This window comes from Eumetopias jubatus, unplaced genomic scaffold, assembly GCF_037043125.1.
Source record: "Eumetopias jubatus isolate StellerSeaLion01/CBP00866 unplaced genomic scaffold, mEumJub1_p1.0 scaffold_5, whole genome shotgun sequence".
NCBI lineage: Eukaryota > Metazoa > Chordata > Mammalia > Carnivora > Otariidae > Eumetopias > Eumetopias jubatus.
In genome coordinates this window covers 153,805,008-153,873,636 of record NW_028274811.1, presented here as the reverse complement: position 1 = coordinate 153,873,636, position 68,629 = coordinate 153,805,008, and the positions used below count along the sequence as shown (strand labels likewise).

General features: G+C 54.5%; 2 protein-coding genes and 1 long non-coding RNA gene across 9 annotated transcripts; 1 reads left to right on the top strand and 2 right to left on the bottom strand.

Annotated features, from left to right (window-relative positions):
• Positions 1-758: 758 nt before the first annotated feature.
• On the bottom strand, positions 759-1,492 carry LOC148164432 (uncharacterized). Its single transcript, XR_015768266.1, has 2 exons — positions 1,309-1,492; positions 759-1,211 (listed from the first exon to the last, which is right to left on the bottom strand). It is a non-coding gene; the product is annotated as an uncharacterized LOC148164432 (long non-coding RNA).
• A 7,305-nt stretch (positions 1,493-8,797) lies between these two features.
• CEP72 (centrosomal protein 72) lies at positions 8,798-39,191 on the top strand. Of its 7 annotated transcripts, none has more exons than XM_088023546.1 (14): positions 8,799-8,918; positions 12,412-12,448; positions 14,019-14,146; positions 15,068-15,260; positions 15,357-15,428; positions 16,732-16,840; positions 24,194-24,372; positions 25,505-25,687; positions 26,002-26,303; positions 28,432-28,570; positions 29,634-29,830; positions 35,255-35,381; positions 37,668-37,779; positions 38,469-39,191. In XM_088023546.1, the coding sequence occupies exons 3-14, from the start codon at positions 14,087-14,089 to the stop codon at positions 38,623-38,625; spliced, it is 1,830 nt and encodes a 609-aa protein (XP_087879672.1). In that variant the 5' UTR covers positions 8,799-8,918; positions 12,412-12,448; positions 14,019-14,086; the 3' UTR covers positions 38,626-39,191. The 7 variants fall into 7 exon arrangements, 6 of the variants coding, with proteins under 6 accessions (XP_027945788.2, XP_087879670.1, XP_027945791.2 ...); XM_088023545.1 differs by having other exon boundaries at positions 8,802-8,887; XM_028089987.2 differs by lacking the exon at positions 12,412-12,448 and having other exon boundaries at positions 8,798-8,887.
• A 3,260-nt stretch (positions 39,192-42,451) lies between these two features.
• TPPP (tubulin polymerization promoting protein) lies at positions 42,452-67,849 on the bottom strand. The gene is made up of 4 exons (XM_028089992.2): positions 67,777-67,849; positions 55,332-55,652; positions 47,051-47,204; positions 42,452-46,893 (listed from the first exon to the last, which is right to left on the bottom strand). The coding sequence occupies exons 2-4, from the start codon at positions 55,646-55,648 to the stop codon at positions 46,699-46,701; spliced, it is 666 nt and encodes a 221-aa protein (XP_027945793.1). The 5' UTR covers positions 55,649-55,652; positions 67,777-67,849; the 3' UTR covers positions 42,452-46,698.
• Between the last annotated feature and the right edge of the window lie 780 nt (positions 67,850-68,629).

Genomic DNA, 68,629 nt, shown 5'->3' with positions numbered 1-68,629 from the left:
CAGGTGTGCACAGGGTCGGGTGTGTGCGAGGTCCTGCTTGCCCCACTGTTCTACCACTTCCTTTCCCACATTTTCAATCATGTCTCCGAAGGAAGCATCTGCTGTGACTTCTCCTGTTTGTGCTTCTTCCGTGTCAGCTTCTCTAAAGTTGAAGAATATTTTAAATTCTTTCCTGAGTGCAGTCATCTGACTTCCCAAATATTCATCTTCTTCATGCCTTCCCTTCTCATTGTTCTGATTCTAAATTGTGTTGTTCTTTCATAGCTTCAACCATTTTGTTTCTTTTGGGCTCCTTTTGAAATATTATTAGACTGTGGTTTCATCTGTTTTCTAGCATGGTCTTCTGATGTGCTAACTGAATTTAATGACACACACCCTTCAGTGTAGGTTAGAAATTACCCCATGAACCAGTTCCAATTTTACTTCAAGAATTAGAAAGTGAACCAGTTGGGTCCAATTAATATTAACAAAGATAATAGATCAACCTCTGAATGTGCAAACAACTAAATTGAGAGCTGCTAAACATTGAAAACTGTCTGCTTACATATTGGGGTTTGACTCAAATCTTTATTTACTCTTCTAATACCTACAGTTATTTCTATGCAAGGGTATTAAACTTACCAGTTGACTATTTAAATAACTGATGTGACATTTATTTAAGAAAACTAAATTAAATACATTCTTGTGTAAAACCCACCATTGGTTTGGTATCCTGTGGGTCCACACAAAAATGAAGAAAGACCAAATGCACCAGAAGATTAAGTGGGGAAGTAGATTTAATGGAGGTCAGCAGAAGAATTCCAGCTAAGAAGTCAGCAGCAGAAAGGGTAAGGATGAATTCTCATCTGGCACTTTGGTTCCAGGAGCTGCTGATGCTGGTCAGCAGGGGCCAGGCCGGTGAGGGAGGGACTGCATGCACCAGCCCCATCTGGCTGGCCCGGGTGCCACCCAGCTGAGCCCGGAGCACCTGCATCAGGACCTCACCCAGCTCTTCCTTATGCTTGGACCCTGTCCTGCAGAGCCTCGGTGTGCACAGCTAACCCTGGTGTGGATAGGTCTTTGCACAAACACCGCCTTCTGGATCAGGTCTATTCTGGGCATATTGAAAACTGCAACGTGCCCAGCACCCATGTTCCCATCCTGTTCCCCTCTCTTGTCTCCATAGCGAGGTCCGCCTTGCAGCATACTGCAGCATTCCTGATGCCCAGCACCTAGAACAGGACCCGGAGTAAGGAGGCACTCAACAAACATCTGTCGAATGGGTGAACTAAGTCTTCTTCCACAGAAGGAAGTCTTGGCCTCGCTCACCTCTCTTGCCTGGGTACCAGCAGCCATGGAATAGAGAGAGGTGTTGGGAAGCGAGGTGAGTTGGGGCTGGCTGGAACAGGCAGGAGCTGCCAGGAAGGGTTCCAGGGCAGACCTTTCCTGGGGCTCCTGTCCACTCATTTCACTGTCGGGCCCTTTCCTCGGCAGGGCACGTCATGCTCACAGCTCTCCTTGGTGTTCCAAGAAGAGGGATGTGCTAGCAGATCACAAGCCAATTTCCAAACGACCGAGAAATGGGTGAGAATTCAGGTGTGGCTCTGTGGGACGGGGCCAGGCCCTGCCCGCGGGCAAGGTGTAGAAGCCTCACAGGGACTTCAAAGTTCCGGGGAGGAAAGGGGTTATAGAGCAAACGGGGGACCCAACCTCATTGTTCCGTGTATCTGAAAGATCAATAGGGTCCAAAGTAAAAATATTTATTTAATGAGAAAAATGTGTGCTTAATTGGTTTTTAAAAGCATATTGCTTCCTGCTTCTTGAGACTGAAAAGGGACCTTTGAAAAAATATTCACAGGGATTGAGTTCTGAAACTGGTTTTTGGAGGTTAAATGAGTACAGAAAACGGTGTATAAGCCCTAGGAGACGACTCAGCCTTCTCCCTGGGGGTCCTGAGGAAGGTGGACACCCTTGCCGCGAGGCGGCTCCAACAGGACCCCCGCTGCCTTCCAGGGGTCTCTCGGCACTTGCCTCTCTTTGGGAGGTGGTCTCCATTAGCGGCGAAGAGCTGAGGTCTGGAGGCAGAAATGGGTGTGGATCTTGGCAAGTTTCACGGCTGCTTTGAGACTCGGTTCATTCACCTGTAAAATGGGTGTGCGAGACTGGGCTCTTCTGCCCCGTGGGACCCTCGTGGGGGCCTTGTGGCTACTGACCAAGACAACACATACAACCGCCTGACGTGGCCCAGCTCCATGGAGTCTGGCCCCTGACAGGGCCTGCTTCTCAGCAATGTGGATGAGGCCCTCCTCTGAGGACGGCGCTGCCCCATCCCAAGGTTGGTCCTGCTGCCCCGTGTCCTGGGACGCCCGCCCGGGTGTGTGCTGCCCCCATCCTGCCCGGGCTCTCCTGACATGTGGGAGGATACAGCACCCTGGGGAAGCATCTTAGCCACTCGCCTGGACAAGAGCCCCACAGAGCAGTGTCCTTGAAAGTAAAGACAACTGGCCCTCTGCGGAACCTAGGTAAATATTTCACGTCTGTGAACATCAATTTTCTGTGTATGAGGGGACTGCTCCAGGTGATTTCTAAGGTCGTTTTGTGTTTCAACTTGCTACTGAGTTTGGAATGTGTGCCTGAGTTTCCTGTGGCAGCTGTGAAGGATCAGCACCCACTGAGTGGCTTAAAACAACACACATCTCTCACGCTCTGGGCCTGAAGTCTGAGGGCAAGTCCCTGGCACAGCTGAGCCCCCTCTGGAGGCGCCGGGAGGGTCCTTCCTGCCTCTCCCAGCTGCTGGGGCTCCAGACGTCCCTCCCACCTCTGCCTCCCTCGTCACGTGGGGTCCAGAGAGTGTGGGTGTGGGTCTCTCCGTGTGTCTTCTCTGTCTTTTGTGTGATTGCATTTAAGGCCCCAGATAATCCAGGAGAAACTCCTCTCAAGAGCCTTAAATTAATCTCATTGTTTGCCATAGAAGGCATTGAGTTTCCAGGGATGTTACATGGATTTTGTCGGGGGCAGGGGCAGAGGAGTACTTCTAATTCCATAAAAGTTTTCCCCCAAATAGCCCTTTCAGGTGCACACTATGAGGTAAATGGTAAGCTTTTTGAAGGCAAGGCCTTGCACTTCTGTTGTATTTTCTGAACAGTACCTATCACAGTAAGTGTAGGCTTTGTCCTTGATGTTTACCTTTACTATTGATAATTACGCATGAGGAAGGGCAGGAGGCCTGGCTGTTGGAATCTCACTCATTTTGTAGCTGGGAAACCAGTCAATCAAGTTCCAAGTTTCTGTTTGTACTTCACCCCCATCTGCTCCATCATCTACACAAACTGCCAGGATGTGGCCAGGCTGGACCTGCGCTGGACCTGCGCGGGACCCACCAGCAGAGGGAGGGACTGCCCACCCGTTGGGCGCTTCCTCTCTGACTGAACCTGGGGACTCAGGAGGTCTTCCCACTCCCCACTCCTCTGCTGGCAATGCCCACCTCCACGCCCCCTCAGCCCCTCCCCTGGGACCCTGTCCCTCCCCCAGGCAGGAAGGGAGCACCGGGCGGCATTCCTGACTGCACACTCCCATGCTCCCAGCGGCACAGCCTGTGCCCCACGCGGGTCCTCTGCGGCACCGGGTGGGCATGCACTGGGCGGCAGCAAGTCACTGTGCACCAGTTTTCTTCTTAGCCAAGATGCTAGAGCCTGGGCCAGACACCTCATTGTCCCAAAATAACTTCTGCCAACTCCAGGCATCACAACTGTGTTCAAGGCAAGGAGAAGGGAACATGGGATGTGCCACCCACATTTACTGTTTTCTCCAGAAAAATCAAAACTTTACCCCAAAATGCCACTGCAGCCTCAGGCTTACTTCTCAGCAGCCAGAGGGGTCCCGCCAAAGCTGTAAGAGGTGAAGAGAGCCTCTGTCATCTGCGAAATTGAAGAGGCAAGGAACCACTCAAAACCCTGCTGACTATTTTAGAGCTGGGGAAATCTGGGGTTCAGAGAGCAGCGTGCCCTGACCACACAAGCTCGTGGGCCTGCCACGGCACTTGCTGGTTCACAGGCTGGCTGGCCAGCTGCTCAGCCAGGGAGACAGTCCCTGCCCCCAGCCCTGCTCAGCAAGAACGCCTATCTCTCACACCAGTGTTCCTGTTCTCTGTGCTGCCCACGCCACAGCGGATGTGATCCACGAGCCACAAAAGGTGGCAGCACCTGACCTTTCTCCTTGTGCTTGCCAAGCTCTGCCGTGTGATGGCTCTGAACCCGACAGGGAACTGTGGCCTGCAGTGGGCAGGGTGATGCATGGATCTGCGGGGCCAGTGCAGGCCGGGGAGCCGCTATCTGGAGCAGTTAGGGCCTGCTGACCTCGGCTCCTGGGCAAAGGACCAGGATGGGCGGGGTCCTCTCTGCGGCCAACACTCCGCCTGGTCCAAAGGGACCCTGAGCCCTGTCCTCACTAGAGCCTTGGGGTGGGGAGCAGGCTGCAGGTCCCTAGACCTGATGGAAGCAGGGTTACACCTGAGGTCTGTCCCTCACTCAGCCCTGCGTGTCTTCCTGGCAGTTAACCAGGTGAGTAGGTAGTGGGAGGGGAGGCAGGGGCTGGGCACAAGCTCCCACTTGGAAGATGCTGGGGCGTGGCAAGACAAAGGCATGGTGGTTATGGGGTACAGTGTGCTGGGAGTGGACCTGGCTGTCCCAGACGGGGGGTAGGGCCCCTGACCTCCGGGTGAGGGTCATGGCTCAGAGGCCTCAGGGGCTCGCGGGCCTTCCCTATGGGGTGACTGCTGCTTTGCCCCCACACTCCTGCAGTGCACATAGGCCCACTTCCGGAAGGAACTGGAAGTGCCCCTCTTCCTGAGAAATCTTGGTTTTTAGGTGTTGGCAACTGCAGGAAACGGAGGCCCCTTTTCCTCCCTCCATGGCTGCAGCTTTGACCAGTGCAGGGTTGGCTGAGGGACACGGAGCGCCCACCCCATGGACAGAGATGCTTGGGCTGGGGATGCTCCCTGGGCCCCGTGGGTGGGGAGTGGAAGCAGGGGTCTCCAGCTGGACATGGACAGGAACGAGTCCTACCTGGACTCATGGGAGCTGAGCTGCAGCTGAGCGTCAGGATAGAGGTTTGGTTGCTGACCAGCGATGCTGAGCTCGCCTGGCCTCAGGGATTCTGGTTGGGTTTCCTTCGGTCCTTGCATTTTATCTGGCACCTGAACTAGATAAAGTGTTCACCGACACTCACACACTCACGGCTGAAATGAAGCCTTGCCCCCACGCTCCCCAGGGTGGGCCCCCTGCCCCTTCTGGCTTCCTTTACCTTTTGTACAGACGCTGGTGCCCTGGCCCCAGGGTCTGGAGACACCCACTGTACTGATAACCCACAAGGGGCAGTCTCCAGGCTGAGTGCCATCGGGGACTCCTGCCACAGGGACCAGGACCCCGCGCCCCCAGGAGACGTCCCCCAGAGCTGCAGATCCTGCCAGCAGAGGTCTGGCACCACCCATTCTGAAATCTCACCCTCCCAGAAATGAGGGGCAGAATCATGTGCAGTGAGCGCTTACCAAAGACACGCGGAGTCCACACAGCAGGATTTGCTCCTGGCCTGACCCACTAGCCTGCCTGGAGAACCCCTACCTCCTTGTCCACACCGCCGGCTACACTGCAGCGGACGGAGAAGAGGCAGCACCACCCCACTCTCTGTGTGGAGATTTGCCAGGGATGAGGTTAGGATGCTCCCATGAGCCCCCCAAAACCACCCTTGACAACCACGACTGTTTACCTTAAAGCAGTGCAGATGGGGCCTTAGGCCCCATCTCATTTCACACCGAGGGCAGAGGGTGTGCTGATAACCTGCAGATGGCAATGCCACTCCTGCTGCTGGACGCTGCCCAGGGCTCAGGCTCTTGGTTCACTGCTGAGGATGCACCAGCGGCAGCCCTCCACCAGGTGCTTCTCCAGGAGGAAGAGCTGGTGGGAGGTGCGGAGGGCCCTGCCCCACCAGGCTGCGTGCCCCTCCCTCCCTCCCTCCCAACGGGGTCCTAAACAAGCACCTGGAGCAACAGGAGACTGCAGGCCCAGTTCCGCAAAGTCTTTGAATGAGGTGTGCTTGTGGGGCATCCACTTCGCCCAGGGCGGGGGGGTGGGGCGGTCCGCCACCCAGCTGGTGAAGGCTGTGTGTGGGAGGGTGTATGACTGTGAGCATGCATTTGCACATGTGTGAGCGTGGGTGGGAGCTGTTGTGGACTTGGCAGAGACTGGCACATGGGCTCATCTTCCTCCTACAAGAGCCCCTGCGTGTGGTGGGCCTGGTGCAGAAGCATATGGGTGCTGAGCCTGCGCTCTAGTCTGACTTTGATTTCCAGTCAAACTGCACCCAGTTGGTCACTCCGTCTGTTTCCTCGCCAGTGAAGTTACGTGGTGCTGGCTCACATCACAGGATGGAGAGGGGACACCTCATAATAACTTACAGAACCCCCCAGGAGCACACAGTGAGCAGCCCTCAGCCACTCCGGTTCCCAGGGCTGGGGTGAGCTCCCCTCTCAGGAAAAATGGGAAACTGCCCTATTTTCCCTTTGAGCACATTGCAGGTCTTCTTAGGTCCCTGCCCCTTCCCCGGCAAGGACCATCATAGTTTAGGAAAAGTCCAGACATCTAAGGTCACCAGCACCCTATAGGACCCCTCAAGTTGCCCAGCCCACTGGACATGGGCCCATCCTAAGTTTACTCTGTCTCCTTCTCTGGCCTAGTCTGCGGTTGCTGTGAACAGTTTGGGGATTGAGGCTGAGAGGCCAGGAAGCCTCTCTGGAATGTTCTAGAAAGCTGTGGAGGGCTGCATGCAGTGGGGAGCTCGGTGCACAGTGGGGCCCTCTACTGCTGTGTCCAGTGAATGGCCACCTGGGTTCCCCCAAAGCTTCTCCATGAAGCCCCCTGCCTCAGCCACAAGCACCTTTCCAGGTTTTAAGCTCCCTGGGTGGTTGGGACCACATGAGGAGCTGTATAAAGGCACCCCCAGGGTTGAAAGGCAGTACCCTGGGGTCATCTGGATGGGCAGGTGCTGAGCTGGGATGGGGTGTGTTCCCTCAGTGGGTCTTACATACCTGTCGAAGACCCAGTCCAATGCAGTCAGGTGTGGTAGGACCCAGGAATGGATGCCATGGAGATTCAGGCTGTCCCGTTGGGGGTGGGGGACTGGGGGCCACCTGAGCCAGGGGTTGAGGCCCTGCCCTGATCCCTGCTCCCCTTCACGGCATGCTTCCTGCTCAGTGGTTGCATGGTGGCAGCTCCGGGCTCCTGTGCTCCGGGCTGCTCCAAAGCACTTCAAAAGGAACTTGATAATACCCCCCCAGATTTATCGCCATGAACAAGTGAAGGCAGGTGGAAGGTTTCCAGAAGATGGGTCAAATAAACCTGGGCTTAATTCATGATATAATGTGACCATTAACAATGACGTTTAATAAATGATGTTGAAGAATATTTAGTGACATAAAGAGTTCATACAGAGTAAAAACTACGTATGTATCTACATATGAGAATGGTCAGCACAATCTCATTATCGTTAAATACATACAGGCTTGGAAAACACACTTGAGGGAAACATGTTAAAATGTTAACATTGGTCATCTCAGTGTGGTGGAATATTTAGTCTTAGTTCTCCGGTATTTTGCATCTTTTCTGCAATGAATATGCAATATGTTAGGAAGCAGAAAACACGATTTTTGAGGTTTTATTGGCACTTCCATTGCAGCAGAAACACTGACTCTGTGTGGTGCTGTCCCACAGGACCAGTGCAGAGCTTCCCCGTCCCCCCGAAGCGACCGCCCGTGCAGGAGGAAGCAGGGGGTGTTTGCAGCGTGGGCTGTGCCTGACCAGCTACTTCCCTCTGGTGGGGGCCAGCCGAAGCCTTTTGTTTGCCTTTGTTTGCTTCTGAAGCCAGGCTATTTGTTCAGTTTCTAAGTCTCTGGCCTGCACAAACTTCCACTCAGCAGACCTGGTGCGGTGACCAGGCGTGGGGCCTGGGTCGTGCCTGAATCCGTAGAAAGGGAAACAGAAGCAGGGACAATCTTAAAGCATGTGTGCCAGTCACGATAAATGACTCAGCAGCACAAGGGCCCAGGGAGGCCAGGTTTGAAGCGCCACACTGCTTAGCGGACACGGGGTACCCTGCACCCCATCATGCTGTGTGCACCCCCATGTCCCCCATACCTCCTGCCTCTAACCCCCTATGTATGCCTCCTGTCCCTACACACCCCCTCCATACTTGCTTCCCCTAAACCCCCATACCTCCGCCCCTACACCCCCTATGCTACCACCCAGACAGCGACAAGCCAGGTGACTTTGCCAACAGGCTGGTCACATCTCGGGTGAGGGGTAGCAGGGGCGTCCCCAGACACCAGGAGATGGGGGAGGCAGGGGGTGACTCCACGGTTCTGGCTGTTTGGGGCACATTCGGACATGGAACAGGGTCTTCCCTGAACCCTGCAGATCTCAAGTGCTCCTCACAACGCTCCATAAAGGTTCTAGAGGGACGGACACGCCGCTAACCTCTCGGTCAGCGGACGAGCCACAAGCTCGGACCCCAGACGTCACTGGCCGCCTCCGAGTGACCCCGGGTGGGGCAGGGACCCCATGGGCTGGCGGGCTTTCCCGAGGAGGGTACCGTTCCCGCCGAGGGCAGGAGACCCCCTGAGCCGGGCAGGCCAGCGCGGAAGCAGGCGCGGGCTTCGCCCCGCCCCGCCCCGCCCCGCCCCCCGGGCCCCGCCCCTTGGCCCCGGGCCCCGCCCCTCGCGCCTGCGCCGCGGCCCCACTACGCAGGCGCAGGCGCAGGTGCGTGTCGTTTGAAAGTATGGCGCTTGTGGGCCCGCGGCTGGTTCTGTGTGAGGAGAAGATCCGGGAGAAGAGCGGCCTGGCGCCTCACCACGATCTGGGTGCGCGGCGGTGGCGGCGGGCCGGCTGAGGGTGCGAGCTTCCCGCCGCGGCGTCCACAGACGGGGTCGGACCAGAGGCGCGCTGTCCTGATCGCGCTCTTCCCGAACCGTCGAAGGCGGGGGGGAGAGGAAGGGGGGCCGCGGGGGGGGCGGGGTCCGGGGCCCGAGTGGTGGGGGGCCGCGGGGGGGCAGGGGCCCGAGTGGTGGGGGGGCCGCGGGGGGGGCAGGGGGGCCCGAGTGGGGCCGGGGGGGCGGGGGACAGGGGCCCGAGTGGTGGGGGGGCCGCGGGGGGGGCAGGGGGGCCCGAGTGGGTCAATGGGTTTTCTTTTCTTTAAACAAAAGAATGTTTTAAAGATTTTTTATGTATTTGAGAGAGCTTTAGTGGGGGAGAGGCGGAGGGACAGGGGGTGTGCTCACTGAGCCGTTGGGGGTGTGCGCCCTACTGGGGACTCCGTCCCAGGACCTGCGATCGTGACCTGAGCGGAAATCGAGAGCCCGCACTGCACTGGCTTAGCCTCCCAGATGACCCCCATGGTTTTCTTTTACCCCTAAACAAGGTGGTATAGGTTAGCTTTTTTTTTTTTAAAGATTATTTATTTATTTGACAGAGAGAGACACAGCGAGGGAGGGAGCACAAGCAGGGGGAGCGGCAGAGGGAGAAGCAGGCCTCCCGCCGAGCAGGGAGCCCGAGGCGGGGCTCGACCCCAGGACCCGGGGCCGTGACCCGAGCTGAAGGCGGGCGGACGCTCGAGGACTGAGCGCCCAGGCGCCCCTAGGTTGGCTTTGTTAAAAAAAATCTTGACCCAGCAGCCTGCCTTCCCGGCGAAGCGGGCCCGCCCCTCCTGTTGTACAATTCCTCTGGGCTCTGCTCTCCGTGCTGCGGAATTCTGTGTATGTTCATGGAGGATCTAAGTCGCTAGTTTTCTTTTTGTCCTGTTTTTCTCTGGTTTCGGCATCAGGGTAAAGCTGAGTCCCTGAAATAAGTTGGGAAGTGTTTCATCTTCTGCTTTCTAGAAGAGGTTGTGTAGAATCGGGGCTTATTCTTCCTTGATGGAATTTTCACTGAAACCGTATGGGCCTGGAAAGTTCTGTATTTGAAGCTTTTAAATTACAAATTTAGTTTATCTAAGACTATTCTTAATGTCAGTTTCTTCTTGGGTGAGTGAGTTATGGTTGGGGTTTGTAAAATGGATTCTTTGCATACACGTTGTTGAATTTATGTGTACAGAGTTGTTTATAGTACTCCCTTATTAGCCCGTTCATGTCCTGGGGTCCGTCCAGATACCCTTCTTCCATTCTCAATATTGGTCATTTCTGTCTTTTTTAGACTTGGTAGAGGTTTGTGAACTGTTACTAATTTTTTCAGTAAGTCACCTTTCAGTTTGATGGGGTTTTCTCCATTGTGTTCTTAGATTCAAATTTTATTGATTCTGTTCTTTAATATTTTCTTCTTTCTGCTCACTTTGCATTTATTTTATTCTTCTTCTTTTGTAGTTTTTTGTTTTTTGGTTTTTTTTTGTGGAGAGAGAGAGGGAGAGAGAGAGACACACACAGAGAGGCAGGGAGGGGGCCCAGAAAGAATCTGGTCCTGACTTGGGGCTTGATCCCGCCATCCTGAGATCGTGACCTGAGCTGAAACCAAGAGTGTGATGCTCAACCAACTGAGCCACCCAGGTGCTCCTTTTGTAGATTCTTGAGGTGAGAGATTATTGATTTGAGACTTTTTAAATTTTCTAGTATATTTAGTGCCATAAATTTTACTCTAATCACAGCTTTAGCTGCATTCACAAATTTTTTTTGTATTTTCATTAAGTTCAGTGTCTTTTAGATTTTTCCTTGGGACTTCCTCTTTGACCTATGGATTACTTGGGAGTGTGTTTTCTCATTGTGTGTTTGGAGATTTTCTTTTTTCTTTCTTTTCTTGTTACTGATTCTAGTGTGATTCTGTTATGGTCAGAGTCCATACTCTGTATGGTTTTAGTTCTTTTAAATTTGTTGGGGTTTGCTTATGGTTCAAGATGTGGTCTATATTGGTAAATGTTCCAGGTGCACTTAAAAAGCATGTGTACCCTGTTGTTGCAGGGAGTTTTATGTAAATATCATATCAATTCGATCCTGTTGGCTAATGATGATGTTCAGTTCTTCTGTATCCTTGTTAATTTTCTGCCTGGCATTTGTGTTAATTACTCTGGGAGGGGACTGTTGAAACCCCTATAACCCAGACTGTGAATTTGTTTCTCTTCTCACTGCTTCCTGTGTTTTGAAGCTGTGCTGTCTGAAGCTGTGCATATGTATTTAGGATTTGGAGTGACCCTTGTAGCACATGGTGTTCCTCCTTGTTCCTGATAATTTCCTTTTTTGAGACATCTGCTAGTATAGCTACTCCAGCTTTCTTTTGATTCATGTTTTCAGGGCACATCTTTCCCCGTTTATTTACTATTTAATCTAAACTTAACCCATATCATTGTATTTGAAACGAGGTTCTTGTAGACAGTGTGTAGTTGGCTCATTTTTATTTACTCTGCCAGTCTCTGTTTTTTATAGTGTATTTAGACCATTTACATTAAATGTAATTGTTACTATGGGAGAGCTGAAGCATTCCGTTGTATTATTTGTTTTCTATTCATTGCCTTTTCCTTCTTTTGTTTCCCATTTCCTGCCTTCCTGTGGTTTGAATATTTTCTTGGTGTTGCATTTTGAGTTAACTATTATACTTTTGAGCATATCTCTTTGTAGAGTGTTTTTAGTGGTTGCTTCATAAATTACAGTGTATTTATATAATTTAAAAGAGTCTACTTGTGTGGACCTTTTACCCCTTCAAGCAAAATGTAGAAACCTTATAACCAATGTTTCCTTTGTTTTTTTATCCTTTATAATTTAGTTGTCTTAAATATTTTCTCTGTATACCTTGAGAACCACATTAATCATTTTTTTGTTTTACAGTCATCCAAAATTTTAAATAACTCAGGAGGAAACATTTTTACCTATATGTTTACCCGTTTCATTATTCTTTCTTCATTTCTGATGCTCCAGGTTTTCTTCTTTTATCCTTCCTTTATGTTTGAAGGGTTTTCTGTAGCAGTTACCTTAGGGCAGGTGTGCTGCTGAGACGTTCTCTCGGTGTTTCTTCATTTGAAAATATCTTATTTCACCTCAGCCCCTAAGACTGTTTTTGGTGGATGCAGAGTTCTGGGTGAACGTTCTTTCCTTTCAGGACTCGGGAAATGGGGTGCTGCTCCTCCAGGCCCCCTTGATTCTGAGGTAATCCCTGCCCGGTGAGCTGTTTCTTCTCCCTGGTAGCGTCTTTTTAAGATTCTTTCACTGTTCTTAGTTTTCAGAAGTTTGTCTCTGATGTATCTGGGCATGGCATTTTTTTTTTTTTTTTTGGTCTTTATTCTGTTTGGGGTTTTCTCAACTTCTTGAACATGTAGCTGTCCGTCTTTTGCCAAATTGGATAAGCTTTCAGCCCCTGTTTCTCTACTTGGTCCAAGTTTCTCTTCTTACTCATACTGTCTTTCTCCCAGAGCTCCAGTCGGAACTGCGCTGGCCCGTGACAGGAAGGTGAGGTCTTTTTACTTTTTTTAAGTCTGTTTTCTCTCTGCTGCTCAAATAGGACAATTTTGATCAATATGTTTTTGCATTTACTCTGAATTTTTTCTTCTGTCATCTCCATTCTGTTACTGAGCAGCTTCTGTGGGGGTATTTTTGATTCAGTTATTGCATTTTACATTTCTGAAATTCCTGTTTGTTTCTTCTTTATGTCTTCTGTGTTTTGGCCAAGACTTTCTATTTATCACTTGTTTCAAGAGTGTTGATAATTGTTCATTGAACTATTGCTTTAAAATTCTTGTTAAATAATTCTGACTTCTGTCATCTCTGTGTTGGTGTCTGTTCATTGTTTATGCTCATTCAAATTGAGATCTTTTTTCAGTTTTTGGTCATTTTTTATTGTGTCATAGACATTTTGGATATTAAGAGGCTATTTCTTATTTAAGTCTCTTTACACAGTATTGGCACTGAGTGGGTGCTGCCTCACTGCTGAGGTGGTGGCCAGCCTCCTGTCACACACACAGTCTGTAGATGCCTGCGGGCTACCTCCTGGCAGCCCAGTGGGGTAGTAGTCAGGGTCCGCTCACGCAGTCTCAGTGCCGTGCACGCTGCAAGGCAGGTGTACGGTGCATTGTTTTTACTGGGTGTTGAGCTAGTGTGGGGCTGATGTCAGGAGCCTGTGCTGCAAGGCGCCCAGGTCCCAGTCCTTCTACCATGGCCCACAGGCTTGCCCTTCTGTGTTAGAGTCCATTGGTGGTTCTGGGTTGCCAGCTTCATTGGCACTCAGATTGGGATGTATGGAAGACAAAATAGACAGCCCTGAGACCAACACAGGGCCCTCTCTGCTTGACGGTTTTTTTGAGGTCCCTAGACAGTTGGCCTCCCGTTCCCCATTCTCGAGTTGTCTGGTGCTTGTTTCATACCTTGTTTTCCACTGAGTTAGGTATAATACATGAGTAGGAGTAGGGTAAAATGGATCTATTCTGTCTTGTCTGGAACTGGAGGCCCACAAACCAATTTTAAATTTAATTGAGGTATGTTTTAAAACATAAATATTCCTGGGAAAGTATTGGTGTGCCCATACCCAAGCTGTTTTTTTGATTACAGAAACTTAATTTTGTAGCAACATTTACTTAATGGCCCATTGTTGAGTATACCACACAGTGGCATGTGGTACATAGAGGATGACTGTGCCCTCGAGTGTAACTGGCATGCACTAGTCAGGTTAGCTAACCAGTGGGCTTACAGTTGTGATCCCTGAGTGGAGGCTATGCAGGCGATGGAGTTGAGCAGCCAGGAGTCAGAAAGCGAGCCCAGAGAGGAGGGTATTGCTGGTGGGAGAGGGTTTGAGGGGAGAAGCAGAGGAGGTGGGGAGCAGGGCAAGGGCTCAGAGACATTTTGGAGGTAAACAAGCTGGAAACCTTAAATGCAATTCTTCTTTAATGCCACTCTTCAAACTTTGAATGAGTTGCATTATTTTTGTGAGTTTTTCAGATTCTGAGGTTGCTACAGCTCACTTTTATTACAGTACTTTATTTCCACTAAAAAGTAAGGTTGAAGTCTCATAATTTTCTATTCTTAGCTGAACTTCAGTCATTATCTATTCCTGGAACTTACCAAGAAAAGATTACTCACCTGGGAACTTCTTTGATGAATTTAACAGGTCTAAAATCTTTAGACCTCTCACGCAACTCCTTAGTGAGTCTAGAGGTAAGTTTTGTTTCTTAAAAGAAAATTTATTGCTATCAGTAGCAGTGGAAAGTACATTCATAGTAAAAAATGCAATCTGTTTTATACCTCTGCTTACATGTAGGCTGTACACTTGACCCCGGTTACAAGTGTTGTGTTGTTTTTCTTGCACAGCTCATTATGTCTTTAAACTACCTTGACAACCAAAAGTCATATCTCTGATGAAGATGGTTATATCTTTAAGGGAACTGAAATAAGGCCCCGAAGACTAGTGTGTGTGCTGGTCACTGTGCGTCCCTGTATCAGATGTGTTTTTCTTCATCCACATTCTGTACTTCACATCTGTTTGTAGTCTGACTCCTGGTGGCCTCAAACCTTTGTGTAGCAGAGCCACGAGTGCAGGGCTTCCTGCAGCGCTCCTGACGTGGCGGGCAGTTGGTCCTGGTAAGCAAGGAAGAAATCACCCAGGTGATGGCAGCTGGGAGAGTTGTGTAAACGCTGCTCATGACTTCATGGAGAAGAGGTTCCTGCCTCCCTTTATTGAGAGAGCCCCCCTGACACGAGACTGGGAGCCTGCTCAGAGTACCCTGCAAGTCTCAGTCCAGCCTCCACCCAGTGCCGGCTGACCTCTCAGCCTCTGTACAAGGGAGCAGTAACAGCTCTACTCCGTCGGGTTGTGTGCAGACTGAATGAAATGGTGAGAACTCGGTAGATACGGGCTGTCCTCAGTGCTGTTAGGACTGCTGCAAACGTGACATTTCACACCTGCACGGCCATCTCATGTGAGCGAGACACGGAGCCTCCTACCTAGAACACATCTATCCTTGTGCTCTTCCTGTGGCCATTGCAAGTGCATTTGTGAAGTTGTGTTGGTTCGTATTGCTGGCCCGTTTCACTGTTTGTAGAAGTGTGAACTAATCCTGCCTTTGATCCTGTTGACAGGGCATTCAGTACCTGACCTCACTGGAAAGTCTCAATCTCTACTACAACAGCATCTCCTCCTTAGCAGAAGTGCTTCAGCTCCACTCCTTGACGGAACTCACGGATGTGGACTTCCGGCTGAACCCTGTGGTGAAAAATGAATCTGATTACCGCCTTTTTGTTGTGCACATGCTCCCGAAGCTCAGGCAGCTGGGTAAGCGCCACAGCTGTGCTCACATCCTTGCTCATGGGAGCACTCGTCGCTGTTTTGTGCTCTCTGCTCCTCTAGTTGAGTCCCTGTGTCTCATAGGAGGAGCACTGCTGGGGAGGAGGGCAGGGAGCTCTGGCCACAGACATCTGCCGAGGAAGGCCAGGAGCACAGGTATGGGCCAGGCTGCTCTGTCGCTTTCTGGCTGATTGGCTTGGACACCTTGCTGCACGAGTGTGTGCTGGCTTACCTCTCGTGCCCCTCCCCCTGCACTGGTGGACTGTAGGCTCTGGGAAGCCTGGCTGCTCTGCCGGGCCCCACCTGCCTGGGCCTGGGGATAGGGGTGGGCTGTGCGTATCAGTGACCAGCCCCCATTGCTACACTGATTAGTGTCAAGCCTACTTAGAATTTCAGTGTTTAATTTTAATTTTTAGATGTTTAGGAAGGGTAAGGACTGGTGTTCTTACTTGACTGTTTAGGTTATCAACACTTGAATTGGGCTCTTTTTCAGAAGCATTATAGTCCGTATGAGAAAATTTTGCCATCTTCAGTCTTAAATCGTTACTTTCCCTTTATTATAAAAGTTTTAAATTCAGAATCTTATAGTGTGGAGAAGGGACCTAAGAAAGAGGAGCAGAGGTAGAGGGAGAAGCAGGCTCCCTACTGAGCGGAGAGCCCAATGCGGGGCTTTATCCCACTACCCCAGGATGATAACCTGAGCCGAAGGCAGACACTTAACCAGCTGAGCCACCCAGGTGCCTCCAAAGCATTGACTTTTGATGTTGAGAACCATCTTAACCCTCAGATATTCTGAGGGAAGACCCAGGAGTGAGAACTGATTACAGGCCTTCTGGGGCCCCAGGCACACATGTGGGGACAGTTGAAACTTCAGATCTGAGGGTGCAAACCCTAGGCCCAAACACACGGCCACGACATCATCTCTTTAGCATGTTCAGGGTTCTTATCCACAGAGACATCTCAGATGTGCTCAGTGTGGTTCAAGAACCTCATGGGGCGCCCAGAGTGTGCATTAAAAGAGGGCAGTGCTGAGAAGGAAGTCCCCGTGTGTGAATTGCATGTGTATTTCTTTTTCCAGGGGGAGCAGGCTGCCCCAAAGTAGTATCTGAAGAGTAGCTTTCTGTGACCCTGCCAGCCCTCTTGCAATCCATACTTGGCATCTCTGGGAAACCAAGTGTAGCCACCATGGCCCAGCATTCCTTTCCTGGGTCAGCCCAGTGCTTATGGAGGACTCCTGTGGTAGTGCCAGCCCTGGGGGATAGAAGGTCCCTGAAAAGTGGTGGCAGTCCTGGTCATGTGCAGTTGGCTGCAGGGTGGGTGATGGGGGCACTTTCATTCCCGTGGGGAACGTGATATGCTTCAAGGGTGCTAGGAGGTGCCCCTGTGGGGCTTGGTCATTGGGGGCCTGTCACCTGCCTCATGATGGCATTTGCTAATTTCTCTGGCATTTTCTCCCTAGATGACCGTCCTGTGAGAGAGAGCGAGCGGAAAGCATCCCGGCTGCATTTTGCATCAGAGGAGTCACTCGCCTCAAAGCAGAGCTTCCCAGCTGTTTTCAGAGTTGGAAGGTATGAGCAGAAGTGGTATTTGAACATTGAGAGGAGCTGTTCAGACTTGCCTGTTGATAGAAGGTTTACCTAAAAGATACGCACTTCTCTGTGTGCTGATTGCCACTTGGAGGGGAGCCGTGCAGAAGAGGAAAAGGGATGCTCGGATGCCAGTGGGGGCTCTCCCCTTGTTGTCCATGTTCTCCGTAGTTATTTTTTGATACTAAAATGTTTATTAAAGTAACACATGTAAAATCAAATAGCGTGAGAGGCTTGTGATGAGAAATCACAGCCCTTTATCCCGCCCCTCAGCCCAGTCCTCAGAGGCAGCACCCCTCACTCCTGTAGTTGTCCCTGCCTGCAGATTCTGCTTGAGTCCCTTTCTCATCTCCAGACAATACAAACATCACCTTTAGTGGGTGTGAGCACTTTCAGCAGTAGCCCACTGCTGCCACAGGCCTTTCCTCCCCAACCCCAATAGTACAGTCTGTGGGATATGATCCTTCCTGTGTTCTCTGCTCAGTGTCCCGTGGCTGGTGCTGCCTATGTAGTTGGACTGTGGCAGTGGGGTCTTTTGCCTGCCTGTACCCCACTTCCATGCCACCTCCCAGCTCCTGTCAGCGGAATTGTTAGGTTTAACTGTGCACTGTGAAGGTTGATGGTATTTAAATGTGTTCTGAAACCATGAAGTGTATTCATGGTTTGCAGGTTGATTTTAAAGGGCAATGTTTACATTGCTTGAACTGTGCTAGGACTACATATTTTTGTACACCATTTTGATTTGTCTGAAGCCTTTACTGGTTTTCTTCTTGCATTATATGCCTTAGCTCATTTTTAAATTCCTCTAATGTAGGGGTTGACCAATTCTTTTTTAAAAAGGGCTGGAGAGTGAATATTTTTGGTTCTGTGGACCATATGATCTCTTTCTCAACTTTTGAACTCTGCCTTTGTAGTGTAAAAGCAACCATAGGTAATACTTAAACAAATGACCGTGTTCCAATAAAACTTTATTTATAAAAGTAGGCAGTGGGCTGGATTTGACCTGTGGCCATACTTTGCCAGTTTCTGTTCTGACGTCTCAGGATCAGTTCCTAACCCTTGGGAACCCTGTCCCCTCAGATCCCCTTTAGCTCCCCCTCCCCTTACTTCCCCATTTCAAACTAGTTTAATTACTGTGTAGACAGCCATTCCCAGTATCCTGTGCAATGCTCTGGATGTTTGTGGCCCCCCCAAATTCATATGTTGAACCCTAACTCCCTGGGTGATGGTGTTAGGAGGTGGGGCCTCTGGGAGGTGATTAAGTCATAAAGGTGGAGCCTCATGAATGGGCTTGGTGGCTCTTAGACAAACCCCACAGCGTTTCCTAGCCCCTTCCTCCATGTGAGATTATGAGTCAGGTAGTGTCAGACCTCTGACTTTGTTCTTCTCCTTCCATATTTTGTTGGCTATTCTGGGTCTTTTGCCTCTCTCTGTAAACTAAGTTTGTTGATATCTGTAAAATACCTTGCTGGGATTTTGACTGGGATTGCAATGAATCTTACAGATCGAGTTGGGAAGAACTGACACCTTGACAGTATTGAGTCTTTGTCTCTATGAGCATAGAATATCTGTCCGTTCATTTAGTTCTTCTTTGATTTCACTTATCGGAGGTTTGTACTTTTCCTCAAACAGATCTTGTACATGTGTTGTTAGATTATACCTAATATGTCATTTTTTGGATGCTAATGTAAATGGTACTGTCCTATTTAATTTCAAATGCCATACATTATTGGTATGTGGGAAGAGGCTGACTTTTGTATATTAACCTTGTATATTCGTTTCCTAGAGCTGATGTAACAAAGTACCAAGACTGGGTGGCTTAAAATAACAGAAACTTGTTGTCTCACAGTTGTTAAGGGTAGAAGTCTGAAATCAAGATGTTGGGGAGTTATTCTTTGTGGAGGCTGTGAGGGAGAATCCGTTCCATGACTCTTCTGGTGGTTTGCTGGAAATCTTCGGTGTTCTTGGCTTGCAGATGCATCCCACCAGTGCTCTGTCTTCATGTGGCTGTCTTCTTTCTCCCCGTGTCTTTTCACAGAATCTCTCCTTTTTCATGCTTGTTTCTGTATCCCAGTTTCCCCAAAAGATAGCAGTCAGGTTGGATTAGGGGCCCACCCTAATCTCATATTAACTTGATTATCTCTGTGAAGACCCCATTTCCAACTAAGATCATGTTCTGAGGTACAGGGTGTTGGGACTTCATATCTTTTGGGGAGGACACAATGTGACTCATAACTCCTTGTATTTTGCAGCCTTATTTTGCAGGAGGTTTTTTTGTTTTTCTTTTCCCTTGTCTTTGGGTTGGTTCTTGGGGATTTTCTACATAGACAATCATGTATCTGTGACAAAGACAACTTTATTTTTTCCTTCCCAGTCTGCATACCTTTTATTTCCTTTCCTTGTCATACTGAAGCTGGGACTTCCAGTATGACGTTTAGAAGAAGGCATGAGAGAGGACACATCAGCCTTGTCCTGATCTCAGCAAGGAAGCGGCTAGTTTCTCACCACTAAGTGGGATGTTAGCTACAGGTTTTCATAGATACTCTAGTTGAGGAGTTCCCCTCTGTTCCTAGTTTGCTGATAATCGTTACCATGAATAGATGTTGGATTTTGTCAAATGCCTTTTCTGTCCATTGATAGGAGCATATGAATTTTCTTCTTTAGTCTTTTGATTTGATGATTGTATTGATTGATTTTCAAATGTTGAACCAGCCTTGCATACCTGGAATAAATCCCACTTGGTTGTGGTGTATAATTATTTTTGTACATGGTTGGATACAATTTGCTAATATTTTGTTGAGGATTTTTGCATCTGTGTTCATGAGAGCTATTGGTCTATAGTTTTCTTGCATGTTAAAATAAGGCTGGCCACATAGAATGAGTTAGGAAGTATTCTCTCTGCTTCTATCTTCTGGAAGAGATTATAGAGAATTGGTATAATTTTTTTCTTTAAATGTTTGCTGGAATTCACCAGTGAACCCATCTGGACCTGGTATTTTAGAGGGTTATTAATTACTGATTCAATGTCTTTAATGTATATAAGTCTGTTCAGATTATCCATTTCTCCTTGTGTGAATTTTGATAGAATGTGTGTTTCCAGGAACTGGTCTGTTTCGTTAGATTATCAAATTTGTGAGCATAGTGTTTTTCATAGTATTTCTTTATTATCCTTTTAATGTTCATGGGATCTGTCATCACCATCCCTCTTTCACTTCTGATATTAGTAATATATGTCTTTTTTTTCTTAATTAACCTGGCATAGAGGTTTTTCCATTTTATTTTTAAAGAACTAGCTTTTGGTTTTGTTGATTTTTCTCTGTTGATTTCCTGTTTTCGTTTCATTGATTGTTGCTCTAATTTTTATTATTTATTTTCTTCTGCTTACTTTGAATTTAATTTGCTCTTCTTTTTCTAATTTCCTAAGGTGGAAGCTTGGATTATTGATTGTAGATATTACTTTTTCCTAATACACGCATTCAGTGCTATGAATTACATTCTAAGTAGTGATTTCACCGCATCCCACAAATGTTGATAAGGTGTGTTTTCATTTTCATTTAATTCAAAATATTTTTAAATTTCTCTAGAGATTTCTTTGACTCATGCCATGTGTTATCTAGGAATTTGCTCTTTAATCTCCAAGTATTTGGGATTTTGCAGTTCTCTTACTGATTACTAGTTTAATTCCACTGTGGTCTGAGAGCAGATATTCTATGAATTCTCTTTTAAGTTTGTTAGGATGTGTTTTATGGCTCACAGTGTGACTTGTAAGCTCAAGAAGATGTGTAATCTGCTTTTGTTGGATGAAGTGGTCTACAGATATCAGTACATCCATTTGATGATGCTGTTGAGTTCAACTGTGTTCTTACTGATTTTCTGGCAGCTGGGTCTGTCCATTTCTGGTACAGAGGTGCTGAGTCTCCAGTGCACTCACCTGTTCTCCTTGTAGTTCTGTCAGTTTTTGCCTCATGTGTTCTGGTGCCCTGCTGTCAAGTGCATACAGGTTAAAGATGTTACTGTCTTCTTGGAGAATTGATCCCCTATCTTTATGTAATGCCTCTCTTATTCCTGATAACTTTCCTTGCTTTGAAGTCTGCTCCATCTGAAATTAATGTAGCTATTCCTGCTCTCTTTTGCATAGTGTCAGCATGATATATATTTTTTTTAATCTTTACTTATTTTTTTTTTAAAGATTTTCTTTATTTATTTGACAGAGAGCATGAGAGAGAGAGCACAAGCAGGGGGAACAGCAGAGGGAGAGGAAGAAGCAGACTCCCCACTGAGCAGGGAACCCGATGTGGGGCTTGATCTCAGGACCTCAAGACCATGACCTGAGTGGAAGGCAGCCACTTAACTGGCTGAGCCACCCAGGTGCCCCTGACCCTTTACTTTTTATCCATTATATGTCTTTATATTTAAAATGGGTTTCTTGTAGACAACATGTAGTTGGATCTTGTTTTTTGATCCAAGTTGAATCTCTTTTAATTGGAATGTTTAGCCCACTGATGTTTAAAATGGTTATTGATAGGGTTGGATTTTTTTCTACCATGTTCATTTCTGTTTTCTTTGTTCCCTATTCTTGTCTTCTGCTCTGTTTCTTCCTTCTGTGGTTCTAAATGAGCGTGTTACACCATTCCATTTTCTCTCCTTTGTTAGCATATGTTATATTTTTATCTTTTTTAATGGTTGTCCTAGAGTATGAAGTAGACCTTTACAACTAATCTAAATCCACTCTCAAATACCATTGCACCACCTCACGAGTAGTGGCAATACCTCATACTAACAAAACATTCGTAATTCCACCCTCCTGTGCCTTGTATTACCGGTGCTTCATTCATTTCATTGATGCTTAAGTTATAATCATGCAGGTAATATGTGGGTACCCATAATCAAATACATTGTTGCTGTCATCTGTTAGGTCAGTTAAGAATAAGATAAAATAAAAATTTTTATTTTATTCCTTCTCCAATGCTCTTCCTTTCTATATAGATCTGAGTTTCTGACCTATATCATTGTTCTCTCTAAAGAACTTCTTTTAACATTTCTTACAAGGCAGGTCTACTGGCAACACATTCTAATTTCTGTTTATTTGAGAAGGTCTTTATTTCTCCTTCACTTTTTTTTTTTTAAGATTTTACTTATTTATTTGACAGAATGAGAGAGCGAGCACAAGTGGGGGAGCAGCAGAGGGAGAGGGAGAAGCAGACTACCCGTCCCCGTCCCCCCCCCCCCCGGACAGGGAGCCCAATGCAGTGCTCAATCCCAGGACCCTGGGATCATGACCTGAGCCAAAGGCAGACGCTTAACCTACTGAGCCACCTGGGCGCCCTCTCCACTTCTGAAGGATAATCTTGCAGGATACCAAATTCTAGGGTGGTAGTTTTTTCTCTCAGCAATTTAAATACTTTCCTCTTGTGTTGCTTACATGGTTTCTGAGGGGGAGTTGGATGTAATTCCTGTATTTGTTCCTCTACACATAAAGTATTTTTTCCCTTTGGCTTATTTCAGATTTCTTTTCTTTTTCTTTGGTTTTCTGCGGTTTGATTATGAAATTCCTTGATGTAAATTTTGGGTGTTTATTCTGCCAGTGTTCTCTGAGCTTCCTGGATCTGTGATTTGGTGTCTGACAATGAGGAAATTTTCAGACTTTAAATATTTTTTATGTTTCTTTTTCTCTTTCTGATGTTCTCATTAAGCATGTGTTATACCTTGTGGTTGTCCCTCAATTCTTGGGTATTCTACTGTGGGTTTTTTCAGTCTTTTTCTCTGTTTTTCAGTTTTGGAGAATTGTATTGAGCTATCCTTGGGCTCAGAGATTCTTCCTTCAGCTGTGTCCAGGCTATTGATGAGCCCATCAGAGACTTTCTTCATTTCTCTTAACAGTGCATTTGATCCCTAGCATTTCTTTTTGAGTCTTTCTTAGAATTTCCATCTCTCTGCTTAAATTTCCCATGTGTTCTTATATGTTGTTGCTTTTTCATCAGATCTGTTGGCATTATTACTTAGAGTTGTTTTAAGTCCTAGTCTGATAATGCTAGCATTTCTGCCGTATCTGGGTTCTAATCCTTGCTCTTCTTTTTCAAGATTGTTTGGCCATTTGGAGTCCCTTGAGATGCATTTTAGGATGTGTTTTTCTATTTCTGCAAAAGATGTCATTGAGATTTTGATAGGTATTGCACTGATTCTGTAGGTTGCTTTAGGGAGTACTGACACTTTAATAGTGTTAAGTCTTCTGGTCCCTGAAGATGGGATGTGTTTCTATTTATTTATTTCTGTTTATTTTGTTTACTTGTCCTTAACAGTCTCAAGACTGAACTGTCACAGAGTTTAGAACTCAGAGAGCCCACTCATAACTTGGTGCAGCCTCATGATCCAGAGGTGACTTGGAGACCCATGAGACAGAAACGTGTCAGGTGTCAGGTTTCTGTGGGCAGACCTAGAAAGAGAACCCAAGTCCCCTTCCCTCTTCGGTGAGTTGGAAAACTCTCAGAAGTAGAAAATGGTGAGTAGTATCCATTTCTCAGAGTATGATCAGATATCGTAAAACCAACACTCATAGTATGTGATTGAGTATTATCTTGAAGAGATTTGAGGGGCACCTGGGTGGCTCAGTCGTCAAGCATCTGCCTTCGGCTCAGGTCATGATCCCAGGCTCCTGGGATCGAGCCCCGCATCGGGCTCCCTGCTCCGCGGGAAGCCTGCTTCTCCCTCTCCCCCTGCGTGTGTTCCCTCTCTCGCTGTCTCTCTCTCTCTCTGTCAAATAAATAAATAAAATCTTTTAAAAAAAGAAAGATTTTGTAAGCTGCCTGTGTTGGAAATGAACTTTATGTGTGTGTGTTCACCTTCCTATGGAGGGTCGCCATTGGGAGGGATGTTGTATTGTAAAACACCTCATATTCAATCAGTATGGAGAGATTTTCACTTAATGTAAAGATAGAAACTTGGAACACCATGTCCTTTAACTTTCTTGACACCCGTCACATTGTGGATATGCTAGGAAGAGAACTGGCTAGGGGATGTCAGAACAGGAGCTTTCTGGAACTTTCATTCTTGAATGGACCCTACTGGGGTTTCGGACCCTACTGGGGTTTCGTACCCTGTTCAGATGGCATGGTGACATCACATGACCTTCTTTTCATCAGCACTTGTCCTGGGGATGTCCTGCATTGACTTCTTTAGTAGAGGCACTGGGAGCCATTTTCTGCCATGCACCACCTTCTCCTCCCTGGAGACCGCGTGGCCGTGCCGGCAGGGCCCTCGTCTTCCTTCACAGGGTCTGCGTGTGCTGGCGCGGGGTGCTGGCTTAAGCGACAGCACTGAGTTTGCTTTTCCTTGCAGACCGTGCCACTCTAGGGCCCTGTGCACTGACCCCTCGGCCAAGAAGTGCTTGGTCATGGATGCAGATGACGAGGCGGTCCTGAACCTCATTGCTGAGTGCGAGTGGGACTTGAGCAACCCTCCTGGGAGCACAAGTTCCAGCCAGAGGGAGCGAGAGGCCGACCTCCACGGTTCCCAAGGTAGGCTGCTGCTCCGCCACGAAGGCCCAGTGGGCCCAGCCTGTGCTGGGGTGCTGGTAATCTCTGGCCTCCTGACACACAGCGCTTTCCAGAAAACTCACCTTTACCTACAGAATCCTCGTGACGTCTCTGTGAAATTGTAAATACTAGTAGTTTGGATTACAGAATTGTGACAGATAGTGTTAGCATAATTGAGTATATAGTTCTGCACGGTTTGTTCAAGCCTGCCAGGTTTGAACTTTAGACTGGATGAGGACGTTGGGAAGTCTTTGCAGCGTGTGGATTTCTTCACGGGCTTTGCTCAGGGCCTCTGTGTTCCACCAGGACTTGTGTATGTGCTATAGCTCCGTTTCTTCTTCTGTTTTGAGTTTCTGAGAAACTTTCCTGAAGAAAACAACAGGTTGAGGCATAAATTTGGGCTGAAATCCCAGTATTCACCTGCTGGCACAAGGACATCTGTCCTGTGGGTGTCCTCGCCAGCTCAGTGTGGTCTGTCTTTTCAGGTCTGGCTCCTCTGGGAGCGTGGTAGGAGTTGCTCCTGGTTCTCATGCACACTTCCCTGAGGACCTATGATGAGACATTTCTGTTCAAGTCTGTTCCCCTCCTATTTTTCTCTCCTTGGTATTGGGTCACAAGAGCTCTTTCTCTGCGGTTTTCTTCACACAAGCTCTTTCTCAGATGTAAATGCTGCAGACTCTCCCGTTCTCTGGCTTGCCTTTTGTGTGCCTCACAGTGCTTCGAACAGCAGAGCCTCTTGATGAAGTCCCAAGTCGTCAGTTCTACTCTTTATATGGTCTGTGCTTTCTGGTGTTCTTTTTGTTTACAAGAAGTCTTTGCCCCACGCTTGTGAAGAGGCGGTGGCACATCTGTTACTTGAGTCTCCCCCTGGTTCCGGGTGGTGCTCTGTCGGCCGCCATGTCTGTGTGTTGGCACCGTGCTGTCCTTACCCTGCAGCCGCGCAGTTGGTGCTAAGCCCAGCGGGGTTGGGCCTGTGCGTGGCTGGTGTGAATCCGCTGCATAGTCACCTTTGTCTTATTTAATCATGTCCTTGATAGCTGTCATACACTATCAGAAGGTTAAGATGGAATTTCTGATGAAATAAAACTTTTTAAAATGTTTTTTAATAAACTAGAATCCAGACATCTGTTGAGTCCTCAGTCAGTACAGCACCAGTGTGGGGATTCCATAAAGAAGAGCCATGAGAAGAGGAAAGGCAGCTCTCGAGGGTGTGGTCCAGAAAAGAGGCTTCAGAACCAGTACTGTGGGGAGCTGCCCCCACAGTGTGGACAGCATGTGCACTTTACCCCACACCCAGGTAAGCAGTCTCACGCTTACAATCCCTTACAATCTCTTATAATCCTTTGTAATTCCCAAATTCTAGGTTTTTACTCACTTCTCTTTGTTGTACGTGATTTTGTCAAGAATACAGTAATTGGTTGATTCATTTGTTAAGGTTATTAGCTCAGTTTTATCACTTTTGGGTGGATTTTCCGTGTGTGTGTGCGCACATATGCATGCACGCGCTTGGGCACACACATGCATGCATGCACACCTTTTTAAATGCCAGTACTGCTCACTGAGACCAAAGAACTTGGTCTGTTGAGGGCTGTGTTCTGCCCTCCCTTACAGATTCCACAGACATTGAGGACTCGGCCCTTTCTCAGAAGTCAAGTTTGTCAGCACAAAAGGTGTTAAATCCATTGCCTGCTCCTGAAAAGTACAGGAAGCGAAGAATGCCTGGCGGGAGATTCCAGGCACCTGCAGACCAGGAGTGTCTGAGACGCCTGGAGAGGCCCAACGTATCCTCGAGCCCCGAGGAGACTCTGAGCAGGCAGAGTGGCTCGGAGGGCAGGAGTGAAAGGACCTTGTCTCGCTCCGAGGTATCGGAGCCTGCGGAGGAGGGGCCCCACAGCAGGAGTGGCACTGGAGAGGTGAGTGGGAGAGCCGAGCAGGACTGGATGGTGAGGCAGGGGGCTGCTGAGTGCTGCTGAGCTCCCTCTCCCACCTCTGTGCTCACCGGTCCCCAGCTGGAGAAGCTTCTACACGGGTTTCTCCCCAGCACTTGCTACCTCTTGGTTTGTCGGAAGTGTGCTCCCGGGCTCCACGCCCCTTCCTGCCACGCTCTGTGCTTTGAGGCCAGAGTGTAGGCACAGGCTAGGGGGCAGTTGTTTTGTGCTTGTCTCGGAGGTGGAACCCATCATCTTGACCAGGGAGCCATCAAGGATCCTGTTGTGAGGGTGTCCTGCACATGCATCCTGTGGTTTTCCAAAGGCCTCGTCTTGGGTAGGGACTGAGAGTCCTCCCACTCTCTGAGTGACCCAGAGCCACGTGGGTGATGACTCTCTTGTCTTTGTCATTGGCTTTGTTGGAGGTGGAGGCACAGAGTGGTGGGAATTGGGGCAGACCTCGGGTGGGCACAGGCAGAGCAGGCTGTGGTAAGGGGCCCCGCCGCATCGCTGGTTTGGCAGACATGAGGCGCTGGCCTCCCATGTGGTTGGTTAGGGGAGTGATTTCGCTTCCTGTGGTCGGTCCTGAGTTACAAACAGGGAGAAAAATTAGGACAGCTGTCACTTAACTGATAAGCTCTGGCCACGGGACCAATTGTTACAGGGGTCATGGTCTGGCCTCCTGGCTGGTTGCTGTGGGTCGTGGGTCAGAAGGCTGCTCTTATAGAGGGTCTGGTCATTGTCTGTTTGTATGGTCAGTCTCACTGTCTGGACTGAGAGAAAGAAGAAAAGTGAGGAACGTGCCTGGGCCTCTCCTGTGCCCTGGAGGCCTGGCTTCCCTCACCAAGGATGCACATTGCTGGGTGCAGAGCCTCTCCCGGAGAACTCGTACCCTCGCTGTGGGGCTGGGACTTGGCGGGAGGGGCTGCTGCCTCAGCGTGGGGCTGTGGCCTCATGGCGATCATCCTCTCGCAGTGGGCACTGCCCTTTGCTCCTCGGGGGGGAGACAGAAGCTCGAGCGAGTGCACTGAGGACCCTGGCTCCATCACCTGTGCCTGAAGACAAGTGTCCAGAAATAGCTTCTGATGGAGGTGTTGGTGCCAGGTGCTCACTCGGATGCTCTCAGCCTTAGCTTGTTGGGGCAAGCATCCAGGCCTTAGTGTTTTCATACTGCCCCGCGCACACTGTGACCTTGGGCAGAGTGGTGCTCGCTTGCTGGGCCTGCTCCTGGGGAGCCTGGGGTGGGCGGTGGTGGTAGGAGGTGAGGAGCTGTCCCCGCTGAGGTGGCTTCACCTGCCTTGCGTCATTTCAGGGTCTCTGGCTCTTCAGAAGTTCCTTAGTAGAAAAGCCCTCTGGAGGTTAGCTAACTGCAGAGCACTAGGCAGGGCTCTCCCCAGCCTTCTGCTTGGAGCTGCTTCCTGGGGACCTGGGACTAGCCCATGTCCCAGCTCTGGTGATCGGCCCGGAGACAGATGTGAGCTTCTGCGCCCTCCCTCGCCACATCCCCAGACACTTGGAAAGTGGGCAGGAAAGCAGAGGCCATCCTCCTTTCTTTGATAATTTTTTAAAACTGGTAATTTCTAAAAGGGAAAGAGAATGACGTTGATGTGCATGTTGACATAGCACTGGTGTGGCAGGCCCTGGGTAGAGCCCTGCATTGGTCTTGCCTGGCAGCCCTTTTGCCCACATCGTCCTGGCCTGACCACCATTTGGTCCATTGTGTGACTTCATTACATTCAAGGCTTTCTGGGTACCAGTGACCATTCAGGCCAAGACTGGCTCTGATGGGTCTCCAGTCTCCAGGAGTCCCTGTGGACTGATTCAGGAGGACCCAGAACAGGCCATTGTGGGAGGTGCCACAGCCTTAGAGTTTAAACTGTGATGTGGGTTTCATGACTGTCCCACTTGGTGTGATGCCTTCTAGTGCATCCTTCAGCTGTTCCCCCGGGTACAGGGATGTCACCCGTCCTTGTGCCACCCCTGCAGCCTTGTGAAATCTGGATGGACAAGGGCATCAGCATGATGCATGGAGGGTGCCACATAGGCCTGTGTCAGAGACTCCGCATCAGGCAGTGACTCCCGGTCTCTGCATCACCGCTTGTCTCCACTGCAGGTAGCTCCCACACTGTACTCGGCTGTGTCGCCTGTGAGGAAGGCTGCGCTGGAGGTGGCACTTCTGGAGGCGCTCCTTGACCTGGTGGACCGGTACTGGAGCGGCTGCAAGTCCCTGCATGGCAATGAGGTGTTCTGGGGTGAGTCAGGAAGGATGGCCACTTAGACCCGCACTCGGGCCACTCTCCAGGCAGCATTCTGTTTGCACGTGCTGTTCTGCTGCTGAGTTCTTTGTGGGCCCCGCACTTCTCTGGCTCCGCCCCGTTGGCTGTCACTGTCCCCACTGCACTGCATGGAGCATCCTGGTGGCCTTCTGCAAAGCAGCTGGTGGCTTCATGGGGTGTGAGACAGGAGGCGCGTCATGCAGGCCTGTGGCTGTTGGTTTTCCCACCTGCTGGCACTCTGGGGTTATGGAGATGCCTGGTCACCTGGTTTTGGTGGAGATGCTGTTCACAGATGTTTGATTCCTGTTGCTCTGTTTTATGGGAAGGTTTGGAAAGATGGAAGAGCTGCCGCGATCTCCTTCACACCCTCTGAACATGTGATCGTGTCCAGGGCCCTGGATTTGCTGGAGTTTTCATTGGGAATGAGGCCCAAGAGGGTGGTCCCTCCCCAGGGAGGATGTGGCTTTGCTTCTGCCCGAGCCTGGGTGCAGGAGCACACCACGTACCCTTCCAGGGTTCAGCCTTCAGTGTCCCAGTGGGAGCAGGAGCTCGCTGGTCCTTCCTTCCTGCAGACCGTGGGCCCTGCTCAGAGCTGAGCTGTATGCTCAGTATTGTGGCCCTGCAGCTGTAGCCCCTGGATCCTGATCCCGGAAATCTTAGCCTCCTGCTCCCAGTTGCGGAGCTACCAGACTGCGTTTGGGGTCCAGGCCAAGAGCAGGAGCTGGCAGTGCCGTGGAAGAGAGCATGGCCGGCCACTGGGTCATCCAGCCAAACTGTCCCGTCATGGCCTTCTCTTCAGAGACACCTTTGCTCTAGAATAAAACTGTTTCCCTGTCTGTCCACCTCCTATTCTTGATTGGATGGATGTACAGAAACCTGAGTGAGGTGATTTCAGTGGGGTGCCTGTCCCTCCGCCAGTCTCCGTGCTGGTCAGTGTTTTTGAGGCATGTAGTTTGTGTGCAAAACGTATGAACACATCTTGTTTATACTTCATCCTTTTAACATAAATGCCATAATAATATTTGGTTTTGACTCCTAGCTCAGGCAAGACACATTTTGTCCTCTGTGCAAGAATTTACTACAACTCAGGATAGTTCAACAAGTGTGAGTGAAGAAATTAGCTACCTTACTCTGGAAAATAAGTCTCTGCAGAAGCACCTCGCTGAACAGCGGCAGGAGTACCGTGTGAAGATGAGTGAGGCGGTGTCGGAACTCAGCGACATGCGGAAGGAGATGGTGAGCGTGCCTTTGCCTTACCTCTGTTGGTGCACACATGGGGTAGGGGCGTGGTTTTGACTTCACAGAGGAGGGGAGTGCTGCTGTCTCTTCTGTGAGAGGCTGAGTGGGGGAGAGAGCACAGATGAAGTTGGGCTTGAGATGGACTTTTTGTGGCCCCGGTGCTCGCTGGCCCAGGCTGCCTAGCCCACTGCTGAGAGAGGCTTCCATTGGCTAGGTGATCCTGGGGTCCCTGCTGCTGTCCTGCCTGCACCAGCCACAGAGGCCCATGATGTGCTGTTGGCCCGGAGGGACTTCCTCCACCAGGTGGTGCCCAAGGGCAGCCAGAGCCAGCACAGCTTGGACCCAGCCCCTGAGCCAAGACTCCTGGCTGGGCAAGGCTGTCCTCCTTCCTAACCTCACGATAAAACCATTACATGTAAATGCCTATGTTAAAAAACAGAACCTCAAGCAGCCTAATTTTACACCCCAGGGAACTAGAAAAAGAAGAGCCCGCTAAACCCAAAGTTAGCAGGAGGTAGGAAGGAAGTTGTAAACATCAGAGCAGACATAAATCAAATAGAGAATTAGAAAAATAATGGAAAAAAAGAAACCCCAAACTGAGTTGGGTTTTTGAAAAAAATATACAAAATCCACAAGCCCTTAGTTAGACTAAAAAAAAGAGAAGACTCAAAATCACAAATGAAAGAGGAGACATTGCAGTGAATGCCTCAGAAATGAAAAGGATCATAAGGGAGTGTTATGAATGCTTATAAGTGAGCACACTGGACAACCTTGAAGAAATGGGTAAATTCCTAGAAGCATACATCCTGCCAAGACCATATCAAGAAGAAATAAAGGGCAACCTGGGTGGCTCAGTTGGTTAAGTGTCTGACTCTTGATTTCGGCTCAGGTCATGATCTCAGGGTCATGAGATCAAGCCCCATGTTGGGCTCCATTCTGGGCATGGAGTCTGCTTGGGATTCTCCCTCTCCCTCTGCTCCTTCCCACTCTTCATGTGTGTGCACCCTCCCACTTTCTTTCTCTCTCTCTCTCTCTCTCAAATAAAGCCTGAACAGAACAATAACAAATAAGGAAATTGAGCAATAATCAAAAACCTCCCAACAAAGAAAAGCCCAGAACCAGGTGGCTCTATGGCTTAATGCTACTGCACATTCAAGGAAGATTTAATACTCCTAAACTCTTCCAGAAAACAGAAGTAGAGGGAACACTTCCATACCATTTATGAAGCCGGCATCACCCTGATAGCAAAAAAGCAAAACACCACAAGAAAACTAGAGGCTCATATCTCTGGTGAACATAATTTAAAAATTCACAATAAAATACTAGGAAATCAAATTTAAGAACACATCCAAAAAAGTATACACTATCACCAAGTGGGATTTCCCCCTGGAATGCAAGGTCAGTTCAACAAATGCTGATTAAGGCACCACAGAAACAGACTGAAAGATCAAACCCACACAATCATCTCAATAGATGGAGAAAAGCATTTGACAAAACTCAACACTCTATCCATCATAAAAAGTCAACAAAATAGGTAAATAAGAAAGTTTCCTCAACACCCAAAAGGCCACTTAGGACAAGGCCACAGCCGACATGTGATCGGTGGAAGAAAACCAAACCTTGCTTTCTGAGCTAAGAGCCACTACCGGACACAGACAGGCACTCCTGTGAGGTCTGCTCAGCACAGCACTGGGAATGGTAGCAAGAGCGCACAGGAGAAGGAGACATCCAGATTGGAAAGGAAGAAATAAGATCATCTGTTTGCAGAGGACAGGGTTGCATGTGTACAACAATCTTAAAGACTCACAACAGCAACAATAACAAAAACGCGTTAGAACTAATACATTCAGAGGAGTTGCAGGACACAAATCAACATAATAGAAATCAGTTGTGTTTTTTTACACCAACAGTTTATCTGAAGAGGAAACAATCCCATTTATGATAGCATCAAAAAGAATAAAATCCTTAGTAATACGTTTAACTAAAGAGGTTAAAGATTTGAACACTGAGAACTATAAGAAAATCAAAGACATGAATGGAAGGGTGTCCCATGTTCATGGATTGGAAAATTAATGGTGTTCAAAGGCCACGCTCCTGAAGGTAATCTGCAGATTCAGTGCGACCCCTGTAAAGATTCCAATGGCATTTTTCACAGAAATTTAAAAAAATTGTAAAATTTATATAACTATTTTTCTTAAAATTTGTATTCTCTCATTTCTAGTTTCACGGAAGATCCCCAATAGCCAAACCTGTCTTGAAAAAAAAAAGTTGGAGGCATCACACTCCCTGATTTCAAATTCTATTATGAAGGAAGCTATAATAATCAAAACAGTATGGTATTGACATAAAAACAGATACATAGATCAATGGAACAGAATAGAGACCCCAGAAATAACCCCATACATAAATGGTCATTCTGTCCCAAGAATGCACAATGAGGAAAGGACAGTCTCTTCGATAAAGGTGCTGGGAAGACTGGACCCTTAATGCCATACATAGAAGTCAACTCAAAATGGATTCAAGATTTTTGAATGTTAAGACTTGAAACTATAGAACTTCTAGGAAAAAAACAGAAAATCCTCCTTGATAGAGTCTTGGTGATGATTTTTTTAATTTGACACCAAAAGTGCAGGTAACAAAAGCAAAAATGTTTTAACAAGTGGGACGACATCAAACTAAGAAGCTTCTGCACAGCAATGGAAGCCGCCACCTAAATGAAAAGGCAGCCTGTGGGTTGGGAGAAAGTGGTTGCCAGGGGCGGGGAGGTGTTGGTAAGGGGGCCACACCATGGCTGTGGAGGACGGACTGGGTCCAGGACCATAGCTGCTCATGCTGTAGTGGGTCTGCAAGTTTGCTGTGAAAGTAGCTTTGTTCTCCACACCAAGAGAAAACGTTCGCTCTGTGCGAGGAGGGACATTCATCCGCTTGACTGGGCTGAGTTCACGGTGTCTGCACGCCGCCGGGCGCTCGCCTCGACCATAACGGCTTTCCTTCACGGCGTCTGTCATGCCTTCAGCCAGTGGACGTTTTGTTTACCTTGCTAATCATCATGGCTGAGTTTGTGTGGGATCTGTTCAGGGGCTCCTCTTTTAAAAAGTCAGTACTGACCGCTTGTGTCCCATGGGCTGGGACATCGCGTTCGGCTTGGTCTGAGCAAGTCATGTAAGGCTTGGGGTGTGTGTGCGTGTGTGAGTGTGTGCGTCATTGCTGCCCAGCACGTTACCCCGGAGTGCAGCCCCTTCACCAGCAGCACGTATACCCACAGCTTGTGTAGGTCGGGAGTCCCAGTGCAGCTGAGCTGTGCATCTGACTCAGGGTCTTGCTGTCATGTTGCCGAGGGGGCCATGGTCCCCTTTGGAGGCTTGATGGAGGTGGGCACACAGGCAGCCGTGGCTCTGCGCACGTGGGCCTCTCTTTAGGCTGCCAGCTGTTGGTCAAAGCCAGAGAGTGCCCGAGTAGAAGGCCGTCCTTCGTTACCTGCTCTTGAGAGGGACGTGTCATCGCTTGTGCATGGTATGTTGGTTAGGATCCAGTCAGCAGGCCCACCCACGTGAGGGGAGGACACCACATGATGGCAGGAGCACCCTTGGGCCATCTTGGGAGCTGCCTGCCCCAACCTCTCTATCGGCTGTGTTATTCGTAAGGTGGGAATGTGAGTAGCCACAGGATTGTTGCAAGATGGATCTCTGGACCATCTGAGATTGTATTTTATGAGAACCTGCCATCTTAGAGATGCCTGACAAAGCTTTACTTTTACAGAAAAAGACGAAAAATAAAAATAATGAAATGATATTGGCAGCCTCCTCTGGTCTTAAGATACACCATAGACATGCATGCACATAAGTGGTGGGTATATCTGGGAAGAAGTGGAGCCCCGTGAGCCTGCACTGTAATCACTGTGCAGAACGTCATTTTTGTGGGACGGTGTTGACCCCGTGGGACACAGCATGGCCTGTTAACCATGAAAACAGAGGACCACGGCTTTGGGGTTTGATGCCGACGTGTGGGTTACCCCCTGTTCCCCTACGCTGCTGAGTTTGGGACCAGTGGAATCCAGGCAGACAGGCCCTAGGTGTCTCTGAGTGATGCAGTCTGACATGGAAGACATGCACAGAGGTGTGGCTCCTTCGCCTCTGACGACGGGCTGACTGACCCTGTCCTACAGGCCCTGCCTGGACGAGTGATCCAGAACCCTTGGGCTGCCCCAGAGCCCTGCTCAGTACCCTTCTGAGATCCACCCCAGTGACGCCGTCAGGAGCTACTTCTCATGGAAGGTGTCCCTTGTTTCTGAAGGGTCCGTTGCTGATCCTGCTTTCCTCCCCGTTGTGAAGACATCAGTTCTGCGGTCGTGTCTCCTCAGGTCCTGATGCCCAGGAAACTGGCCTCAGTGGAGGCCTTGCTCCCAAACCTTTCCAGCGTGGCTCCCAGCAGCGGTGCTGTGCACGTTGGAGCGTGATCGGTCCACTGCTCCTGCTCCAGCCTCCGCTGAGACCTTCATCAGGACCAGGGCCCAGCCCCTGCCGTCTCGGAACTCACCACGTTTTGGGGAGACAAACGTGAGGCTCAGCTCACCATGCAGCAGTTTCTGTGCTGCCTAGAGTGTGTGTGCACACAGAGGGGCCGGTGCACTGGGTGGGCTGTCAGCAGGGAGAATGAGCTAGCAGTTTCTTGAAAGCAAGGGCCCCTGTCACCTTGAGACTGAGACGCTCACTCTCCTAGTGGGGGTGCGCCTGCTGGTTTCTGTGCAGGCAGGGAGGCCCCCTGCTCTGGGCAGCAGGTGGCTTTGATGGCCCAGGTGCCACCAGCTTTCACAGTGGTCTCCATGCCCTTCCCTCCTCTTCAGTGTTCATGGCGTGCTGGGCTTTGCCGCCATCTTGGAGGGTGGGAAAGGAGCCTACTCTGCAGCTCCCGCCTGTGATGGGGATGGCAGGTACGAGCCCATGCGCTTGCACACCGAGGACAAGAACAGGATGGGGCTCCTGCAGGGAGGTGCCTGCCTCGGGGAGCACAAAGCCCTGGGATCTGCCTGTGCTTTTGCCCAAGAAGTGAGCCTAGAAGGACCACGTGGGGCTGGCATGCTGCCCGGCTCTTGTTCTTGCTCCTTGAGAAGGGATGGGCAGCCAGGCTGTGGTGACCACGGGGCCTTCCTGGAGGAGGCAGGGCTCCAGCAGCCAGCACATCTCCCTCACCAGGGACACTGGGCACACAGTGTGCCCCCATGTGACCTGTGCCGCCCCTCTGTCAGGACACTGTGCTACTCAGCTGGGGGCAACTGTGATTTCTCTTGTTCACGTTGTGATTTCTCAGTTACGATACATAAAGGAGAATGATGTCTGGTGATCTCGAGAGATTTCACTTAATTTTGTATATACGTTTTACCGAATTTGACTCATCCGTTTTAAGTGTGTTCTGTGTCCGTAGGATGACTTGAGGCAACATTTAGACAAATCTTTGGAGGAGAACAGTAGCTTAAAGGCTCTTTTGTTCAGCATGAGAAAAGAAGCAAAACATGCGGACACTGCAGCTACGTTAAATGTGCAGATCACTGGTGAGTTTATAGTTAAGTTATTTGGTGAAATGTGAGCGTTCAAACCCTTGTTTGTGGACTTCATTTTAAGTTATAGGACTCAGAAGCCAAGTCTAGTACACGCTGTAAAGGGCTGTGAGGTCTTGTGGCTCATGAGAGCCGCTCCCACAGGCTCCTAGCAGAGGTTCCCCAGAGCATCTGGGGCCGGCCGTGCTGGCAGTGGCCCAGCGGACATGGGGAGCGTGCAGATGGCCACACCTCTGCTGCCTCGGCTGTCCGGAGCAAGCCAGTGCTTTGTCTCTGTGGTCACTGTTTCTCCCAGGTCCAGCTCACTTTCATCTCCCTCTCTTCACTGTGTTTACTTCTGTTTTGACGTTTTTACCAAGATGCACATGGTATCTCAGATTCCAGGGTTTTGAGTGAGGAGCTGGTGGTGTGTGTCTTCTGTGAGCTTCGTCTGGGTGTGAACTGCAAGGTCCCTTGGAGGCTTTAACTTCCCTGAGGACTGGCCCGCTGAGTGTTGTGTGGGTCTTACCTCCCAGGGGTCTGAAAACTGTTCATCAAGGGCCTCAGAGCAGGTCTCTCCACGTACTCCCGGTGGGCTTGGCCGGGGGAACACAGCCACAGACGAGACTGTCGCCCTGGTCGCTTGTCTTCGTGACACGACCTGCTCAGGTCTCTTCCGTTGTGTTTATTGGGTGGTTTTTTTGAGCACTGAGTTCTTGGTAGTCTTTTCTTTAACTTCATGTAAAAAACTTTTCCCCTTTTCACCTGCGTTTTGAGATGTCATCATCCTCTTCACTTGCTTTTGGGCTCCTTCTTGCTCAGCCTTCATTTCCCATGAAGCTTTCCTGTGCCGCGAGCTCGGGCCTGAGTTCGGCCACCTCCTCTCTGACATTCTGAGTTCTGACTTGTTCCTCCATTTCTTGTGTCATTTCTTTTTGGTCTTTAGCTCATTCTGAAATATTTGGTCCTGGTTTTGATGTCCTGGGTGTGGCTTCTATTATCCGAGGGCAGCAACTTTGTGTGGGGTCTGCCTTCAGCACTCCTGTGCTGTTCACCTGCACTTGGAGTTCGCCCTCCGCATTTCCAGGGGCGGGTCAGGCAGCACTCCGAACTTCCCACCCAGGCCCTGTTCACTGCCCTGCTTCTCTCTGGTGTCCTGTCCTGCCCGAGCTGGGCCCTCACAAATGGGCCTCTGTAGTACAACCCTCTTCTGGGGGCGGGGGCTGGACGGGTCAGCCTCAAGGGGCCAGGGTTGCTGCAGTCCCTTCAGACCACCCAGGGACCCCCTGGTCTGACCTCATGGAGGAGCCTAAGCCTCTCTTGTGTCAGCCGTGGGTCCTTAGTTGCCCAGCAGGGGCTTCCTGTGAACATGGGGGACACCTAGTGGCTGCCCGGCTGCTGACCACTGCTTCCCTCCCACAGAGGTGGCCACCATGCAGGGCTTGTGGCTCTCTCGTGTCTGGGTCTCGAGGCTGCTGCACCCCTAGGGGCTGTAATGTTGTCTGCGGGGCTCTGGTTTTGTCATCTAGTCACTCTTGCTGTTGGACTTGGGGGGTGGGCTCTGGGGGACGCCAAAACCATGCCATCACTGCCCTCTTCCCAGAATCCCCTTCGCCAGCCCTGCAGTGACGGCGTAGGGGGTACAGATGCTGAGTGGTGTGCCTTCAGCGTAGTGCTTTTAGGGCCCTCTGCCTCTGCCCTTGGAGCCTTCTGTCAGTGTCCTTGCCGACCCTCCGCCCACACCTCCCCCTCTGGCTCTCCTGTTGTCTCTCGTTGTGTAGTTTTATGTGGATTTATTTGGGTCCTGGTTTTGGGTTTCAGAGCCAATAAATGATATATTTCTTTCCCTGTTGAGTTGGAAACCCAGAGACAGGAGTCGTGTGGATGGAATCCAGACACGCTGTGTCACTGATGGACATGGGACCAGAGGACACAGCAGAGATATGTCTCGTCGCTTGTCCCCAAAGCTGCAGGCCCTCCCCTCGGGCAGAGCCCACTGCCTGGTGGAAGAGAGGCATTGAAGGCCCTTCCCTGCCAGCAGCAGGTCCAGTGAGTGGCAGGAGCCTCTGGCTGGCGCCACACGCACCTCTGTCCCTACTCTGTGCCCTCCATGCGGAGACTTGTTCCTCAGGTATCTGGAGGGCGGAGGCCCGAGGCTGTCTTTGAGTGGCTTACACAAATGACGTTTTCCAAACTCTGTTGTTTTTCTCGTATCCCTGATCCAGCTTAAACTCTTGAACTGTGGTAGTTTTTAAAACCTGTGGGTGAATTTCACTCGATGTTACGGTTTTTCTCTTTCAGGACTTCAAACAAGTGTGAAGAGGCTCTCTGGTGAGATTGTGGAATTAAAGCAGCATCTGGAGCACTATGACAAGATCCAGGATCTCACCCAGATGCTGCAGGAGAGCCACAGGTGCCTGCTCAGGAGGCGTGGGTGGAGGCAGGGCCGGCCCTGGTCGCAGCATGGGGCACAGAGGAGCCCTGGTGGTGTCGCGGCAGGTGGGGTTCTGGGCCGCGTGTGTCTCTGCACTGGGGACTTGGAACTTCCCTGAGCTTCCCTTTCTTAAGGAAAAGCAAGTCCCTTCTTGCTGCAGTATTCTGTGAGGTGTGACCCGAGGGTGTGACCATGAGGTGTGGCCGGGAGAGGTGAGGGGCACATGAGAGATGGTGAGACCGTGAGGGCAGTTGGCAGACGGCCGAGTTGGACAAGCGCCGATTCCTTCCTAAGGTGCTTGTCGCGGTAGAAGTGGCCGACAACACCACGAGACCAAGACTCTGAATTACACTGTCGCCACGTCAGCATCAGTAAGGGGCCCCTTTACATTTGACCAGGAGCTAGAAACACGCCAGACGGGGATTGTCTCTGGAGTTAGAACGTGGTTTGCTGGCTTTCCAGACTAGGACGGTTTTCTGACAAAGAGGCGTGGCTGGAGTGGCAGGGCGGCTGAGGGCCCGGGCCAGACGGCAGGAGCCAATGGGAGGCAGGAGGGTGCTGGCTGTGGGGACCGGGCCTGGCCAGGTGAGGGAGGACGCTGCTGGACAGGAGGCAGCAGGCTGGACTTGGGAGGGGCTCAGGTGTCGCCCTCCTGTGCTCTCCCCCAGCGCCCTGGTCAGCACCAACGAGCATCTCCTGCAGAAGCTGAACCAGGTGCGGGCGCAGCACAGGGCCGAGGTGGAGCAGCTACACTGGAGCTACAAGGTGCTCAAGAAGACGCTGGCCCTGTTCCCGCACAGCAGCGCCAGCCTCGGCGGCTGCTAGTCCCAGTCCCACCAGTGCCCGTACACCCACACCCGGCCTCCAGGTGCTGTGGCTGGCGCATCTGTATTTGTTTTGCCAAGCCTAGTAAAATGTGGGAATTCTTTTCTACCTACTGTGTTTGTTGGCAAGAGCTGGGTCTTCTGTTCATAACTATCTGAAGTGTTTTGAAATGTATTCAGGGCCTGTTGCTCGGTTTTCTAAAACGTCCTAAGAAAGACAGGATCGGTCTGTCTCTGAGTCTGGGGGTAAGGATGTGCAGGGTGTAGTATTTGCAAAGAGCGGGCAACCAGGATTATGATTGCTTCGGACTCCAGCACGCTGCTCGTGTTTCCCGAAATACGACAGATTGTACCCAAAAAAAGGATTAATCTAAGCCCTTCACATGTTTTGAGACAAGAAACACTGATATATTTTGAGACCAACATTATTAATTTTTCATAAAATACCTTGAGATAAAGAAAATGCAGTATTTTTTCCCCTGATGTAAAAGAGAATGGTGTCTGATCACTAAGTGATTTTCTGTGCACTCACTCCTTGTTTAATAAACTAATAGATTGTTTTAAAAAGTGGCTTTTTATAAGTTATAACTGAGTTTTTCTCATTGAGTTCTTTTATAAAACAAGCCATGCACCAAGTGAGTAGGGACAAATGTGTTCCTAGACTGAATAACAGTAACACTTAGAGTTTGGGGAAACATTACAAATAGTGCTTCATGATACTAACACCCCGCAGAGAGTATCTGTATCCACTCCCCCCACCCCGCCAGTGCTCTCTTGCTTGCAGGGCATTTCTGAAAATCAGAGCATAACAGGGCAAAATATTAGATTTTTAGTTTGGAAGCTTCATATCTTATGCAAATACTTGCTTTCTTTGGTAAAGCAAAGTAATTTTTTAAAACAGTACTTAGTTGATTTAGGAAGAAGAGCAGGCAGGCCTTAGAAGTACATGCTCGGTGGCGGCAGCGCGTGCGTCAGGCTCTCCGGCTGGGGCTCAGGGATCCCTGCCTGTCCCTCGGGAGGTGGCTTCCCCAGTCCCCTCCCTGTCTGGTTGTCGCTATGTCCTTCAGCGCTGGCTTCTGTAACTCAGTAGGAAAACATGGCACACCAAATGTGCTTTGTGTGTGCTTTTCATTGTCAGATCATTTTTTTATTTATTTAAAAGATTTTAGCATTAATCCATTTTAAGCTTATTAAAAAGGATCACCATGCTGTTACCTTATGTTTCTCTTGCTTGGGTTTCATTGAGCTTCTTAGACCTGGGAGTTTATCATTTTCATCAGATATGGAGAAGTTTTGGCCACCATTTCTCCAAAATTGTTAGTTGACCCGGCCTCCCTCCCGGGACTCCCAAGTGACACTCAACCAGACCACTTGTGGGGTCCCCACACATCCCCAAACTCGGGTCTTTCCCCCATCTTTTGTTCCTGGCTTCAGTTGGGGTTGTTTCTACTGCCCTGATCTGTAGTTAGGCCTGTATGTGTAGTGTATTTCTAATTTCAGAAATTACGTATGTTTTTAGTTCTAAAATTGCGTTTGGTTCTCTCTTAACTTTCTATGTCCCGTTATATTCACGTCTCAACGTAACTCCTGAGCCATGTTCTTCCTGCCCTCACTGCAGGTGACCTCGGATTGCCCCCGCAGTGGTTACGCTGACACTCCGTGCCACGAGAAGGGTGTTAGTGTCTGTTGGACTGTGTTTTCAGCACCTTCGTGTCCTTGTTCTCGGGGGTGTGTGTGATCTGTAGCGCTTTTGTACATGGCCTTTCCCAGGTGAGAGCAGCTCCTCCTGTTGCTAATCTAAGATGTTTTTATCGTGAATGGATGAATTTTATCGGACACTTTTTTTCTGCAGCCATTAGGATGACTGGGTGATTTTTCTCCTTTATTCTCTTGGTGTGGTTAATTACTGTAATTGCAAATGTAAAAAGAACCTTACACGTCTGGGTTAAGCACAACGTAGTAATGATGAGTTTTCCCTTGCAAACCTACTGTTGGATTTGATTAACATTTTGTGTAGGATTTTATGTTGTGGGTCTCTGGGTCTCCACTTCCTCATTTGTAGAGGGAAGACATAGTAGTGCCTGCGCCCAGGGTGTTGTGAGGAGTCCAGGATGATTGTCAGGTCCGAGGACCGGCCTGGCACAGTGCGGCTCTAGGCCCTAGCAGCAGTAACTAGTTCTGCCTCCCTGCGGACTTCCCTTTCTGCTGCCATCTCCCCCGGGTCTGAGCCACTACACTGTCCCCAGGAGAAGAGTTCGGTTGTGCATCCTTCCCTGCTGTCTAGGAGAATCTCGGACAGGTTGTAATTCTCTTTTCCCTGAGTGTTTAGTGGAACTTGCTGAGGAAGTCAGCTGTGCCTGGAATCTTCTTTGTGGGAGATCCTTGACCATTGGTTCGATTTGATTTATGATTAAAGGGTGCAGCAGAGCCTGTTCTCCCAGAGCACCCACCCGCTCCCTCTATTGGCCAGCACCCTGCCCCCCAAACTGGTCTGGGGCCATGTGACTCATCTGAGTGGGACAGAGAAGAGCTGCCAGGCCACTGGGGGGGCCTCCCTCCCCTCGGTGGCCTTGCCGGCGGCGTCACAAACCAGCAGGTCTGTGTCTATCCTGTTGGAGGAGATCCCTCCTTGACCCTGGCCAGACTCCCATCTGAGTAAGAAGTAAATCTCACTGTGTCCAGCCACTGAGGTTTTTGGGGGTTTTCTACTTAGTAGTCACTCACCTAAGTCATAGGACAGTGGAGGCTTTCCATTTCTTCTTGAGTTTTCATAAGATCTCTATCTCTAGGATTTTGTTCATATTGCCTAACTTTCGAATTTTTGGTATAACAGTCTTTCCATGGCATTTTAATGGCTTCAGCATTTGGGACTGTGTCCTTGTGGCAGAGGTGCGGGGCAGTCATCCCTTAGGCAAGACCTTGCCATTCAAGGGAAAGGGATGCAGGCGACAGACGGCTCTGCCTTAGCTCTTGAGCCAGGGACACTCCAGGGCGGCCCCAGCCGGTGACAGCCCAGGTGGGCCAGGAGGGCCCCTGCAGGGTTCCTGTGGCGCGGGCGAGGCCCGCTGTGCGCCCCGCTCCAGCACCCTTCCCACTTCCCAGAGGCTGCCTGCCCCCTGGCCGCTGTCCCTGCTGCTCGTTCTCGTGCCCTCGCTTCCTTTCCTGCACTGCAGCTTCTGTCCCTCTGCATCTTCAGCTGAAATTATGGACACATTTGGCCTTAAAACATCGCTTTTTTTTTTCACCATGCTCACCTCCATGGATCTGGAAGCCATGCGCTCTTTCTGGTGCATTATCACAGCGTGCGGGTGCCCGTCGGGTCAGGACCTCTGCTCTCCCCCAGTGGTGTCCAGGAGCGCGTAGCTCCCTGGGCACCCCTTCTGGCTTACATGGGATGGTCTTCCAGTGTTCCAATGAAATCTTTATTCCCACAGAAAGCACTTACTTACACTGTTTATCTGTATTTACTAAAGTTTATTCTTTGCACCACTTCCCTCCAGACATTCCATCTGTGGTCATGTTCCTTCTGCACTTAGAATTTCTTTTAACGTCTACTGGTGGAAATTCCCATTACGGTCTTAGAATGCCTTTATCTTCCTTTTTGAAAACTATTTCACTGGCCTAGGGTTTCAGGTTGGAACTTCTCGGAGAACCTCATTCCTACCTCTGTGGCTGCTGCAGGTGTGTATAACTACTTTATGTCCAGCCTCCTGGGTCCGGGCCCCACCCTGAGGCTGCACCAGTGCTGGAGTAGACCCCTCCCAGGGCCTCTCTGTGTTAAATGTCAGGGCCCCGTGTGTGACTGCACCTTGAGGGCAACAGAGATCCACATTTCAACACCTTTATTTATCACTTTACCAATTTGACACACAATGTTAACAACAGCGAACACAGGAGGAGAAATATGCAGACAGACATGAGCTGTTTCACTAAAGGTTTGCAAGCCAGGCCTTGACAGCAGCTCTGACAGGTCTGGGGAGGGCCACCCCGATCCCATAGACGTTCCTGGTGAGTGCAGCTCTTAGATGCCCGCAGATGTGCCTTTCTGAGTCAGAACACCCAAGACGCCGACGCTACTTTACCAATACACTGATAAAGTGATACACTCAGAGCTCCCTAATGGTAACAAAACAGTGTAAAAATATATTGCATATATATATAAATTTATTTCCCTTTCCTGAAAAAAACTTAGTACAAACTAGTAGTATACGATCCCTTTCAAGTTTCTTTTAAGTTGTGCGGGTTTCCTTTGTTGTTTGGCTTGGTTCGGTTTTTCAAGAGTCTAAAGGGAGAAAGCATCTCAAAGGTCAGGGTAACCACTGCCCAGCCCCACCTGGGGCCATGCACTCCACACGCCCGTGGACACGGGCCGCACCCTGAACCGCCCAGTTCCACCAAGTGTTCAGTAGTAAATCCGTGGTGGGGAGCTACTCAGGGTCAGTGTTTTAAGGACATTCTAGCCTATTGGTAACTTCACAGTACAGCTGAATTGTCAACCTGGCCTGCATGGGACAGGTGACAACAGGGGGTCCTCTGTGGCTTGGGCTGCAGGGCAGGGCCAGCACACGCCTTCCCCATCAAGGGCCAGATGGTGAAAATGTTAGGTTTCCTCCCCACCAGTTGATGGGGTGCAGAAGCAGCCACAGACGGTGCCTGAGCACAGCGGGGTGGCCGGGGGCTATAAAACCATTCACAGAAGCCGCCTGGGGTGGGGGCACGAGCCTGTGCCCACTGCCACAGCCCCTGTCCAACGTGCAGTCAGAGGGACGCCCGTGGCCTGTGCTGAGCTCCGACCATGGGGACGTGGAGACGGAGCAGTACAGACGGGACGTGGTGTCAGCGAGCCATCTCTGCGTCCCTGTCCCCCAGCTTCTTGCACCTGATACGATTTCCATCTGCCTCAAACTTAGGACTGAGGATATTAGAAGTGTAAAAATACTCCAGTATAAATATATACCTTTTGCTACAACATTCTAAACTTACGTGATTTGAACTTCATTTTGGTAAAGCTAACTGTGTTACTGACCACTGCCTCGTTGCCTATCCTATCCTGTTAAATAGAAATAAATAAGTATTCTGGTGTGATCAGCGTTGAACGCCCTCCTCCAGTTGCCTCCTGATGCTCAGATGCCGTCAGCCCTGCCCTCCCTGACAGAACGTGTCCTGTCTCCTGCGTGCTGTGCAGTTTCGCTTATTCACAGATAGACGTTGGGTTTCTAGTGAACCACGGTTAGTAGAAGCATAAAAACATGCGGCAACGACACACGCCCTGTGTGTTCTCCCTACTCAGACCCTAACGGAGGAGCATGCGTGTGTGCGCAGTGCGGCCCAAGCACATGTTCTGTGTGCAACGGCTACACCCCGGTGCAGGGATGGATTGAGCAGATGATTTCAAGCCGACAGAATGGTGACCACTGAAGCCTCATGACTTTGCTACCTCTCCCTCCTTCCTGACAGAGGGGAGGCTCTGACGGGGCGGGAGGGTAGCGGGGGATGCCGTCTGAGGAGGCCTTGGGGTCAGGACAGGCAGGGGGAGCGGTGGAGACCACAGCGCCTGTGTGGCCAACCAGACCTCCGTGCTGTGGGATGGGGTGGCCACCAAGGGGGGCCCGCTGTGTGCACCTGGTTCTCACTCAAGCCCAAAAGGAAGGTGCTGTTAGAAGATTCAGGAACGCATTTGGGAACGTTCGTCAGAAGTGAGCCGTTGATTTCCTGTCAAGCCACTGGGCTCCATAGGCTGTGGCGCTGGTTTCTTGTGTAAAATGGGGGCTCCCGCTGTGGGGAGGGTGCTGTGGCAGGGTCCCAGGGAGGGGGGGGCAGCTGTGTGGTTTCCCTTGTTTAGACCCCAGTTTCCCAGGGTGTTGTGCCTGGAGACCCCGCTCTGGGACAGGAGACAGACTCCTGGGGGTGAGGGGGGCTGAGAAGGGCCAGGGGGACATCCATTTCATCTACAGGCAGTGGCACGGGGACCCCCATCCCTTTGCTCACCACCAGGCATGCGTACTGTGGGGGCTGAGGTCCTGCTGGATTCCAGCATCCTTGCTTTGTCATCAGCTGTGGCAGCGGGGACCCAGCTGTTAATGGGCAGGCGGAGGAGCCCCGCGCCTCTGGTGGTTGGTGCTCCCCAACACGGTGCCTCACGGGGTCTGGAGGGGAGGCCTGTTCCATGACCACTAAGGAAAAACTCTTCGGCTTTGGACACAGTTTTCTGGTTTGTGATCCGCCTGTTGTCGAGAAACACGTGTCGCGTTCAGAGTTGCCTTCAGATGCATTTCCCACGCTCTTCTCTTGCCTCTGGGTTGTCACAAGGGTCCAGCCTGGGGGAGGATGGAGGGGCACAGGGTGGGGGTCCGTGTCTCGCCTGCTTCTCCCTCCCCAGCACTCGGTCCTCTGTTTTCCTGCCTTTCCTGCCTGGGGTGGAGGCCTGGCCAGGCAGCTCAGGATCCCCAAGGTAGGAAGTGGGGACAGTGGTGAGACTGTGTCCTACAAGTGACTCAAAGCCTGCAGTCCATCATTTCCCCCACTTGAACGCACTGGCAAGTCCCAGATCTTCGGAAGCAAGCTGCTGGCGAGGCTACTGCCAACCGCAGGTGGGTTGTGAGGGCAAGCCCGTGAGCGAGGAGCCTGGTGGAGACACCATCCCTTCGCAGGGGCCGTGCTGGATGGGAGCACAAGTCCCAAGCTCCTCTGCGCGGGAGGGTCGGGGGGGCGCCCCACCCCAGCAACGACCATCATGCCCTTTGGGCTCAGGGACGCAGGTGCCTGTGCCACCACGGTGCTCGTCTTTATTTCAGCCAGCTGCGCTGGACACACAACAGCGGCAGGGTGGATGGGCTCCAGGAAGAATCTTCTGGAGGCTGCCGCGGGCTTTTCCTAGGACCGGTGCCAGGACCACATAGCCCCACCAGTCACTCGCCAGGCTTGGCTGCACTTGTGCAAAGGGACATGTCCCCTTGGGGCCACCATGACAGGAGCCCCGGGCCTCTGCCCCCTGTCCAGCCTCACGGAGAAACCAAGTGCCGGCAAATGCTGTGGGCCTCAGGGCCCTCCACTGGCCTGGCTGTTGTGTGGTTTTCTGCACTCGCAGGGGTTTGCAGAGGTTGGGGGCAACTCACTGTGGAGACTGAACCACTGAGGTTTGGGCCGTGTGCTAGCGAAGAGGGAGCAGCCACGTGGAGCCACAGCCCTGAGGCCCCAAGTGCGGGGCAGGGCCCCGGGGAAGAAGACACCCAGTCCTGCCAGCAAAGCATCTGCGTGGGAAGCCTCAGCCAGCAGGGTCTCCTGACCCGGAGACACGGACAGCAGGAAAGAAAGGGGCAGAAACAGGGTATTCCCAATCTTCCCTGACCCATTCTGAGAATAAACACATTTCTTATTTCTTCTTAGAAAAGCGCAGTGAAATGAATTGTCCTCAGTTTCCATTCTGACGCCCCCGGGCTTCGCACTTCAAACCATGTCCCTTTGGTCCACGGAGGGGCCTTCCACTGGCTCACCTCCCTCCCTTGCTCAGCAGCCTCTGGTTCTGCGGTGTGTGCACAGGTGTGCATGTGTGCGCAAGCGTGTGCGTGAGCGTTTGCAAGCATGTGTGCGTCTGTGCACGTACAAGCACGTGTCCCACCTCCCTGCGCCTGCACGGTGTCCTGTTGGGGGCTCACTTTGTTTTCTTGGTGCTGCTGTTAGTTAGCTCTTGTTGCCCTCGAGTCTCCTGGGAGAGGTCTGTAGGTCAGGAGGTTGGCACCACCTCTGACGGGGTCTGTCCACTCACCCCCGGGGCCCACTGGCTCCTGTACAATGGCCCTTTGGCCTGTAAGCCTGGTGGCTAGTGCGGTCTGGTCCCGGGAGACACTTTGGAAAAGGCCATTTGTCGATGGCCAGCACTGGACGAGGCAGGTGTGTTACAAAAGGTCAGTGAGTTCAGGGGCCCCACCTGGGGGTCAGAAGCACGCTGGCCCCCAGGCAGGAGGAGGCCTGGGTGTCACCCCCACAGCCACCCGGGCCCCAGAGTCTTGAGTTCTGACCGGGGAGCACAGGAATGTAATGAAGTGTGAGGTGGTACAGGCCTTGGCAGGGCTGGCTACTTGCCCCCCTGCACCTTCTGGTCGTAGGTGCCTGCGTGTTTGTAGCCTGGCACATAGCCCGACTCGTCTACCAGGTCCACACGGCCTGCCTTGCCCTTGCCCCGGCCTGATGGGTCGAAGCGTTCCTTGTGGGAGCCCGTGAACTTGGTCGTGTCCGTGAGCCGAGATACAGTGGGCGACGAGATGGCTTTCTGCAAGGGGAGAGAGCGGGGCACGCCCGTGTGAGCCCCAGGGGCCGAGGCCGTGGGCAGCTGCATCAGCCCGCCCCTGGGGATGAACACCTCTGCCATCGGACCCCAGGCCCCATGGGCTGTGCTCCTCCAGGGAGTCCCTCCCAGCCATGCTCACCGTCACCCCCGAGATGATGGGGGCCTTGCCCTCGATGAGCCTGTGCACCTCACGGACAGCCTCCTCGCCACTCTTGTCTCTGAATCTCTTCTTGGAGAGTTCTTCAAGTGCCTCCTTGAACTGCTCGAATGTGATGGTCCGGCAGGACTTCCCTCTGAGGGAGAGAGCACTCAGGGCCGGCCAGGGCCACTCCCCTCCACGGGGCACAGCCCTGCTGAGCAGTGCCCCGGGAACCTGCCGACCTCGGGGGGCCCCTCCCCCCGCCTGGGGACCCAGTGACATTGGGGGACCCCCATCCAGGGACCCGGTGACATCAGGGGACCCCTCCCATCCAGGGACCCGGTGACATCGGGGGACCCCTCCCATCCAGGGAGCCGGTGATATCGGGGGACCCCCCCCATTGAGGGACCCGGTGACATCGGGGGACCCCCAATCCAGGGACACACTGACATCGGGGGACCCTGCCTCTCTCCCATGGCGGAAATTGAGTGTAACGTTAAAATACAGAATGCGCCCCTCCCCCGCCCTGGTGTGCACTGTTTATGCCCAACAGTCGGTCGCCATGGGCAACAGCAGCAAATATAAATTGTCTTGGAAAAAAGCTTAAAGGAACCACATCCTTTATGAACAACTGGACATTGGAACAAAGCTGTTGTCTGGTTCTAAACGGGTTGTGTGTGTGGCGTCCACTTGGAGCATGAGGAAAAGTCAGGGCAAGAAGCGAGTTTCGGCTGAACCACACGGAGGCCGAGTCCTGCCTGGCGGCGCCAAAGCCCGGTGTCCCCCTTATCACGCAGGGATGGGGGGCCGCCTCCCCAGGACGCCCAGCAGCGTGGGCCCAGGGCCTGCCCTCCACCTGCCGGGACCCCCACTGCCCCTGCCTGGAAGCCACTTGGGGCCAGGCCAGGGCTGCCCACCTGAGGGGCACCGGGGGCCAGGTGCAGCCCTGTTCATTCCCCACTGCGGGCCATTCACAGGATTTCAGAAGGGTGCTGGACTGGCTCCGCATCTTGTGTAGTTTTAGCTATAAACCGTTTTTGCCACTCTGGCTCTCCCCTGCTGATCCATTCAGCGAGCTGTCAGTGTTTCACAACAAGAGGTCCTGTGGAGGCGGCTCCCCGCGGCGCAGGGACACCCTGTGAGCACAGGATCCTGAGTGGGACGGCCCCGCAGCACCCGGCAGGCGGCTCTGTAGACGTCCGTCCACAAGCAGAGGGCCCGGAACAGCCAAGAACAGGCTGAGGGGCCGAGAGCCACAGGGACACACCCAGCACAAGGACTCCCTCAAAGGAGCAAAGGGGTCCAGCAGAGAAAGACCGCTGACCACCTAGCCCGGGCTGCGCCTTGCAGCATGCACCCAGATTAACTTCTAGTCCTGGGCTCATCATAAACCCTAAAACTGTACACTTCTGGAAGAATATACCTAAGAGAAGATCTCTGTGACCTTGGGTGAGGCAAAGATTTCTTAGAAATACCACCGTAACAGTCCATAAAAGAAAAAAATAAGGAATTAGGAATTGGAATTCACCCAAATTTTAAAAACCACGTCCTTCATTCCAAGACGAGCCAGAGACTGGGAGGAAACACGTACACACCTCAAAAGGACAACCCTTCAAACTCAGCGACAGAGAAAACCCAGGATGAAGCCCGTGAGCAAAAGCTCTGACCCAGACACTTCGTCCAGGGAGACTCTGGGCGGCAAACACCGAGCCCGCGAAGAGCCACCTCACGTTGTGAGCCAGACGCAGATGAGACCCCCGTGAGGGCCCGCGGCACACCCGCGGCCGGCTGCGGTGACTGACGGGGCGACCGCACCAGCATCGGGAGGCTGTGGGCAGCTGGGCGCTCAGACAGGGCGTCCACCCCGGCAGTTTGGCACTTCCAGCTCCCACCCCCCCATGCCTGGGCTCCATGCGGGACAAACCAGCCGGAGCCCCACATGAACTGCGTAGCCAAGCGCAGGCCCGGACAGCACGCACGGGGGCTCGCGGGCACTTGACAGGGGACACGCTGCCACGGTCAGGAAGGGCACGGCCCCGCGTCCGGCCTGAGGCATTGGTCCCAGCTGTGACCGTGCAGCAGGGGCTGGGGACCCGGCCGACGCAGGGCTTCCTCAGATCCAGCGGTGGGCAGTGGGTTCTGCTCCCGAAGCAATCAGCCTCCGAGCAAACCAGGCCGGGCGGCAAGGTCCCCACAGCAGCTGCCCTGCACGGAGGACCCCGCGTGCCCTGCCGCCCCTGTTTGTTTGTCCTGGGCCATCCAAGGCACTCCTGTCTCCTATTCACGTCCTGCCCGGGTAGCATGTGGGTGCCAGGCCTGACGGCCAGCCCGGTGACTGGCACCAGGCGCCACCAGTGTGAGTCACTGGGGCTGGGGGTGGGGGGATGGCCGACAGGGGCTCCCGTCAGAGGCCGCATTCAGATCTGGTGGACGTGCAGGCCTACGGCTGACTTGCCCGTTCCACCTGGCTGGGCTGGGTGTCCCCAAGTGTCCCCATGATGACTGCCCAGCAGGGAGTTCTCCCTAGGGGACCCGGCGCCCTGCTGCAGAGAGCTTGTCCCCAGCAAGTTCTAGAATGACAATGCCTGTCTCTTCCCCATAGACACTGGTCACATTACACAGAGTGAGCCTGTTCTCCAGAGTTCACAGAACTGGAGGGTGTCCCCACAGTGAACCCCAGGCCGGGCCGGCCAGCGCCCTGCTGGAAAGCCTGCCCAGTAGTAGTGGGGTCACTGGTCACACACAAGGCCCTGTGAGCTGGGGCTTCACTTTGCTTCCCAAGCCCCGTGTCACCCAGGCCTCCAGACCTAACTCCGGGCGGGCAGGGGGCTGGACCCTGTCAGTGCCAGAGGTCACTCAGGGACACCAGGGGCATCTGGGAGCCAGGCAGGGGACCAGTGCAGCCCTCCAAAGACAGATGTATGTGTGTGCCACCCGGGCCAACACCAGGAAGGCTCCCGGGCTCCAGGTTGAAATGCCGTAGGATCGAGCATGGGGCCACCACCACCTCCCCAGCACCTCCGTGAACCAGGATCGAGGGCACTCCCAGGGGCACCTCTCTGAGGGGTGGCAGCCAGCGTGCTGGGTCATCACAGATAACTTGCCACCCGGGGGTGGGAGAAAGCTGCTGGCTCTCCTTGCCACCCCTGACCAGCACAGCCAGGGCCCTGGATGACCTGTCCAGGCAGCCGCCTCGCTGCCAGGATATCAGTGGGAATCCACCTAAGTCCCTGATGGGGCTCAGTGGGAAGGGGCCTCTGGGATATTCCCAGCAGGGGTGGGGGGAACCCTGCGGGGGGGGCTTCACCGTGCATGTGACCTGGAGCAGCTCCCGGGCCGGGTGCTCGAGGAGGACCACCGACTGCCGTCACACCCTCCTGGCGCACAGTGGCCCCCCTCCGCTCCTGCCCAGGGCTCTCCACTGCCTCTGACCACCGTGATGCTGGGGGTCTGTAGGGGTTGTGCAGGCCCTGACCTGCCTGGAGGGGCAGCTGTGGCCCCAACTCTGAGTTACTTCCCCCCAAAAGGAAAAAGCCACCCTCGTGTCCCCCTAACTTCGTGCGTGCTTCGTGCAGGGCTGGGGCGCCCCCCCCACCCCGTCCTAATCGACCTCCTGGTGGTGGTGGGGGCTGGGCTGTGGGGACAGATGCACTGAGGTCACTGAACCATTTCTGGGTGTTTGGGGAAGGTCATCCTCTTAAAAGGCTGTCGTGCACCGGGACCCAGCACCACATCAACCTGGTGAGGAGCTGTCGGGCCAGGAACTTCCCGATTCCCATTCTGGGTGGCCTTGGCCCCTGTCCGCAGATGCGCCAGGCTGCCCACCACAGGCGCTCCACGAGGGCCCCACAGAGAAGGACTGGGCCACATGGCCACTCTGACAGCCCTCTGACCTGGATGCCCCCCGCCTGGGGGGAGGAGCCCGGGGCAGCCCAGCTGGCCGGCTCCTCTGGGACGTCACGGCGGCCCCCGCCCCTCCTGTGGGCGCCCCCACCTCACCATCGTGCTGTCCTGGGGGATCTCCCGCGGGTGCTGGACGGCGGGGCAGGGTGTCTGCGCTCAGGCTGAAGGCCCAGGTCTGCTGTTCCAGCTCCCTGCCTGAGACCACTCCCACCGTGTCCTGGCCGGGGCCGGGGAGGGGCGGGGGCGGTGCAGCAAGCGGGGGGACGTGGGTGGGCGGCCCACAGGCCCCAGGGAGCCCTGCCAGCCTGCTGCTTCCTAACCTGTTCAGACGCCGGCAGCGGGCTGCAGGAAACATGGCCCATCTGTGAACACACAGCACCCAGAAAACAGGTGTGTGCGTGGCCAGAGCCCGCCGCGCTCTGCCCCCTCGGGCCTGGCCTCTCCACCTGTGCCTGGCCCCGAGCATGCAGGCGGGCTGGAAGGGGACGTGGTCTTGGGGACACGTCTGTCAGGGTGACATTCCTGCCGCGCACACCGAGTCTGGATTAATTAATAGTTGAGACCAACCCTGTCTGCTCCTCGGGGAGGGGAGGGTGCAGAAACCTTTGTCTGGGTAACAATAGTGTTCAGTCAAGACCTGGTGTGGAGCTGCAAGAAATTTGTTTAAAATTTAACACATAGTAACATCAAAACAAACAAGCGCTGCCGTGGCAACAGGCCCTAAACAAAGCCCGCAGATACCCCGGCTGGCGCCACCGCCCGCGCAGCCATGGCAACCGCCCGCAAACACAGAGTGGGCGCCTCTCCACCGGGCGGCCACTTGACGGGTCCACGTCCGCGGCTCCCACGCCACGAAGGCGCTTCTGCCGTGGCTGCCGAAAACCTGTGTCGGGAGACCCCATGGACCCGGCCGTGCACATCCCCGCCCAACACTGCCCTACTCACAGGGCCAAATAAAAACACTTCTAACAGCTCCTCGGGGCCTCCTGGTGTCCTCCAGCCCATCCCTTGGGACCCCACGGTCTCCCCTTCAGGGACAAGGGCGTGGGCCCCCCCGCCACACCCTCCAGGGTGACCAGCAAGCCTGTCCGGGCCAGGGCCCTGCACCCGCTCCCCGGCAGGGACCCCTGTGGCCGCCGCAGCTCGGTGACCCCTTGCTGGGCTGGGGCCACCACTGCCCACTCACCAGACAGCTCCCCCCTACATGAGCTGAGGCGGAGACGCCGGGGGTCCCAAACAGCCCTGCGCTCCACAGTAGGGAACCCGCTGCACCCAGGAGCCATGGGCCAAGACTCAGCCCCCAGTGTCTGAGCAGCTGATGCCCTGCCTCCCGGGACAGGGGCAGCAACCAGATGGGGCTCCCTTCCTGGTGCTCACATGAGTGATGCCAGCGCCCTGCAGCTGGGTAGAAGGCCCCTGTCCCTCTGCCTGGGTGGTGGGCTGCCCGTGCTGCCTGCACACAGGGTCTTGGGGCCTGTCCAGGGCACCTGTCCTCAGAATGAGCCACCTCCCCACCACCAAGGGTGTGGAGAGCCTGAGTTCTACCTGTGAGTGTGTGCACGCAGCTGTGCACGTGTGTGTGGGCTCTGAGTGCATGTGTGCATACGTGTGCAAATGCCTGCCCTCAGCAGCCTGGAGAAAGGATTGAAAGCCATCACCTGTCCCTGGCAGTTCGACGTGTAGGCCAGCGCCAAGGGTGGGGTGACCCGCCCCTGGACGTGCCACTTCCTGCCTCCTTCCCAGCCCTTCTGGAACCTTCCCCAATGGACACGGCTCTGAGGTTCCTCGCTCCTGGGTCTGTCTGTGTCTCCTGGATGCATAGGATTTCCCAAGGCCAGCGGTCAAGGCCTGGAGGACATGCCCAGGAAAGGGAATGGGGAGACCCTGCGGGGCGTCATCGGAGCTCCTGCTGCCCCCCGCCCCCGCCCCGGAGTGTGAGCCCTTCTGCTCCACCCGCTGATGCCCTCCTTCCCTGTCCTGGCTAGTGCACGGGAGCCCGTCGGCTCCACTGAGTGAGCTCGGTGCGAGACCCCTCCCGGCGCAGCCACAGGCTCTGGTCAGGCCCTCGGGGTCGGCCAACGGCAGCACCACATGCCCGAGGCTGGCTGACCACAGCCGCAGCCAGCCTGGACGGTCTGCCGGACCGTCCACGGGGAAGCCCACACACAGCTGCTTCACATTTCTTAGCGAGGACAGCAGGCCTGCCACCCCGGTGAGCTTCTGAAGCCGCTCGGCTGAGGATTCAGGCCGGAGGGAGCCTGGTACCTGCCGCCGAGAGCACCTCCACAGTCGGACCCTTGGTCACAAGCCCGGGGCCATAGGGACAGCAAATGTGGAGACCCCCGGGGGGGGCACAGAGAGCTGGGCCCTGCAGGCTGCCAGACCGGCGCCCTGTGGGGGATGGGCAGAGGCCGGCTCCGTGTGGCTCCCTGGTCCCCAAAGATCCCGAAGCCCCCCACTCGGAGACACAGGAGAGGACGTGACGCAGCCTCCACCTGGTCTCCGCCCCTCCTGGGAATGTCCTTGACCATGAGGCCACACCCCACCAGGGACTCCCAGGGTCTGGCCCCTCAGCTCCCATGTGCAGTGGCCCCTGCTCTGTGGGGGTGGCCCTGGGGGTCAGGCTGACCCAGCTGAGTGGTACACAGCTCTCCATCTTCAGGGGCAGCCTGTAGCCAAGGAAGGACTAGCGGAGGCCCCAGAGGCGTGGCGAGAGAGCTTAGGAACACACGTCCCCGGTGCGTGGGGTCCAGCTGGGCCGGGCATCTGGGAGAAGGGGGACAGCACCAGTCAGGGTCCAGCAGGCCTGAGCAGGGCTGGGACGGGCAGGGGTTAGCCCAGAGGCGAAGCTCCACACAGCTGAAGCCCATAGGGAAACTGAAGCCCAGGACACGTGGAGGAGGGTGAGACGTGAGTGCCCAGCCGGGGACAGATGGGGGCTGATTTGTCCACGCTCACTCCTCCACGGGCTGTGGCCTCAGCCTCCACAGGTGGGCGTCGGGGGGACACAGTGGCTGGAGGTTCGGGCCCAGATGACGACACATGGACGCCTAATCAGAGGAGTGGTCCCTGTGTTGGAGAGCCGTCCAGATTCGGGGACCACTTCCCCTCTGTACCAAGTCTGCACAGACCAGGTTGCTGAAGAGGGACCCCAGCGGTCTGGAGAGCCCACCCGCCCGTGGACACGGCGGATGTCAGCAGATGGGCAGGGACAGCCAGGCCGGCCGAACACCTTCCCCTGGGCTCCCGGGGCCTCAGCCTGGTCTCGGTGATGAGGCCTCTACCTTGGGCCCCCGTACCAACCACAGAGCTTCTCCTCCCCGCAACTGTCACCCGCCTTCACCTCCTCCCCAAGCTGCACCCCACCTTTCCCTTCCCCTCTGACCCTGGGCCTCAGGAATGGAGGGTTCACTAGAATCCCCAGTCCCACAGCTATGGTGTCCTTGGGGACCCTGCTTGGACTGTAAATTCTGACTGGTTCTACCTCTTCCCCTGGGGCCAGAAAGACCAAGTCCCCTCTGCCTGGTTGAGTGCCCGGCACTGCTGGGTCCTAACAGTTGACTTTTCGGAACTGCCCATGGGGCTCCTCCACCCCCAGCTCTGGGGGACAGTTGACGTGTGGCTGGTTCCACGGTGCCCGATGGTGACGGCTGTCCCCCTCAGCCTCGGGTCGGCCCGGGAAGTCAGAGACACCTCCCGGGGATGGAGACACACTGGTGTCCGGTGACATGGAGTCACAGCCGCTGGGGACGCAGAGGGAGGAAGCCATCCACTGCTGAGTGCACGGAGGAGCCCGGCCATTAACGGGGAGGGCAGGGGTGTCACGTGGTGGCCGCGACACATGACCGAGATGGACACGTGCCAGAAATACTCTGAAAACTATTTTCCACGACAGGTGAGGGAAAGCAGTAGATGCCAGGTAGCCTGGGGGACACTGTTCCTTTTCTCAGGTGTGGTCATGACGTTTGCAGGGCCGGAGGCGCCCAGCGAGATGGGGGGGTAATGAAGCCTGACGTGCTCCCCCATATCCAGGACGAAGGACGTGCGCACGCACACGTTGCTCACAGTCACCGAGTCCACGGCTGGAGACACACGCCGACCGCTCTGTCCTCCACGCTCAAGCATGACCGTCCCCCAGAGCCCAGGGCGACGCGCCCGCCCCTCCCCGCCTCACACTCAGCCCCCCGAGCAGCCCCCGCAGGTGGGAGCTCTGCGGCTGGTGCAGCGGCCCCCGGGCAGTGCCCCCGACCTGGGCACCCCGGCATCTTACATCATATCCCGAGAAGGGAGGGGTCTCGAGCACCTCCTCACCGCCCGCTTGCCACAAAGCCCACGCGGGGTGGGGGGGTCTTGAGCACGAGGCCTGGGTGGCACTTACTTGATTTTGCTGAAGACGATGTCCACGTCTGTGACGGTCACGTTCTTCCCGTCGATGACCTGGCAATCCTTACACAGCTTCGACCAGTTCTTGCCGTGCATCTCCTTCCCCGTGGCCCTGGTGTCCCCGTGCACCGCGAACCGCCGGAAGGCCTCCTCCAGGGCGCTGAGCTCCGGGGCGGCAGCAGCCGCCCCCTCTGTGGCCCCTTCCGTCTCCAGTGACAGCCTCTTGGCTGCCCGGTCCTTTGCGGGGTCCCCCGGAGACTTGGGGGGTGTCTTGTTGGCGGCCTTGGCAGACTTGGCCTTGCTGTCAGCCATGTTGCTAGAGGAGGAGGAAGGGGAGAGAGGGGTCAGCACGCTTCTGGCCGGTCGCACCCAGGGCAGGATGGGCACCAGGACGTGGCGGGGCCCTCATAAGGGCGCAGAGTGCGGCCAGGAGGCCACTGCAGGGCTCTGGACACGGCATTGCTCCTCCCAGCTGCCCCGTTGTGGGTCAAGGGCTGTTCCCAAACAGTCCAGGCCCTCCACGAAAGCCCAACCCCCTGCGGGGCTCAGGTCCCCTCCTGTCACTCCCTGCCAGCCACCATGACACTGAGTCCTCCCTGGAATGACACGCTTCCTAGGGCACCCACCACAGGATGGGGAGGGGGACCCAGAGCTGTTTGCCACCACCTCAGTGCTGCCCTAGCGCACGGGGTGCCCAGGGTGGGGACGCACATGCAGGGGAGGCCACCTGAGAGGCACCCCGCCGGGACCTTAGTGGAGCCTGCCCTGACCTGTCCATGAGTCTCTGCCTTCGTGGGGCACCTGATCCCCCAAGCCGGGTGGGTCCCTGTGGACCACATGGGCTGTGCTGCCCCCTCCCTGTATCACAGCCGGTGGCCCAGACAGCAGATGATGAGATGCCCAAGCCCTGCAAGGGTGTGCAGCTGAGTCCCCAGGAGCCACTTCCCAGAGGAGCTGTGGGCGGCCGTCCATGCCTCAGGGGGCTCAGCAAAAGGGGACAAGCCCCTGGGCACATGCAGAATCCAGGATGGACAGCAGCGCCCAGGACAGCAGGCATGTGCCCGAGCCCACAGTTCACGGGGGCCGCCCCGCCCAGCCCCTCACCGCTCCAAACCTGAGTTCTCAACTCAGCACCAGCTTTTGCCCAGAGGAAGCCAGGACCGGCACCAGGGGCTGGGGGTGGCCACGTGGACGGTGATCACACAGACTCCCACTGTCAGCAATGCCCGTGCGGCTCAGCCACTGGACTGAATATTCTCGAGGGCCCCCCGCGGCCCCATCTGCCCCCCCGCCCCGCCATGGTAGCACAGAAGTCCAACCACCGGTGAGAAAACCAGGACCCGTGTGGACAGGGCACGGCCAGCATGAGGAGAGTGGCTCCCACACGCATGCCTGTCTGCTGGGACCCTCCCAGGGACCCGGGACAAAGGCCGGGTGACGCCAGCCCTCTCCAGTGTTGTCACTGACACCATTTCTTTGTCTGAAACAGGAGCTTCTTGGGGCTGAGGAGGGAGGGCTCCCACCCTGTGTGTTCTTTTCTATCCTTTGATAAATCCGTGTGCTGTTTCTAAAATGAGGTAATAATGATAAAATTAGTTTTAAAAAACCTGAGGTCTCCAGCTCCTGGACAGGAATACGGAGCTGTCCAGAGAGGCCCTCCTGAAACCAGGATGGCAGTCTGTACCCGGGAAGGCCTTCCCTACAGGCACGGGCCTCCCCGTCACCCCTGCACCCCCTGCCTGACTCTCCCCTGCCCTGTACCCCAGGAGAGCCAAATCAACATACAGTGGGAGTGGAGGCCCATCAGGTGGGACCAGGTGTGACCAGGGATCATTCTGGCTGGCCACAGACCTGGCAGTCCGAATGCCCTGCCCTCTCCCTCAATGGGAGGATTTCCAGCAGCTCGGGGTGGGGAAACCCCAGGAGTTCCTAACCCACAACCCCCCACTCCCTGTGAATCCCTGGAGTCTCTCTCCTTGACCTACCCACCTGCTTTCCTGGGATGTGTATGAATTTGGGGGGATGGTGATGGAGGGGGATGTGAGCGCAGAGCTGGGATCCGTGGTGTGTAGATGCAGCCAGATGCCAAGGGAGGCTCCTGTAAAGTGCCCCTCACATCGTCGGCATCAGGCCCACCCACCACAGGCCAGCTCAGGGGTCCCAGGCAGCAGGGTGGGGGTAGCTGTAAGGGGAGGGGGGCCCTGGAGAAGAGCAGGAGGAAGGGCAGGAGGGGGAGGGAACCAGGGCAGGTGCACTGTGGGGCTTGTGTGAGCCCTCCGCCCTCGGCCAGATGGGTCAGGAGTGGAAGTAGGTGTGGGGACAGACTGTGTTACTGAATTTGCATTTTCAAAGACGGGATTGGAGAGGCCCTGCCAGGCTGGAATTACAGAGCAGTGGGAGGAGGAGCCAGAGGGGCCCCTGCAGACTGGAGAGGCCTGACCGCCCCGCTCAGCGTCCACCAGACTTAGGGACTATCCCCCTCTCTCCTGCCAGGCAAACCTGTTTCTCAGACACCATGGGGTCTCCCTGGCCCTAAAACCCTCCAGAGCCATCTATGCTCAAAAGAAGCACCATGCCAAGGACTCTATTTCCAAAATGAACTGGGTTCCATTTCAGAATGATTTTCCCTGGCAACCTCTTTAAGCCTTGACTGCCACCTGACACTAAACTTACAGAAAAGGTGACACAGGACAGACCCTGACAAACCACTATCAGCCACCACATGGACATCAGCACACAGGGCCCTGACCAAGAGCACTGGAAATCCCTGTTAGTGATGTGCCTGCAACAGGACCCGGTGTGTGTGTGAGCTGCGCCAGGCGTGTGTGTGAGCAGGACCTAGTGTGTGTGAGCAGGGCCAGGTGTGTGTGTAGGCAGGACCTGGTGTGTGTGTGAGCAAGGCCAGGTGTGTATGTGTGAGCAGGGCCAGGTGTGTGAGCAAGGCCTGGTGTGTGTGAGAGCAGGACCAGGTGTGTGTGTGAGCAGGGCCTGGTGTGTGTGTAAGCAGGACCTAGTGTGTGTGAGCAGGGCCAGGTGTGTGTGCGAGCAAGGCCAGGTGTGTGAGCAAGGCCTGGTGTGTGTGTGAGCAGGACCAGGTGTGTGTGTGTGCAGGACCAGGTGTGTGTGTGTGAGCAGGGCCTAGTGTGTGTGTGAGCAGGGCCAGGTGTGTGTGTGTGCAGGACCAGGTGTGTGTGTGTGAGCAGGGCCTGGTGTGTGTGTGAGCAGGGCCAGGTGTGTGTGTGTGCAGGACCAGGTGTGTGTGTGTGAGCAGGGCCTGGTGTGTGTGTGAGCAGGGCCAGGTGTGTGTGAGCAGGACCAGGTGTGTGTGTGTGAGCAGGGCCTGGTGTGTGTGTGAGCAGGGCCAGGTGTGTGTGAGCAGGGCCAGGTGTGTGTGTGGGCAGGACCTGGTGTGTGTGTGAGCAGGACCAGGTGTGTGTGTGTGAGCAGGGCCTAGTGTGTGTGTGAGCAGGGCCAGGTGTGTGTGAGCAGGACCAGGTGTGTGTGTGAGCAGGACCAGGTGTATGTTGGCAGGACCAGGTGTGTGTGTGAGCAGGGCCAGGTGTGTGTGTGGGCAGGACCAGGTGTGTGTGTGGGCAGGACCAGGTGTGTGTGTGAGCAGGGCCAGGTGTGTGTGTGGGCAGGGCCAGGTGTGGGTGTGGGCAGGGCCTAGTGTGGGTGTGGGCAGGGCCTAGTGTGTGTGTTGGCAGGACCAGGTGTGTGTGTGAGCAGGGCCAGGTGTGTGTGTGAGCAGGCTCTGGGGATAAGCTGCACTCACACTGGAATGGGAGCCCAGGGATGCCGGCAGACTGGCGCAGGGTGGGGGCCAGCAAGATGCATGTGTCTGGGAACCTGGACAGGCCACAGGGAAACGCAGAGCTCCCGCAGGACCCCCTTCGCCCACCCCCGCCACATACCGCTGGCTCTCATCACCCTCCCTGGGCGCTGCATGAGCCCTCCTCTGCTCCCCTCACTGGGAACCTCTGGTCTGGTGGTGGGCATAGCAGTACTGACCAGCCTCCCAGGGACCCTCTGGGAAATGCTGGGCTCTCCTCCCCGCCCACCTGTCCCTGGCCCTGCTCTGAGGCCCCCGAGGCCGCGGGCACATTCCCGGGCTCCATCCTGACTCTGCAACTCCAGGCCTCCGGAAACTCAGTAAGCACATCCTTGACGGGGGCCAACCCCAGCTACATGTGTTGTTGGCGGCTCAGGACGAGCCCAAGCCGTGGAGACTGTGGGCGCATGAAGAGAGCCAGTCTCCCCGGGAAACATCCTGCAACCATAGCACCTGGATTCCACCAGGAACCCAGAAGAGGCCAAATGTTCTTTCTAACTGGACTGGGGTGTCCTCGGAACCTGTGCAGTTCCCTGGAGAATTCCCGATGTGAACAGGGGATGGTGATTCAGAGGCCTGCAGGCCTGGGTGGGAGCCCCCTCCGAGCTCTGCTGCTCAATGCTCCCTGGCAGCCCCCCTGCCCCAGCAGCTGGAAGGTTAACCTCGTCCGCTACAGGCAAAGCACCAACCCCTCTGGGTGTGCAGGAGCCTGTGTGGGGGACACGCTGTGTTGAAAGCTGCATTAAGAAACAGGCTCCGGACACCACAGGCCCTGCAGGGGGAAGGGCTCCTGGTGGTGGGAGCATCAGAGGGAAGCTTCTGGATGTCACTCGGGCTCTCCCTGGGCTACTGCTCAGCGTCCCTGGTCTTCACTTCCATGGGGACGCCCCCCACATCCTCCAAATCTTTACACCTGGGGCTGGTCCAGGGGAAGTGGTGGGTGCTGAAGCCCCCAGACTATATCACTGGGACCACTGACGGGACCCCGAGGCTCGGGGTCCTGGATGAGATCCCATGTACAAGAAACCTCGAGGGCCCCAGAAACACAAGCATTCCTACGAATCTGATAAAGCTGGCTCGGCTCAGAGCTCACGGGCACAGAAGCATGCCTGGTGACCAGCTGAGCGCAGGGTGCCCCAGGGGAGGCCCTGGCTGCAGGCGGTCCCTTACTGGGCGCCGCCAGGCTCTCCGTGACCACCCAGAGGCTGTGAACAGTGTGCAGACGGAAGAGAAAGAGAACTGAAGGACAGGAGTGTGTACCGCCCTGCCCCTGAGGCTTCCCTGGCAGGCTGTGTGGGAGGCAGCCGCGCACGGGTACCAGGCCCCGTGGGACGGCCCTCTCCAGAATGCTCCACGTGGCTCGCCTCCCTGCTCTATGGCCTCCGCCAGCGCCCAGGCCCCGGCGACAGGGTCCAGAGCTGCTTCACCTTTGGCGCTGCCCCAGAGGGGAACGAAGGCCACCGGGAGCCCGCAGACCCTGCGGGGCACCCGGGACCATCCCCACGCCTGTGTCCTCAGCTCTCTCTCTCAATGCACTTGAGCACAACACGGCCCTTTGGCAATTGTTCACACTTTCTATCATGACGTGGCTGCCCACTCCGTGGCTGCCTCAGACACTCGATGTGAATGACTACTCGTCCCAGCTGAGGGCCGTTCCAGGCGGTGAGAGCCTTCCAGGGGCCGACAAAGAGGCCTTTCTGAGCTGCGGGCTCCCGCGAGACACCGGGACAGGCAGGAATCCCACTGCAGAGAAAGCGGCCCAAGACCCCTGGCACGGCCCCTCACAGTCCCAGCACAAGGTCTGGCGCCACCCGGGGTGTGTGAGCAGGACACACTTGGGCCGCAGGCCACAGGCCCAGACAGATCCTGAAGCCGGGCACCCCGGAGAGCCCCAGGCCGTGGCTGCCCCAAGGAGCTGCCCGAGGAGGAGTAAACCCGACCCCCCTGCTTGAGATCAAACGGGAGTTCAGAGCAGCAAACCCAGCATCCGGGGCCAGGGGCCCGTCCTGGCTGTCCTGGACAGTGACCTGACCTCAGCGAGGTCACTGTGGGAGCCCCCGCCTTGGACCTGGGGAGCTGCTGTCCAGCTGGCGAGGGGGAGCAGGCCGTGGGGCGCCCAGCACAGGGGGCCAGGCAGCCAGGACAGGGGCCCAGGACAGGCTGCGCACTCTTCAAAAGACAGCCTCATGGGGCAGTTGTTTTTCCAGTAAGGGAAACTGAGGAAGGCTGGAGCTATGGCAGGGTGAGGGCATCTTCAACCCCCACCCGCCCACCCAGGAGGGCCCCTGGGTCACCTTCCCCTTCCCCATGATAGCAGGACATTCTCTGGCCACCGTGAAGTCAGGGAGAGCCCCCGTTTCCCTCAGCAAGTTTCACAGGGAATCCGAGACCAGTGGCCAGGAGTGTGGAGCGGAGCATGTCTGCATGTGGATCTAAGAAAACGAAGGGTGTGGGGGCCAAAAGAGAGCCCCCAGGGAGACATGGCTGGAGGGGCACCACGGCACACCCCCATTCCTGAGAGAGGGCCTCAGAACCAAGGACAGGGGAGCGGCAAGGGGAGGCGGCCCCCGGACTGCTGCCCAGACCCGTACAAGAATTGACTTGAATCCCACGGCTTACCATCTGGGCCGCGATTTCTCTAAAAGCTCTCCTACAATGCTCCCACAACAGGGCACTCAGCACAAGTCCACGCCAGACCCGAGGACACAGGGGCCACGCTACCCACACTTTACACTCTGATCTTGGCACATGGGTTGAACCACCGGTCGGGTACCCACCCTGTGGGAGGTGCCCTACGGGTTGGGTGAGGACACTCCTGGCCGCTGAGCCCTCCCTCTGTCCCCCAGCACACTGCCCGGCCAGTGCCTGAGAGACCTGGATGCCAGGTATGCTCCCGATGCAGGAGGCAAGCGTAGTGGGGTGAACGGTGACCCTGAGAAGGGTGTGTCCACACCCTACTGCCTAGAGCCTGTGAATGTGACCTTGTTTGCAGATGTCATGAAGCTAAAGATCTCAAGGTGAGGTCTGGACTCCCTGGGGGGCCCTGAATCCAATGACACATGTTCTTGGAAGAGGACAGATAGACACAAGGCCACGTGATGGCGGAACAACAAGCCCAGGGACCTCTGGAACCCCGGGAGCTGGAAGAGGAGGGACGGACCCTCCCCTGGGTCCTCTGGGTGGAGCAGGGCCCTGCCCACCTGGATCCCAGGCTTCTGGCCCCAGAACTGAGGCAGGATAAGTTTCTGTGTTACAGCCGGCCCAGAGCAGCCGTGGACGATAGGAGCCAGGTGGTGGCACGGAGAGCCCGGGGGGCAGGCAGGGCCGGATTCCGGGGGCCCCAGAGGATGGGCTCCCAGGGAGGAATGGCCAATGGACGCCCGCCCGCACAGAGACCCGTCCTGGCTTACGGTGGAGGCACCTGGAGGAGGGGTGCGGCACACAAGCCTGTTGATTCAGGGGAGGCTTAAGGTGCACGTGGAGCAGCCCTGCCGTAGGGGCGAGGCAGCCGCGGCCGGAGGGGCTGCGGGGCACAGGTCCCAACCCCGGTGCGGACCCGAGTCCGCTCACACGCACAGGCTGACCTGCGAAGCTGGCCACAGATATATAAACTTTTCTTCAAAACCCTAAACAAAATATTAGTCCAGGGAATCCATTCGTAGATAAAAAGGATCAACACTTTACAACCAAGTTGGGGCCGTGCCAGGAATGCAGGACCCGTCTCACATGAGGACCCGTCTGCGCAGTCCCTCACGCTGATGGGGAGTAAGTACTGCGTCAGCATCTTAGTAAATGCAGGCAGAGCCTCAGGTGGAATTCAGTACCTATTCATCACACAAATTCTTAGCAAATCGGAAGAAGAGAACAAAACCCTTAATTTGAGAAAAAGCGTTGCCTGCAAAAAACTAAAAAAGTCATCACACTTAAAACGAAATATTGAAAGCTTTTCTTTTCAAGTCAAGCAAGTATTCTATTCACCATGTCAGTATAATGAGACAAGAAAAGGAAATAAAGATGTAAAAATGGTGAGAGAAGAAAAACCTCATGATCTGCAGTTTCTAGCGTCAGGCACACACAGAACCGAAGGGAGTCCTTCGGTTATTGAATCAGGCGAGTGGGTTTAGCAATGTTTCTGGACACACGGTCAGCACATGGGGGTCTACCTCACTTCCATGTGGCAGCAAAGACAGATGGTAAAAAGCATTTAGAAATGAACCATTTAAAATATCATGAAGAAACACAAACCTCATAAAGGATGCACAAGACCATTGACACAGGGTACTCTGTCGTTGAAAGAAACAAAAGGTCTAAGTAATGACATAAACAGGGGTTGGAATCTAAATAAAGACATCCACTGTCCCTAAATTCAGCCGCAGTTTTCATCTGACCCAGATACAAATTCCAACAATATTCACATCTGGGCATCCAAGCGAAGGGCTGTGGGCACCGGTGATCTTGAGACAAGAACAAGATGGGCTCCGTGGGCGTCGAGACTGCATGGAAAGCTCTGGAAACAAAGATGGCCCCCTCCGGTGCAGGGACAGGAAGCCCCCGTGGGACGCCGGGGCCAGTGCACGGGAACCTGGGGGGAGCGTGCTTTCAAACGGCGCCAAGAGCTGAAGCGCACGCAGACAGGCCTCCACCCCACCTCGGGTGCTCACGGAGCGCAGCAGGAAAGGCCGAAGAGCCAGGGCATCGGATGTCCTTGGCATGGGGAAGGATCTGTCACTCAGGGACCCCTGTCCTTGAAGGACACAGTTCGTGTTTCATGAAGGCCGCCAGCTTGAGAACAAGGACTTCTGTTCGTCAGAAAACATCACCAAGGGAGAGAAACGCGGGGCCGGGGAGGAGACCTGTCACGTGTAGCAAACGGCGGCTTGTCCCCCGAATCTGTGAAGGACCCTACAATGGGCAGGACCCTGGACGGGCACTTACTGCAGGGGTGCCTCTGAGAGGCACAGCCTCAGAGCAGGCGGACGTGGGGGCAGCTGACAAGCCGTGGTGAGTCAGAACCAGGGTGGCCGAGGGGGCTGTCTCCCCACGGAGGCAGGCCCTGCCGCCTGCAGAGAGCAGGCCAGTGAGGGGCGGGGGGACGCCGACCCCAGGGGCCGGCGGGCCGCGTAGGGCCGAGGCACAGGGACTGCACAATTGGTTCTCAGAAGCACCAAGAAATCATCTCCCACCCGCAAGCTTCCCGCCTCGAGCCAGGGCACGTCCCTAGCGGCCTACACCCCGGGACACAGCCACACGATGGAGAGATGTGGCTTCCCTGCTTCTCTTGGGACAGGTGAACCTTCTGGAGAGGCCCTGCACAGAGAGGAGCCTCGTGCTGGCCACAAGGGTGGCCTCAGGTGGTCCTGCCCCACCAGCAGACCCCCCAGCCGCGGTCAGGGACTGGAGACCGCCGTCCACACCAAGCCCTGCAGGGTGGCAGATCTGTAAGCAAAGCAAATACAGTCCCTGTCCTAACCCCCTGGTTTGGGGGCAGTCTATTGTCCAGCATTAAAGGGCTAGAGCGGGGTTGAGGGTCAGCAAGAACCGCGAAGCACACACAGTCTGTAGGCGGCGTGTGTACCTGGACAGATAAGAGGGCATGAACGGGCTTTTGATGGACAGCTCGAGACCCAGGGTTGCAGGGTCAGACTTGAGGGGCACCTGAGTTAACATTGGCTCAGGGGCCACACCGACGCCCCACGCCCCACAACCTGCCCACCTGGCTGACCCCTCCTAGGTGCACAAGGGACGAGGGGCAGGTGAGGCCTACGCAGGGTCACTGGAGGATGCTGGCCGCTGTGTGGCCCCCCCACTGCAGAGAGAGCTTCCCAAGTGGAGGCTGCGTCTGCAGCCCTGACACCTGCCGGGTGCCTGGCAGACAGGTGGTCACACGGGTGTGACAGGATGGGATCTGGGGAAACGTGGCCCAGGGCAGGAGGTCACACAGAGCCCACAGGGGGCACTGCACTATGCTAAGAAAGTTAGAGACACAGGCACGCTGGGGACACGTGGGGACACGCGGGACACACTGGGACACGTGGGGACACGCGGGGACACGCGGGCACACGTGTGGCGGCATGGACATGCTCCCGGGAGGACAGGCCCACAGGTCCCTCTGCTAAGGAGAGGAGCGCAGGCTCTGGGAGAGCGCGGGGAAGACAAGTCAGAAACTGTCACTTCCTGACACTGTGGAAAACTTTTGACTCTTCATCAAAAAAGGTCCTGCGTTTGGATGTTACCTTACAACTCACAAGGGAGCCGCCATAGTGTGCCGTCGCCCGAGGGGGGGTGGCGCCTGCGGCCAGACGGACTCCCGCATCGGAGGAGACCTGCAGACAGCAGCCAGGCTCCTGTGGGGAGCTGCCCTTCCCCAGGGGCCATCTCTGGAGGCGCCCTCCCTGAGCCCCCCAGGGCCAATCAAAGCCATTCCCGGGCACTGACTTTCAGAGGCAGTGGGGGCTCCCCCTCTGAAGAGGGCTGCTGAGCACGGACCATGCTGTGCATTGTGACACCAGGGCTGTGCCCCCCACACACACACAGGGCAGCTGGAGACCACGTCCCAGCCCCACCCCCTCCTTCCCGGAATACCTGCTGCTTCAGCAGCAGGGGCTGAGCGTGGGTCGATCCTGCCCAGGGTTTGTGGCCCAGGTGGACTCAGCCCTCAGGTCCAGATGGTGGCGCGCCAGGCCCGGCCCAAGGAAGACCTGATACTTCAAGGTGCAGCAGGGCCCCTTGCCCCATGGTCCCAAGATCCCCAGATGGCATCTCGTCCGTGCTCCTCCCGCCTCACCAGCAACATCACTATAAATAGGCCTGGCTCGGAGGCAGCAGGGCCTCTCCCAGAGGAAGCTTTTAATTCTCAGCCTCTCCTGCAGGGAGCGCTCTGCCGCCCCAGGACGGTGTGGCTGCTAAAAGCCCCCTCGTAAATCTCAAGCAGTGATGAATGATTTAAATTTCTTTATGAAATTCTCATGATTTGCTCGTTTTCCACCTTGAGGATTTATAACCTTGTATATGGTTACAACAGTTATTTACTGCAACTTCAAGGCATTCAGGAAGATGAGCCAAACAACACCAGGAAGATAAGAATACAGCTGCCTCTGATGTCCATCACCCCGTTCTTCCACACACATGGACAGGCATTTTACATTATGGCACCTTCCTGAGTCAGGGAGCCGTCTGGAAATCACGAGCTGTACAGCCTTTCCCCAGGAGAGCGCACATACCCTCTTGCGGCAGCTTTCTGCAGACACTCCAGGAAATTCAGCAGCACCCCTCCCCCCATCACCCCTCACAGAGCCCTGTGATTTGGACCATGTGATGGGAGCAGCGGCTGGTATCAGAGATGGGGTCACGGAATCCGGTTTAAGGCACCCATCAAAGCCGGCTTGCTCACTGCCCCACCCCCACTGCCTGCCCCTTCCAAGCTCTCTTGGAGTCCCCATCACTCCAGCCCCCGGGGTCCCAGTGCACTCAGGATTCAGGTCAGCCTTGACCAATCACCTCCCAGGAGCCCGGGGCTGACCCCCCCACCCCACCCCCAGTGGGTGCTCCCTGAGAGTTTGGCAGTGGGGAGTGCAGGGAGGCCTGCTGAGCCCTGGGTCCTGTTTTCAGCGTCCCCCAGAGACTCTGCCAGCATGCAGTAAATGTCAGGTGAATTAGCCAATGAGCACGCAGATGGATGACAGCATAGCCAGCTACCCAAAAAGGTGTCTGATGATCAGAGACGCAAAACGCCTGTCAAAATGTCCATGACCAGGGTAGCAGGAATGGATTTTCTTGCCCCCTCATTTCAGGGCTACCTTTGCATAACTGAAACCCCAGAATAAAGGCTTCTCCTCAGGTCTTCCTTCAGAGGCGGGGCCCTGCTCCCCAGAGGTGTGCGGGAGAGAATCTATCAGTCGTGCCAGCCGGCTGTTAGATGGGAGAACAAAACACCCCTCCGGGAAGCTTCTGGATTTGCACACTGTAGGTCCGACACTCTCACCTGGGGTGAGGATGGTGACGCAAACACTGCGGGGGGGGGGTCTCGGGACCCCCAGGGGGCGACGCGCAGTCTCTGCCAAAGCATCAGGCTCATTCCGGCCCTTGGTGTGGCCCTGGGTCGGCCAGAATTCGCGCGGCAGGACAGTGGCTCCCTTTCACACCCCCTAAGCCTGATCCCCTCCCTGTCGCGGGCGGCAGCCACCCCGGGCCTGGGCATCGGCAAACAGGGTCCGCGCAGCTGGACGTGGACAGCCCCGGGCGTGCGGTCTGGGGGCGCGGAGCGCGTGCGACGGGGAAAGGGGCTGCAAGGGTCGTCTTTGTCGCGTGAAGCACTGACGCCGGGAAAGGCCACAGCGCCTCACTGGAGCCCATGTATGAACCCACCTGTCTGCCGTGCGGTCGCCGCTGCCCGCGCCCTCTGCACCCCCAGACCCACGCCCCCGACGCAGCCCCCGGGGGCACGAGCGCGCAGAGCCCACCGCCGGGAAGCCCAGGGCCGGCGTCGCACGGACGCACGGGGGCCGCAGCCGGGAGGGGGCTCGGCGGGCGCAGGTGGCAGGCGCGGCGGGTCGTGGGGGAGGGGGTGTCCTGCGCCCGGCGCCCCGGACCGAGCCCTGCGGACGCTTACCTCGGAGATGCGGCGACTGCAGCGGGCGCCTCCGCGACTCGGCCGCGCGCGACCGGGTGTCCGGCGTGCGCCCGCGCCCCCGCCGCCCCGGGCCCGTCGGCCCCGCCCCGCCCGCCCCCGCCAGCCCGCCCCCGCCAGCCCGCCCCCGCCCCGCCCCGCCCCGCCCCGCGCGCTCATTGGCCCGCCCCCAGCCCGGCCCGCCCCGCGCGCTCATTGGCCCGCCCCGGCCCCCTCGGGCCCCCGCCCCGCCCCGCCCCGCCCAGCTCCTCCCGTCCCGGGGAGCGCGCGGAGGGCACGGAGGCCGGTTTGAGCGCCGCCTCTGCCTTACAAGGCCGGCGCGGCGCAGGGGCGTGGGAAACCCGCGGGGGAGGCGAGCTGAGGGCGGTGGGCCGGGGACGGCCGCACCTGGCCCTCCGGGACCCCCGGAGGCCCGCCCGCATCCCCGCGGTCCGCAGCACGCGCGCGGACGGGCCTGCGGGTGGAGCGGCCGGGGCGCTGGCCTCTCCGCGGGGACTCTCGGGCCCACCGGGCGGCCCAAGGTGGCGGGGAGGGCGGGGGAGGGGTGCTGGGACCTCACAGAAGGGGCTCAGGTCAGCGCGGGGAATGGGCCACGCCCCGAAGTTTGGGGGCAGCGGGAACGTGCGGCCCGCGCCTGGGTGGGGTCGGGCCGTGCCGGGCACCGGGCACGGGGCACCAGGCACCACCCAGCCGCCTTCCCCGGGACGAGCAGCGGCTGCGTCCCCAGCCCAGCCTTGAGGCCTTCGTTCTTCCTCCGTTCGAGGGGGCCCCCCGTGGTCACAAAGCAGCAACCCCGGAACTCTCGTCCAGTTTCTCTCTTTCCTGGGTGACACCA

What these genes read in the sequence shown, in the direction of transcription:
- CEP72 (XM_028089987.2), top strand. Translation starts at nt 8,806, where the DNA reads ATGGCGCTTGTGGGCCCGCGGCTGGTTCTGTGTGAGGAGAAGATCCGG. An exon ending in GCAGGAGTGGCACTGGAGAG is followed by an intron (nt 26,304 to 28,431) that starts GTGAGTGGGAGA and finishes TCTCCACTGCAG; the next exon opens with GTAGCTCCCACACTGTACTC. An exon ending in GTTAAATGTGCAGATCACTG is followed by an intron (nt 35,382 to 37,667) that starts GTGAGTTTATAG and finishes TTTCTCTTTCAG; the next exon opens with GACTTCAAACAAGTGTGAAG.
- TPPP (XM_028089992.2), bottom strand. Translation starts at nt 55,648, where the DNA reads ATGGCTGACAGCAAGGCCAAGTCTGCCAAGGCCGCCAACAAGACACCC. An exon ending in ATCGTCTTCAGCAAAATCAA is followed by an intron (nt 47,205 to 55,331) that starts GTAAGTGCCACC and finishes TCTCTCCCTCAG; the next exon opens with AGGGAAGTCCTGCCGGACCA. An exon ending in CCATCATCTCGGGGGTGACG is followed by an intron (nt 46,894 to 47,050) that starts GTGAGCATGGCT and finishes CTCCCCTTGCAG; the next exon opens with AAAGCCATCTCGTCGCCCAC.